The sequence below is a fragment of the Peromyscus leucopus genome, chromosome 6 (assembly GCF_004664715.2).
Source record: "Peromyscus leucopus breed LL Stock chromosome 6, UCI_PerLeu_2.1, whole genome shotgun sequence".
Taxonomy (NCBI): domain Eukaryota; kingdom Metazoa; phylum Chordata; class Mammalia; order Rodentia; family Cricetidae; genus Peromyscus; species Peromyscus leucopus.
In genome coordinates this window covers 82,242,316-82,303,263 of record NC_051068.1, presented here as the reverse complement: position 1 = coordinate 82,303,263, position 60,948 = coordinate 82,242,316, and the positions used below count along the sequence as shown (strand labels likewise).

The 60,948-nt window shown below is 49.6% G+C and overlaps 2 protein-coding genes and 1 long non-coding RNA gene across 4 annotated transcripts; 1 reads left to right on the top strand and 2 right to left on the bottom strand.

Moving 5' to 3' along the window:
• Nucleotides 1–10,723: 10,723 nt before the first annotated feature.
• On the bottom strand, nucleotides 10,724–13,805 carry Gstm3 (glutathione S-transferase mu 3). The gene is made up of 8 exons (XM_028879414.2): nucleotides 13,634–13,805; nucleotides 13,193–13,268; nucleotides 12,837–12,901; nucleotides 12,160–12,241; nucleotides 11,968–12,068; nucleotides 11,405–11,500; nucleotides 11,200–11,310; nucleotides 10,724–10,918 (listed from the first exon to the last, which is right to left on the bottom strand). Exons 1-8 carry the CDS (start codon nucleotides 13,679–13,681, stop codon nucleotides 10,820–10,822), a joined length of 678 nt encoding a protein of 225 aa, XP_028735247.1. The 5' UTR covers nucleotides 13,682–13,805; the 3' UTR covers nucleotides 10,724–10,819.
• Nucleotides 13,798–23,796, top strand: LOC119088210. Its single transcript, XR_005091828.1, has 5 exons — nucleotides 13,798–14,121; nucleotides 18,202–18,341; nucleotides 19,850–20,523; nucleotides 20,714–20,821; nucleotides 23,045–23,796. It is a non-coding gene; the product is annotated as an uncharacterized LOC119088210 (long non-coding RNA).
• Nucleotides 18,568–31,256, bottom strand: Eps8l3 (EPS8 like 3). Of its 2 annotated transcripts, none has more exons than XM_037206989.1 (19): nucleotides 30,987–31,256; nucleotides 29,043–29,097; nucleotides 28,841–28,905; nucleotides 27,176–27,334; nucleotides 26,774–26,923; nucleotides 26,631–26,686; nucleotides 26,097–26,257; nucleotides 25,886–26,004; nucleotides 25,557–25,677; nucleotides 25,412–25,473; nucleotides 25,132–25,206; nucleotides 24,708–24,856; nucleotides 21,241–21,322; nucleotides 20,994–21,028; nucleotides 20,329–20,512; nucleotides 20,021–20,149; nucleotides 19,644–19,717; nucleotides 19,070–19,202; nucleotides 18,568–18,865 (listed from the first exon to the last, which is right to left on the bottom strand). In XM_037206989.1, the coding sequence occupies exons 2-19, from the start codon at nucleotides 29,071–29,073 to the stop codon at nucleotides 18,854–18,856; spliced, it is 1,797 nt and encodes a 598-aa protein (XP_037062884.1). In that variant the 5' UTR covers nucleotides 29,074–29,097; nucleotides 30,987–31,256; the 3' UTR covers nucleotides 18,568–18,853. The 2 variants fall into 2 exon arrangements, with proteins under 2 accessions (XP_037062884.1, XP_037062885.1); XM_037206990.1 differs by having other exon boundaries at nucleotides 26,097–26,254.
• Nucleotides 31,257–60,948: the final 29,692 nt, after the last annotated feature.

Sequence of the window (60,948 nt, the reverse complement as noted above, 5' to 3'; positions counted from 1 at the left end):
CTTCTGTTTCTATTGTGTGGAACACTTTGAAGAGTATTGGTATTAGTTCTTCTTTGAAAGTCTGGTAGAATTCTGCACTGAAACCATCTGGTCCTGGGCTTTTTTTGGTTGGGAAACTTTTGATGACTGTTTCTATTTCTTTAGGGGTTATTGGTCTATTTAAATGGTTTATCCAGTCTTGATTTAATTTTGGTATTTATCCAGAAAATTGTCCATTTCTTTCTGGTTTTCCATTTTTGTGGAGTACAGGTTTTTGAAGTATGATCTGATGATTCTCTGGATTTCCTCGTTGTCTGTTGTTATGTCTCCCTTTTCATTTCTGATTTTGTGAATTTGGGTGCTCTCTCTTTGCCTTTTGGTTAATTTGGCTAGGGGTTCTTTAGGATAGGACACTTTTTGGAATGATCTTTGTAACACTCCATTTACCTACGCTCTAGACTTCTCTGGATTTTAGTATGTGTTTCTTGCTTGATATTGTTTGCATTGATTGCAGTTCCATCTTATCTAGGTCATTATCCCTCATTACTCCTTGACAATATTTGATAACCATCCCTTTGTATATAGTCTTGTACTAGTTTAGAACCTTCTTATTTAGACAAAAAGGGGGAGATGTAGTGGGTAGCTATTCCAGCTTGGATCTGGAAGTTCCAACCCCCATTGAGGCTTCGGTAACTGTCATACCTATAAGGCAGGGGCCAAGAGAGGACCCTGAAGACCCGAGATCCGGATGTGCCGTCTCTCTTGGTTCCTGGACCCTGGATGCTGGAGGTAGACTGAGCAGAGTTCTCCAGAGAACACCGCCAGACTGTGCTACACCTTTCCCAGACCCTGTTACCTATCCCTTCATTTGTGAGTTACCCCACAAAATAAACCTCCCTTTTAACTACATGAAGTGGCCTTAATAATTTCACCAATACTGGGGTGACAGGCACATGAATCCATGCCCGCTTTTATCTTGATGCTAGAGATTAGAACGCAGGTCTAATGAGTTTGTGTTTGCACAGGAAGCATTCTTGCCCACGAAACCATCTTCTCGGCTCTTTATCTAGGTGTAATTATCTTAACTGTATGAACAAAATTCTCCAGGGAAAAGACAGAGTAACTGCCACGGTCCTGCAGCAGCCTGGGTTCAGGTACTGAGACAGGGAAGGGACGTCAGCATGAAAAAAATGAACTGTCCAGCCACCATATGAGTTGCACACAAGTGGCTGACCCTGAATAGTTCCAGCTGTCTTTATTGATACATCGAAAACAAGAATGTCTTTCCATACCAACAAACAAGTTTTTCCCATCCTCCAACGTTAACCTCCAGCAAAAACAAATAAGTCAAATACATTTTCTCCCAACTTTCACTTCAAGACATCTTTAAACCAAAAACAGTACTTATCATTTTGCTAGCTTGGCCAAATATCAAGCCAGCTATATCCTGTCTTTACAAAACTAAAAGGTGATAAACATAGGCACACATTTTCAAGAACAACAATTTTATTCAAATCATATTTACAGAAATAGGGGTGATCTGCCTCTGATCCTGTCAGCACTGAATCAGAACAGCTCCCGGGATCTGAAGTGACAGCTGGTATCTCCAGACAAGATACTGGGAAGCATCAGCTCCCAAAGAATTTTAGGGGAAGATATTTGAGAAAAAATGGGGTTTCTGGGAATGATCACATCTGTCCCATATGATTGACAAAGTAACACTAAAAACCGCCAGGAGAATCAATATTATGAAAGAGAAGAGACCGTGCAGGCTGCTTGGTCCCAGCAGTATTCTGCGCTGTCCCAAAGTTCACTGGTCCTTGCCAAGTGAGACTGTCTCTGTGGAGACCTGTTGGACAAGCACTCATAGACTGGTCCAAAACTAAACCACAAGGCTCCCAGCAAGTAACTAGTGCTCGGGAGATGGTTCAGCCAGTAAAGTGTTTGCCTTTCAAGCCTGAGGGCTTGTACTGAACCCCCAGAACCCACATTAAAAAAAAACCTAAAGGTTTACATAGGGATGAAGATGTGGGGGTGGCCTAACTAAAACTATGTGTGAAAAAGCCTCCTGAAACTCTGCTAGTTTGTAAGGTAGTTAAAAATTTATATTTTCAAGAGAAGGAATTTAAACAGAAGTACCCCACATGACTGAACAGTGCATTTCCCAGAAGAAAAGAGGTACTGAATGAAAATCCATGTTCCTTCTCTAGGAGTTATTGGTCAGAGAGACCCAGAGGCACCCAAAACAATGCAAACCACTGCCATCACTCTTGGTTGCCTGCCTTAACTAGACTGTAAGACCCATTGTTGAAAATACCATCCATGTTGGTGGTAGTGTGCAGAGAAATCAGTCTTGAACTGAGCAGAAACTCTCCTTGCTAGCTAGGTTTCATAGTGAGGGAAGGTGCTATAAAGATTGCTGGGGGGAAAAAGACATCAATGGTCTCATCATGCACTAGATCATGAATGCTACAATACCTACCTGTCAGAGAAGATGTGCCCACTGATGCAGGAGTGACAAGGTTGTTTGTGGAGGTAACCAACCACCCTCTTTATTGGCTCTGAGGCCTGCCTGCTCCTGCTAGGGAATCAATGTCAGGTGCTGTAAACATGGTCAAAACATATGGCTAGGGCAGTGATAGGCCCTACTGCTGTGGAATGTCTTTCTGTACACTGTGAATATGTGTTGCTATGATTGGTTAATAAAGAAGCTGCTCTGGCCTATGGAGAGTCAGGTTATAGGCAGGCACAAAAATCCAAAAGAGAGACAGGAAGAAGAAAGGCAGAGGCAGAAGAGACGCCAGCCTGCCGCCCAAGGAGCAACATGCCAGCAGACCAGTAACACCACAGCCACATGGCAATACATAGATTAATAAAAATGGCTGAGTTAAGTTGTAAGAGCTAGCTAGTGAGAAGCCTGAGCCATTAGGCCATACTTTGTAAGTAATATAAGCCTCTGTGTCCTTACTTGGGTCCGATCAGCTGTGGGACCAGGTGGGACACAGAAAAACTTCCGACTACACCTTACAGGAGAATTTATTGATGTGGGTTTTCTAAATGGTCATGTTGTCAAACTGCCTTCTAAATATTTATATTTATATTTATGATGCTCCTAACCTTGGTCAGAAAAGCATCTTTCTCTAGTGAGTAGAGGTAAACGGAGAGATGAATGACTGACTGTTCAAAGCACTGAGAATAAGCAACTCTGAGTGGTCAGCTGTAGACAGGACATCTGTATCAAGCCCTTTCCCCCATCAGGGCTCAGGGAACATTCCATAAAGAGGGCAGGGGAGGACTGCTGGGAAATGCTGTGTTCTATACATGTGAACTAATGGCCGCCGTGGTTACCTACATAAGGCCTGAGCAAGATCATGTAGATTAAAAGTTCCAGAATGTGGCAGGAAGGTGCTCTGAGGCCTTCAACAAAATACAGGCTGAATCCAACAGTATATTAAAAAGATTATCCTCCTAGAGGAAGTGGGATCTATCTGAGGGATGCAACCATGGGTCAATGAATACAAGTGAATATATAGGCTAGAGCACATTTGATCATTTCAAAAGATGTAGAAAAAGCATTAAAAAAAATCCAACATCCCTTTAGGATTGAAAATGCTCAACAAATTAGGCATAGAAAAAATAGAAAAATAATTCAACATAATAAGGGACTTACATAATAGACCAACAGCCAATGCCATGTTGAAGGGGGAGAAGCTAAGTGCTTTAATTTTAGGTCAAAGAAGCCCATTTTCACCTCTTGTTTTCCCCTGCCATGTGCTCCCTCTGCTCTCTTCATCAACTGCTCTAGTAGCCAGCTTTGCCCAGGGAAGGGAAAATAGTCACTCCTAGTGGGGAGGTAATCTCTTCTATCCCCCTCACACATGTGGAATGGCCCTGGCTATGGGAGCTTCTGGAGGAATTTCCCTTGAGCAGAGGCACCCCTGCTAGGCTCAAGACCCAAAGGTTCCCTTTTTTCCTTCTTTCATGGTTTATGTTACCTTTTCAGACTAGGTCTCATATATAGCCAAGGTAACCTCAAATTCATAGTGATCTTCACCCTCCTCAGATTACAGGTGTGTGCCACCACACCTGCTCTCAGGTACTCTTTTTAAAATGAGTTTAATTTTAAAATTAAAATCCTCTCTGCTTCTTTCCTAAATGATCTGCATAATTGGAAAACTCAGAACCCACCATGCTCTGAAAAACCTGAGACTCTTATTGGCTTTCTAGAACAATCTTTTATACCCACCAGCTGACCTGGTATGACTGTCAACAACTCCTGGCTACTTTCTTCGTGGCGGAGGAGCTAGACAGAATCTGGCTTGAGAGTAGAAAAGCCACCCTGGAGTGGGGGATAGGTGCCTGACACCCTATTGCTCTCCACCTTATTTTTGAGAGAGGAGATCTCTCTGAACCTGAAACATGTTAACATTCTAGACGGGATGGCCAGCAAGCTCTAGGGACCCACTTGTCTCTGTGCTCCACAGTGCCCTGCTGGGAGACACTTTTACATGAATGCTGGGGATTTGAACCCAGGTCCTCATACTTGCATGCAAACACTTTACCAACTGAGCCACAGATTCCTATATTACACTTCAAAACAGAACAGGATTTTCTCAATCAAGTCACATTGTGAGGTAGTCCCACAGTCTCCCCAAAAGCATGATCCACCCGAGAGGCCTTAGGATCCATTACATTACCTGTACCTCACAGTTCTCTCATGTGAAACATGATTTAGGAAGGAAGCAGAAAGGATTTTAATCTCATTTTAAAAAGAGTACCTGGTAGCAGGTGTGTGGCGGCACACACCTGTAATCTGAGGATGGTGAGGATCGCTATGAATTTGAGGTTACTTGGGCTGTATATGAGACCTAATCTGAAACAACAACCAAAAATAATATGTTACTACAATTGGAAACATTACACCTTAATAAAATATACATACATCTAATAATTCTGATTTGCTTCAAACTTGTAACAATATATAATATTACCCTGTTTGTTCTACTATTTCATTGAAGACACTTCCTTCTAATAACACAGCAGCATTTACTTAATTAGGAGTCAAATACACACACACATCTACTTAATCTTTTCTTCCAGATTTAAGTCCCACATAATAAGTCACCTATAATTATTTCCACTGAAAATCTCATAAGCACATTACAAGCCCATCCCTGTCTGTTTTCAAAAGTATTTCATTCCATTTTGCCTAAGCACGGAGTGAGCCAGGCTATGATATCAGATAACCTGTTCTCAGGCCCCAGACTTCTTCTGTCCTCATGGACCTCCCTGAAGTTGAATTTCTGTCCCAACTCTAAACATTTCCGTCTGGATCACCTCCATTTGTTTCAGGAACAAGGAGTTCTGCTCCTCTGTGTTCTGCCTCCAAGCAGAACAGAGAGAGCGTCACAGCACATGGGGAGGAGGCTGATTTGGGGACTTAGGCACTGGCTCTTCAAGTTACTCCTTGGGAAATGTGTAGAATTTCTGTTGTGTTTAATAGGCCAAAGTGGGTGACGAGTCTACATTTAGGACTGAGAGGCTCATGGAACTTTCTCACAGGGAAGCAGTGGCTTTCACAGGCTTCAGCAGATGTCAGTTCTAGGCTTGGAGGAGAAGGTGAATATTGGTGAAATTATTACATGATCTCAGGGCTGTGGGTTCGAGCCTCATGTTGGGCGCCAGATATTGGTGAAATTATTAAGGCCACTCCATGTAGTTAAGAGGATATTTATTTAATGGCTAACTTACAAATTAAGGGATAGGTAGGTCGCGGGGTCTGGGGAAGGTGTATCGCAGTCCAGCGGTGTTCTCTGGAGCTCTGCTCAGTCCACCTCCACGGCTCAGGGTCCCAGAACAGAGAGAGCGCTGGCCCATCCAGATCTCGGGTCTCCAGGTGCCTCCCCTGGCCCCGCCTCATAGGTGTGATAGTTGCCAGAGTCTCAATGGGGGGTTGGAACTTCCAGATCCAAGCTGGAATGGCTACCCACTACAGGTGAATAGCACTGGGCAGGACCAAGGGGCTGCAGAGAAAGCAGAGGACAAAGGTCAGAAGCATGAAAAAACAAAAAAAACAAACACCCCCCCCCCGCCCATGTTTCATGGAATTTAGATTTCTAAGTCTGTATAATATTTATAATATTGATCTCCCAGTGTTCTAGAAATACTGACTTAATGCTCAGAACAACTTAGGGAACAGTTCACTTACTAAAGAAGACCTGTACCCAGGAGGCTACCATTGGTGGGGGACTGGAAGAGTCAGGGTGGGTACCCAGGCTGTGCTTGTTCCACAGGGAATTTAGTGACATTGAATCCAGTACTCCGGGGCACACCCGGGGAGGGCGGATGAAAAGATATGCTGGAAAAGGAGCAGAGGTCATTAGGAAGGTAAGCTGGAGACAACAGTCGTTTTCCTGAGACCTCAGAAACTTCTAGATAGTTCAGCAGCAGAGATGTGAGCTGACTGGTACATTAGAAAGAGCACTGACTACATTCCTGCTTCTTCCTCCACCCCTTCACCACCCAGCTCAGTCATTCTTTCTCAGCATGGTCCTTGAAGAGATCTGTCCTGCAGCGGAGCAAACAGGAGTGTGTGATTTCTATACAGAAGCCAGGTGTTCTCATAAGGCCCTCTTAAGCTGGCTTTCCAGGCAGATCCAAACCCAGGGTATCGGTGTCTCGGCCCCGCCCACCCCATCAGGAAACAACTCCATCATGAATTGTCTTTTAATCCTGTAAGCTATTTTCCATTTGATTGGGAAATGCTTTAAGCTGGGTGCTAAGTCTTCAACCACAAAACCAACCAGCTTCCCTAATACTTTCGGGGAACTGCTTCACCAAATTGAAGGCTTTGATAATCAGGCCTTTTTACCTATTGCGGTGGCTCTATAAACTTATCACTAATTTAGTATTGGCACCCCTCTGTTGTTAGATAATAGGCTGTCTTCACCAGAACCAACCAAAAGGTGCCCATTGCCACAGCATTGTTTTCTTGGACTGTGTTAGAATTAAGAGTTCAAAACTGACTGGGGACTGGAGAGTCGTCACCTCTCTTCCTTCGGAGGCATTCACTGCTTTTTGGACCATCAACATAATCCCTAGGAAAAAAATAGAAGATGCAATTTTTCTACAATCTGAATATCTGGAATTCATATTCATCTGTAGACTTGCGCCCTGAAAACTTTTACCTTGCACTTGTTGCACGGGCTGTATGCTTTCTTATGTCACCTTTCTTAGAATTTATACTCAGAAGCTGCAAGGTTCATTTTCTCTTTCCTTGCCTTCTGCCCTGTGGCGAGCAGACTCAGCCCGCTTCTACACCCCCAATTTATGTTCCTTGGTACTCCCCTCCTTTTGAGTGGCTGATTTCCTTCCAGCGGTCTGTCAGCTTTCGGCCACTGTGACAAATACCCGGGATAAATTGGCTTTGAAGGGGGGAGGATTTATTCTGACTCAAAATTTCAGAAACTACAATCCTGGGTCACTTGGCCCTGCTGTTTTTGGGGCTGTAGTGGCACAGTGCCTCATGATAAGAGCATGTGGCTGCCTCTTGACTTGTGGCAGCCAGGAAACAAGAGACAAGGGGTCAGGGGTTGGGGGGGGGGAAGAAGGGAGGGAGAGGGGATGGAGGGAAGGAGGGAAGGAGGGAAGGAGGGAGACAGGTTGGGAGAGACACAGAAAGAAGCCAGAGTCCCACTTTCCCCCAAGGGCCCTTTATCTTAAATGGTCTACCATCCCCTGGAAGCACCATCAGCTGAAAGACAAACCTTTAAAGTTGGCCTTTGGAGGGCATTCAGTGTCCAAACCATAATAGAAAGGACAGAGACACACGGTGTAAGTGTGGTGGTTGTGTTACATACAATTACATCTCTCTTCCTAGGAGACTCTTTTACTGACTTCGGTGGCCATATTTTGGCAAGGCCTCGTTTACAAGAAGAATGAATGCTTCTGTGGCAAATGCCTCCCGGGTCAGTGTTGTCTACATTTTGAAAATTTGAAAATTGTTTTTATTATTGAAACGATTCAAGACGCTAATGCTCTACCTCTGGTGATATTGTTGAAAGTGTTTATTTCATGATTTATGTTCTTTTTTTTTCTCTGATAAGGAAGAGAAGGTGACCTCTAGTTGTCACCCATCAAGAAACTGAGGTCTCTGTCTAGCAAGGTAGCAGAAATTGAATTCTATCAACATCACAAGCTTGGAAGCAGATCCTCATTCAATTGGGTTTTGAGATGGGATCACGACCCTCATTGCACATTGAATTCATCTTTCAGATGGGAACTGAGATTAGTCTCAGGGAGGCTGAGCCCAGACCCCTGGCCCATTAGAAACCATGATACAGGAGGCATGTGCTGTATTAGGCTGATACACTTGTAATAGTGATACACAGCAGTGATAGCACATTTTTATTTGGTTTCTAGTTGTCTTGTCCAGCTAGTCACAGCTGTGCCCTCAACGTCTCTGTCCTTGTCAAATTCCTAAGGTCTTATCAGGGTGTACCACACCCTCACACTTGGGAAATTCATGTCCCACAGCCAAGACATTGGCCTCAACACCTAACTGCTGCTGGCAGAAATTCTGAAAGGTGGCAGTGGAGCCGTGAGCCTAAGATCTTACATCTACACTATCCCTCCTGAGGAGACCCTCCCTCCAGATAGCACTGGGTTTCAGGTCACTTAGGCCATGTCCCTTACGGGTGAGATCTTTGGTGCCTGGTCTCCAGGTCATTACTCTGGGGATGAAGGCTTCATAAAAATTGTGTTCTGGAATGGAAAGTAATGCTAGTTCTCTCTCTATAGGAGTCAATTTTAAGTTGGCTTTCTTTTCTTAAAACTAGTCGTGCATGAACACATTCTCATGGTTAAAAAGGGAAATCTTAGCTTATCTCTGAAATCTCCTTTAAGTCCTACTCTGGAAACTGGGTCGTTTTTAGCTTTGCCTGAAGTAAGCCTCCTAGTCAGCTTGGCCATGTCCCTCTGTGCTCTTAGGTGTTCACTTACATAAATGTGTCTGTAGGAAAATGCATGCTTTTATACCCTAAAAGAAGACGTCCTGTGCTTCCTTATTTGTAAACTAATTTTGGAACTCAACAAGTATCTTGGGGATCCTTCCATGTTGGTTCCTACAGTTTATTGTGTGTGCACTCAAGCTGCACATGCATGTGTGTCCACATGTGCATGTGTGTTCACTGACATGTAGAAGCTGGAGAACCTCAGGATGCCATCCACCTTTTTTTTCCCTCCCTTTGGATAGAGTTTCTTTCTGGCCAGGAACTCATTATTTGGCTAGACTTTGGGCAGCGCACCCCCAGGAATCCCTTGTCTCAGCCCCCCTAACACCGGCATTGCCAGTGTGTGCCACCATACCCACCTCTCACCCTCATTCCTGTATGCCATGGCACACTTCCTAGCACCGCTGGGCATTTACATGGCATCTACTTGTTCCTAAATGATACAATATACACATTTTTCGTGAGCTCAGATAGGAAGAACGATTGGGCCACCAGATACGCTTTGACTTTTAAGACTGATTATTTCCTCAGGTTCCTGCATCCATCTTCAGGCTCACCAGCAGTGTCTGTCGCCCAGCATGAAGTTTAATTAGTAACCAACTGTTCCAATTCTATTGACAGGCCCACAGTTTGAAGTGCCACCTTTATCACTTTAATCTCTCTCCCCTGCCCAACCTGGGTCGTTTGTAAGTTCCAGTTCTGTTGAGTCTATCAGCACCACACAGTTTACTTGGTTATCTTTGCAGCTTCTTAAGAACTCCACTGTTGGGAGCCACGCAGCCCGGGTTTGGACCAGTATATGAGTGCTTGTCTAACGGGTCTCCAGATGAGGCAAAAGCCCATGGGGACAGTCTCACTCAAGGACCAGTGGAGTTTGGGACAGTGCAGAATACTGCTGGGACCACACAGCCTGCACGCTCTCTTCTCTCTGGTAATATTGATGATTCTCTTGGTGGTTTTTAATGTCATTGTGTCAATCATGTATGGGACAGATGTGATTCCTGGAAACCCCATTTTGTCTCAAATAATTTTCCCCTAAAACTCTTTGGGAGCTGATGTTTCTCGGGTTTCAGTGCTGACAGGATCAGAGGCAGATCACCCCTATTTCTGTAAATATGCTTTGAACAAAATTGTTGTTCTTGAAGATGTGTTCTTGAAAATGTGTGCCTATGTTTATCACCTTTTAGTTTTGTAAAGACAGGATGTAGCTGGCTCGATATTTGGCCAAGCTAGCAAAATGATAAGTGCTGCTTTTAGTTTAAAGATGTCTTGATGTGAAAGTTGGGAGAAAACATATTTGACACATTTGTTTTTGCCACAGATTAACGTTGGAGGATGGGAAAAACTTGTTAGTATGGAAAGACATGCTTGTTTTCGATGTATAAATAAAGGCAGCTGAAACTCTTCAGGGTCAGCCACTTGTGTGAAACTCATCTGGTGACCAGATTGTTCATTTTTTTTCATGCTGAAGCCCCTTCCCTGTCTCAGGACCTGAACCTAGGCTGTGGCTGGACCACTGCACTCCATGTCTGTTTAAAGTAGCTGCTACCTGGCACTGGGCAATGCCTCTACTTCCAATACCCACTCAGGCTTGGGGTAACTTCTGGCCCTTGAACTCAGCTGAGAAGGGAATGTCAACAGTTATGCATGGATTCATATCTCCTTCATCCTCAACATCTCCTCACTCTCCTCCTTTGGCCTTTACCCCTACAAGAAATCCATCTAGACACCAGTTAACGTAACTGCTGTTTATTAGAAAGAGCAGAAAAGACCGAATGCAGGCCCCTTGGGACAGGACGGGACACAGTGGGCAGTGCCGGATTTCTCGCTCAGCATAGGCACTTATTGCCCCACTTGGCCATCTTGTTATTGATTGGCATCTTGAAGAATCGGTCACACTGCAGGAATGCAGCAATTTTCTCCAAAGCCTGAAGGAAAAGCACACCAGGCCTTATTAGGACTCTAGCCCCGCCCCCCAGCAGACCCACAACAAACAGCGACATTCACTTGTCCCGGCCTTCACCCATTTCTTTCAGTTGTTGCTTTCAGGGTGTGCAAGCCAGGCTCTTCCCAAGACTTAGAAGCCTGGAGGTGTCTAGCCATTGATCCTTTTAGGCAGAAGTTGGTGTTGGGCGCGTACAGTGGGATCTGCAGGGTGTAGGGCGTCTGTGCTTATTTCTGTGAGAAAGGGATATGGATGGAACATCACCTCAAAACGGCACATGAAAGCCTTCAGATTTGGGAACTCATCCAGGCACTTGGGCTCAAACATCCGATTCTGGTCTAAGACATCATAGGTGAGGAAGTCCACAAAGGTAAGCTAGAACAAGGGCAGTGAAATGTCAGGCCCGAGGCAGTCAGCGGTAAGGACCTGCAGGGACAGACAGGCTCCTCTCCCTGTGCCTTCTTCCTACCTTTTCCCCTGCAAACCACGAGAATTTCCCCAGGAACAATGAGAATTGTTTCAGCTGTGAAGGTAGCTGTTCCAAGTACTGAGGCTTCAGGCTTTCCTGGGAGGGGAAAAGAGCAATAGCTGTTGTTGGATCCACAAGAAGGTTCAACAGGGGTGACCAGAGTCTGATTCCCAGGTCCCACATTAATGCTGTCTTTGGATCTCTGCACACATTGCGCTCTCTCTCTCTCTCTCTCTCTCTCTCTCTCTCTCTCTCTCTCTCTCACACACACACACACACACACACACACACACAGAGTAGCTGACAGCTGTAGTCAGGGCCTGGACGACTGATGGACACAGCAGACCCTTCTCTAGCCAGCTTCCTACTGCCTTCTCTTGGAGGAGGCAGGATGGCGAGCTGGGCTTTGGAAAGGAGGAGAAGCTAACACCAGATTTACACGACAAAACAAACCATACACTCTGTTTCCAATCCTTACGGATTGGGTTGATGGAAAGATGGCAACCATAGAAGGGGGCAGAACAATTCTTAGCACACAGCTGATTCCAGATAAGGACACTTACATGCTCAGAATTGTAGCAGAGTCGAACCAGCTGCATGCGGAAGTCCATTATCTGGTTCTCCATGATGTCCACTCGTATCTTTTCTTCCTCAGTGTCGCCACCTGTAGGTCAGAGGGCAACAGATCATCCTCGGGATTGCCCACCTCCAGGTGAGTAAACTGCCTGTCTCTCACATCAGCGTTAACTACTCACACATGTTGTGCTTGCGAGCGATGTATCGCAAGATGGCATTACTCTGGGTGATCTTATTCTTCCCATCCATAAGGTAGGGCAGCTGGAAGGAAAAAGTGAAAGAGTGAACCTAGCTTGGTCTTGCCTCCTCCACTCTTCTGGGAAAGAGACTTGCAAGGCAGTAAAGATGAGGTAATAGAAGCTAGGAGGAAGAACAAAACAAATAGAAATCAGCACTCGGTCCCCACCTGATTCTCAGTGTGAATGTACATGTGTGGCATGTGGACTTTCTCAGAACACTTTCAAAAAACAAACTGTAAATATTTTATATTTTAAAGTAAAACTGTAAGAGTAGTGTGTTTATGAATACGTTAAAGAGCATTTACTAACCATGATGCTTAAGATACTGGGACACATTCAGAAGAATATGAAAATACCTGATGTCTCTCAGCGACAAAGTCACAGACCGGGCTAGTAACTAATGTCTCCTGTAGCCTGTCTTTGAGAGGAAAATGTCTGATAGTTGTCAGTGGGAATTAAGATGTTGCTCACTCCTGTTCAATGGCCCTTGCATTCTCTCCACTCTCTCCAGGTGAAGAGCCAGCCTCTCTATTCTAGATTCTCCCAAACCAGAGATGAAGTAAAAGATGGATAACTAGAAGGCCTTCCCTTCTGCCCACTCCTCCAAAGCTACCTACATTGGGAAAATCCAGATCTAGCTTGAATTTCACATCCAGCCATTGGCTTCTATCATAATCAGGAGCTGTAAGAGAAAAGTGGGACCCAACCTCCTTACCAATCTAGTCGAGAAATGACTTAGTCCTGATACCTCAAGTTCCCAATCCCCAAAACCTAACCCTTGGGCTTCTGCAGTCTACGTATTAAGATGGGCTTGGACAGCAAGAGGGAACCCCATGGATGAGCTTCTCTTGGCCCAGTTCCCAGATGACTGGAGCAGGGGTCCCATACGACCTCGGTGTAGTGTTCCTCCCTGGGTGAAAGACTGGGCCACCTTGGCCCAGTGCAGAGGGCCACCGACACCCACAGACGTTACCTTCCCCACACGTGTACCGTTTCTCCTCATAGCTGGTATCAGTATACTCCAGGAGCATGCGGATGGCATGAGCCAGCTAAAGGTAGGGGATGGAGAAGGACCCCGGTCAGCACGCCTGCGCAGTTCCCAATCACTTCCAACTCCCGCCCGTCAACGTCCCCAGCCCAACGCGGCCAAGCCCCTGCATCCTGTCGGGAGGCGGAGGGTTGAAATTGTCGTTAAGCAGCCCCTTCGCTCTGACCCGGAAACCTCCCGTTCCCTCCTCTCTCCACGGGCCTGGGGACCCCATAGGCTGGTCGGACGTAGGCCTCGGAGGGCAGCTTAGCTGACGCTGGTCACAGCGGGGAGGCCACCTCTGCACCGGACACTGCCTCTCCGGTCCCTCGCTCAGCTGCCTGCATCTCTCTGTCCCAGCGGCTGGGCTGGCGAGGGGCCACTCACCCCGCGGATATCCCAGTAACCCAGAACCATAGACGACTTGGTCGACATGTTGGGAGACCTGTGCCCCTGCTGGGATATTCGAAGGCTTGTGGGCGCCCCTTTATACTGGACGCTATGGGCGGGGCCAATGCGTTCGGACTGGCTCCTCCTTCCTCGCTCGGTGCTCCACCCGCCCTCCGCGTGGTCACTGGGCACGCGCACGCACGCGCGCACGCGCGCGGCTGGGGGCCCCCCAAAGCTTGGTGCGCACTTCTGCTGCTGTTGCTGCTGCTGCATCCACATCCCGGCAGTGGAGACCTGGACCTTAGTTACCTGGGGAGCGTGAGAGTCATGCCGCATAATGAGCTGGCGTTGGTCAGCGGAGTCGGAATTCTGGCCACAAGCGAACAACTGTCTTTGGCTTCCTTGGCGGGACAAGTGAAGGGCTGTGAAGGAACGCAAGATAATAACAAGAACCAATAAATCGCTTAGACACATAAAACTGTGAGGTAGGAAGTGATTCAGGTACAAGGCAATACCTAAAGTACGTTGAGGCTAGAAATGTCCTCCACCCAAGATACAAAGTGGCTCTGAGAAGACTTTGAGGGAGGCCGTGAACACTGAACAGGGCCACTGCCGGGAAAGGATAGGCTATGCACATCGGAAATTCCTCAAACGACAGCTCAGGCAGGAGGAGAAGGGCAGAACAAACGCTGGAAGGTGGGAAATAGGTGTGCAAGACACACGGCAGGTGCTGCTGAGTCCGGCAGGACTGTGAAGCTGCGGCAGAAGGAGACATCGAATGTTAAGTGTTTGGCAGCAGGTTGTAAAGGTTGTAAAGAAAATTGGAGTTTTTTCTCTACTCTGTGGGGAGTGTATAAAATCTAGGTCGTGATGTCCACTAGAAGCATAACGCATGACACAAAGCGATTTTTAAATGTTTTACTCTAGTTAAAAGAAAAAAAAAAAAAAGGCGGCCAGGGGTGTCTTCTAATTCTGTAGGTTTTCTTTAGTTTTCAGCTCTGAGATGAGCCAAGACCGATGGGTTAGTGTCTCCTTCCATTCTAAGACCTTAACTTTTCTGATTAAGTTTTTCTCCGAAGGCTCCCCCCCCTTTTTTTTCCCTGAGGAAAAGATTTTGCTTTTGTAGTTTGTGTTCCCAGCTATAAGAGAAAATTTCATGAGGCCAGGAAGCTGAGTGAATGATCGAGGACGCCTGGAAATAAAGTACTCAGCTCTGAATGATGTTGTGGTCTTGGATAAATTCAGCCAAAAGAGATTTCCTGGACGATCTTGTAACACGAATCTTTTTTATTTTATTTTATTTTATTTTACAATACCATTCAGTTCTACATATCAGCCACGGGTTCCCCTATTCTCTCCCCTCCCACACTCTCCCCTTACCCCCAGCCCACCCCCCATTCCCACCTCCTTCAGGGCAAATCCTCCCCCGAGGACTGCGATCAACCTGGTAGACTCAGTCCAGGCAGGTCCAGTCCCTTCCTCCCAGATTGAGCCAAGTGTCCCTGCATAAGCTCCAGGTTTCAAACAACCAACTCATGCAATGAGCACAGGACTTGGTCCCACTGCCTAGTTGCTTCCCAAACTGATCAAGCCAATCAACTGTCTCACCTATTCAGAGGGCCTGATCCAGCTGGGGGGCCCTCAACCTTTGGTTCATAGTTCATGTGTTTCCATTCATTTGGCTATTTTTTTCAATAATTGAGTAAAACCGAAATTTATTATAAGCCACAGTCGTCCTAGAGACCTCCATGCTATATATATATCCTCTATGGTTCTATGGGTTGTGGTCTGATTGTTCTTTATTTTATATCTAGAATCCACTTATGAGTGAGTACATACCATGACTGTCTTTCTGGGTTTGGGTTACCTCACTCAGGATGATTTTTTCTAGTTCCATCCATTTGCCTGCAAATTTCATGCTTTCATTGTTTTTCTCTGCTGAGTAGTACTCCATTGTGTATATGTACCACATTTTTTCCATCCATTCTTCCGTTGATGGGCATCTAGGTTGTTTCCAGGTTCTGGCTATTACAAATAGTGCTGCTATGAACATAGCTGAGCATGTATCTTTATGGTATGAATCAGCATTCCTTGGGTATATGCCCAAGAGTGGGATGGCTGGGTCTTGAGGTAGTTCGATTCCTAATTTTCTGAGAAACCGCCATACTGATTTCCACAGTGGTTGTACAAATTTACATTCCCACCAACAGTGGAGGAGTGTTCCCTTTGCTCCACATCCTCTCCAACATTGGCTGTCATTGGTGTTTTTGATCGTAGCCATTCTGACAGGTGTAAGGTGGTATCTCAGAGTCGTTTTGATTTGCATTTCTCTGATGATTAAGGATGTTGAGCATTTCTTTAAATGTCTTTCAGCCATTTGTAGTTCTTGTTTTGTGAATTCTCTGTTTAGCTCTTTAGCCCATTTTTTAATTGGACTGTTCAGTATTTTGATGTCTAGTTTCTTGAGTTCTTTATATACTGTGGAGATCAATCCTCTGTCAGATGTGGGGTTGGTGAAGATCTTTTCCCATTCTGTAGGCTGTCTTTTTGTCTTATTGACTGTGTCTTTTGCCCTGCAAAAGCTTCTCAATTTTGAGAGGTCCCATTTATTAATTGTTGTGCTCAGGGTCTGTGCTGTTGGTGTTTTATTTAGAAAATGGTCTCCGGTGCCAATGCGTTCAAGAGTGCTTCCTACTTTCTTTTCTATTAAGTTTAGTGTAACTGGATTTATGTTCAGGTCTTTGATCCACTTGGACTTGAGTTTTGGGCATGGTGACAGATATGGATCTATCTGTAATCTTTTACATATTGAGATCCAGTTATGCCAGCACCATTTGTTGAAGATACTTTCTTTTTTCCATTGTATAGTTTTGGCTCCTTTGTCGAAAACCAGGTGTTCATATGGTAACATGAATCTTAAAAGTTCTTATTAATAAAAACAAACCTGGAGCCAGGTATTGGGGTGAATGCTGGAAGATCAGAGAAGCAGAACAAGCCACATCCAACCTCACCTCGCCAACTCCTCAGCTGATCTTGTTTCCTCAGACTGGAAGCCTCTGAGTCCTCATCTGAAGGGATCTCAGCTGAACTGCTGCTAAAAACCTAAAAGCTTAAAAAGACCTCTGGTTCCTGGTCCTCACACCTTATATACTTTTCTGCTTCCTGTCATCACTTCCTGGGATTAAAGGCATGTGAACTCTCAAGTCCTGTGATTAAAGATGTGTGCCACCATGCCTGGCTTCTATGTCTATCTAGTGGCTGTTCTGTTCTCTGACCCCAGATAAGTTTATTAAGTTTATTGGGAAGCACAGTATATTGGGGGACACAATATAGCAACCACATTTCCCCCTTTTTTGTTTAAAATAAAAAAGTTATAACTAATAAGAAAAAGTATCTACAATAAGTATATACAATATATACAGTTAAGAATTATATTAACAATGTCCAGTCCATTAACATTTGACAAATTCAAACAAAAAATTTCATTACTTATGTTTAAAACAGGTAATTCCTTTTTAAAAGTGGATTCAATAATCTACCTTTTTATCTTACCATATTCATATTCTCTTTTTTCTAACATGATGAGAAGCAGCTTGTAGCTTAGAGCAGAAGCCACCACCTCCATGGCCATGCTGCCACAGCTTTTCCTCAGCAAGCCTCCCAGGCTGGCCTCGAACTTGGGATCCTCCTGCTTCTGTCTCCTTTAGCAAATCCTACCCGCATGTGCCACCACAATTAGGCACATGCAGCTCAGGCCTGAGCTGGGGCCCGCAAGGCCACAGGCAAGTAGCTTTTTCGTGAATTCATACCTGACAAGTTGGGCGCCAGATGTAACACAAATCTTAAAAGGTCTTATTAATAAAAACAAACCTGGAGCCAGGTATTGGGGTGAATGCTGAAAGATCAGTGAGACAGAACAAGCCACATCCAACCTCACCTTGCCTACTTCTCAGCTGATCTTGTTTCCTCAGACTGGAAGCCTCTGAGTCCTTATCTGAAGGGATCTCAGCTGAACTGCTGCTAAAAAGCTTAAAAGCTTAAAAAGACCTCTAGTTCCTGGTCCTCACACATTATATACCTTTCTGCTTCCTGCCATCACTTCCTGGGATTAAAGGCATGTGAACTCTCAAGTCCTGTGATTAAAGATGTGTGCCACCATGCCTGGCTTCTATGTCTATCTAGTGGCTGTTCTGTTCTCTGACCCCAGATAAGTTTTTTAAGTTTGTTAGGGTGCACAATACATTGGGGGACACAATATAGCAACCACACCATCTTAATAACCTACAAGGGGCTCTTGAATCCATGAGAACATCAGACCTGATCCGTGGAGTATATCGATGGAGGCATAGCTCCTCTTCTGTGGAGATGAGTTCATTTCATGCCTTTTGAGACGGAAAGACAGTAGACACCACATACAACCCAAATGCTTCATTTGACCAGGGCGGAGGCACAGGGCGTGGACTGACGGGCCTGAGTTCACACAGTGGACCTGAGGACCTTCACCTCCCAGGGCAGTCAGTGTTCCTGTGTTCTGACTCACCTAACAGACACTTCCTTGTTCACAGTCCTCTGAATCACCAGCCAGTGTGAACAAAGTCCAGCGTTGTCAGCAGGGGGTCCTCTGCTGCTGTGACATGCCATGCCTTCAGCTGGACTAGGAGCCTCGGAGTGGACTGGGAGTCATGTTCATAGAAGGATAGCAATGGTGAGCATAGCCTCATTTTGGAGTTTATTTAGAGGGGAGAAAGAGAGAGTGGGCCACAGTCCCCAAAGGCTGATCCACAGCTCCAGGTTGCAGTGAGTTCTCTCTTTAGCTCAGTCTGACCAGGAATGGTTGTAGGGTTGATGCCGTTTCATACCCAGTATCCCGGCTCCCCACTCCCTCCCTTTGGTTCCCATCAGGCCCAGAATAAATGGCGAGGAGAGGGGCATATGACAGTCTTAAAGTTGCATTTTATTGGAAAGGAGTGGGACTGAAGAGATTAGGAATAAGCATGCCAAGCTTATGACAGGGGTAAAATAAATAGTAACCGGAGAGGAGTTCCAGCCCAACAAGGGTACTGTTTGCCTCAAAGTCTGGATCTGTTCATCTTCTTTGCTGTGCGATCTGTGGTTTGCCACAAACTGAAAGAGGACTTTTGAGGGCTCTGACTGGGTACCAAATACTCCATCTTGGATATGAGAGGTCCTTGGTCTTGAAGGTATTTGAGCTGGTATCTAATGAGTCATCTAAAGGAAGAAAATAATTCAGATGGAGCTGGTTCCAAGTGAGGGATCCCCAGAGTTCATGCCACCAGTATGATCAGTGCTTCCAGACACACCTGAGTGGAGGAAGCTGAGTCCCCAGAGGAATATCCCACACCTAGTGTTCCCAGCTCTCTCTTTCTCAACCCAAGAAGATTAACAACCTCTGGGTGGGAGTCAGGACCTCACCCCCAGCATCCTCCTGACAGCATCCAGCCGGGCCTGGATCCTTGGGGCCTCCTGTGGGCACAGCATCTGCAGCTCCCCAAGTCTCATGTGAAGTAGCTGATTCCCCGTCAGGGACCCAAGGGTCCTTACAGTGCTGTAAATAACAATGGTGGAATCCATCAGAGGTGGGGTTGGGGGTGCTCAGCCTTAATGTTTGTGTAGAGCAGGAAAGGTGGGGTTCCAGGAACTAGGTATCTGCCGGTGCAGGAACAAGTCAGTTAGAGAACTCCTAGGCTTTGAAAGAGCATGTTCTGGAAGGGAGGGGTGGTGAAGGTGACCGCCCAGGTTCTTCCAGAATTCACTACCCTTGACTCTTTCGCTACATACAGTCTCCCACCTGGCGCCCTACCCTGGGCTCAGTCAAACAACCTTCTCCTGTCCTCCTTCGTTTAGCAAAGAAAGCCTAAGATGGAGTCATCACGTACAGTGGAAGCTAGGTTCCACGTTTAGGTCTCTGAGGGGGAAGGGGTCTACAGTTCTCACCTGAGCCTTTTACAAGGCTCTCCCCTCCTCCCCCATGGGACTGGGCACTCACATAGTGGAGAAGTTCTCTGCTTGTAGCCAGGCTGTGACTTCCTCAGGCTTGGAGCTAAGACGAAGCATTGGAGCCTAGACTCAAGGGAAACTTGAAATCAGAGGTCATGCCCTCTCACAGCCATGCACAGCCTCCCATACTGGGTCCCTTCTGCTGAACTCCGTCAAGCCACTTACCTTACCTTCTGGTTCTCTCTGGTTTTGCAGGGATCCTGACTTAATGTTTGCCCAGACCCTACAATGAACTCGGCACCCAGGAAGCATGCAGTGATACTGATTCAACTGAACTATGATCATCTTCGTTGGTCACCCAATCCTCCCTGCTACCCGCTCTGACTCAGGACTCGGGGCTCCTGGGTGTTCTAGGCTGGGTAGTACCCTAAAGGATGATGGTCTCCGGCTTCCAGGGCCTCCCGCCGGCAGGGGCTCCAGGATGTTGCTGGGAATGTAACCAGTCTGTCCTGCCTCATTCTGCACCAGCCACCAACGCTTGCTCTGGTCCAGAACCTGACAAGAGTCACCCCGTCGTCAGCCCCCAGAGCCCTATCCTCCCATCCCCTCTCTCCCCAAGGCTTTGTCCTTCCCTGGTATTCCCACTTTCCTGTTCTCTCTGTAAGCCACCCACTCCAGGCCACTGGATCGCCCACCAACCACCTCTTTTTTCTGGATTCACGCATAGGCCTCACCTCCAGAACCTCTCCCTGGGCCACAGTCAGTTCCTGTGCATTCCTTGCTTCAAACTCATACAGGACTTGCATTTTCAGGGCCGGTTTGGCAGGCCTGGGGCTGGAGGCTGGGAGGTGTGAGTCCTCATGTTCGGAGCTGTGGTTGTATGGCTCATCCTGAGGAAAACGCAGACTGCTGCTCCTCCTAGAGTTGAGGTGAGAGACAGAGTCAGGGTGGCTGGCAAAAGGGAACCGTGCCCAGCCACAAGAGCCCTAGAGCTCCCAGGTACGGTCTGTTGGTGACTTTTTGGGTTTCCATAGGGTTTTATGGCAATAGTGTTAGGCAGGGATTGGGGTACGAGGTTTTGCATACAGGAGGGGCTCTGAAATGCCGTTTATCTCTCAGAACGTTTCCACCAGTGGGATTTCCTGGATCTTGATTCTGCTCTGAGCACTTTATACCTGAACTGTGAGGACTAGAGGCTACATGAAGAAGCATTTCAGAGGCTAGGAGGTAAGAAACTGCATTTTCATTCGAGGTAGAGGAGAGACATCTTTGCACATGTCTGTATCTGACTAAGAGAAAGTACAGATGATCTCTGGGATGTAGAAATCCACAGGTATAAAGGCTCTGCCCTCTATCTCCCTTCCTGTGACTGTGAGCATCAACTAAGCATTTGACATACCTGAGGGAAATAGAATCCTGGGTTCTTAGGGGTTCCTGTAAGAAACAAGACCAGAGTGGGTTAGAATAGGAGGTAGCCAGTGCAGTGGTTAGGAGAGGTACCAGACCATAATAGGCCTGTAACAGCTGCCTCTTGTCCATTGTCTACCTCCCCAAAAGGTACCCATATGACCCACCCCTTAATTGTCCTGTGGTTTTGATCTGAACCGGAAGAGCTTTGTGTAGGTCTCAGTGCTAAGCAACCTTACCATGGAGTAGGGCTCTGGAATCTGCCATCCATCGGAGAATGTGGGTCGGTAGGGTGGTGGTTCATCGCCTGTCCAGTCAACCCTGAGGAGAAAACAAAGTTGGGTTTAGAGCCACTGTGTACCAGGCTGTGGGATGTGGAGAGGGAGGAGATGCGAGAAGGCCTAGCCTCAGGGATCTGTGGCTAATGGGGAGATGGCCCATGTATGTAGATGAAAAGCTACAGGAAACCCACAAAGAAGCAAATGGTTAGGCAGGAACAAGCCTAACAGTGCAAGTATCTGTGGGCAGCCTCACTCTGGTCCCCAAGGTACAGCTGTGGTACCCCCTAGGAACACAGTGGACACTTGGTCACCCTCATTGAAGTTTAGAATTAAAGCAGTATAATCTGGAATATTGGGGCTCAAAGAGCCCTTGTGGGGAGTTTCAAAGAGCAACCCCACCCCTTTATTTATTATTTATTTTGAAGATAGATTTTTTTTCCATAAAATACATTCTGATTATGGTTTCTTCTCCCCCAACTCCTCCTGGATCCTTCCCTACTCCCCGAGCACCCAAATCCACACCCTTTCTTTTTCTCTCTCACTAGAATACAAACAGGCATCTAAAAAAATGAAATAAAATTAGATAAAGCAAAAACAAATAAGCCAGAATAGGAGATAAACAAACAAATAGAAGAAAAAGAGCCAAAGAAAAGGCTCAGGAAACACATATAGATGTGGTGACACATACAGACATGCCATAAAAACACAAACCTGACGTAATACCTCTAGAGTAAACAAAGAATAAATAATAAGAGAGCCCTTATCAAGCATTATGTGACAAAGAACCTTCAAAAATGCCATTGATTTCATTTTGTGTTAGCCAACTACTGCTGGGCATGGGGCCTGGTTTTCAGAGTAGTTTGTATACCCCGTGAGACTCCATTAGAGAAAACTAATTCTTCCTTTGTGAGCAGTTATCAACCAGAGACAGCTTCTAGGTTATGGATGGAGGCTCACGTCCATTCCCCCTCTCAGCACTGGGACCCCATCTGCCCCAGACCTGTGCAGGCCTTGTTTTCCAGTGTTGCAAATGTATGCATGTGTGTGTGTGTGAGTGTGTGTGTGAGTGTGTATGTGTGTGTGTGTGTGGTATATGTGCATCTTGGTGTGGGGTGTGCACACGTGAATGTATGTACTTCTGCATATGGAGGCCAGAGGCTGATGCCATCTCCACCTAACTTTTTGAGACACAGTTTCCCATTTAACGTGGTATGCTTCTCTTGAGCTAGGCTGGCTCTTCCACTCCACGGACCCCCCTTCCTCTACCCTGACTCCCACACTGAGGTTACAGACATGATGCCACACTTGACTTTTATGTGGGTGCTGGGGATTCAAACTCAGGTCCTTATGCTTTGTGCAGCAGGCGTGTTATAGACTATTTCTAAAAAAAAAATTCAAATAATACTGGGTTTTGAAATCTAAAGTGACATACCTAATGTTGTAGAATATTTGTAGACTGTGTGAAGATGTGTCGCTGTGATTGGCCTGGTGAAAAGATGAATGGCCGATAGCTAGGCAGGAGAGGATAGGCAGGATTTCCGAGGAGAGAGAGGAAGAGGAGGAGGAATGTAGGTCACAGAGAGTTGCCAGACAGAACCAGAGGAAGCAGGATGGGTAGTATGGAGTCGAGGTAATGCCACATGGCAGAATGTAGATCAATATCAATGGGTTAGTTTAAGTTAATAAGAACTAGTTGAGGACAAGCCTAAGTTAAGGTTAAGCTTTCATAATTAATAATAAGTCTCCATGTCATTATTTGCAGGCTGGCAGTCCTGATGAATAAGCACTCTACAACCTAACATGGATACTCCTTATTAAAGGGCCTGAATTGAAAGCACTCGAGGCCTTGTCTCGGGCCACCGGAGTCTTGCTAGGACTGCATGTCAGAGCTATCCCTATGGGTGATGTAAGCCCAGTGCAGCTCCAGGATCTGTTAGAAGAGGTCCAGAATTTATAAATTCCTTCATCTTAGTGACTAGACAAATAAAGCACATAAAATAGATCATCTGGGTATGAACAACCCAAATGCCCACTGATGAATAAAGGCTAGACAAAATGTGACTTGTCCATAGGATGGAATATTAGTCATTCACAATTCTGACACATGCTATAACATGGATGGATTCTGAGGACATACCGATAAAATCAGCTGGTCATGAAAGGATGAACCATGTCTTATTTCACTTACATGAAGGACCTGGACTAGGCAAACTGATATGGACATAGAGCAAAGGTAGCCAGGGGGTGACCACAGGGGAAATGGGGAATTATTCTTTAGCAGGTATAGCCTTTCTGTTTGGGGTGAGAAACTTCTGGAGCTAGGAGTGGTATTGGTACACAGTGTTGAGAGATACTTAGTGCTACTGAATTATACACTGAAATCTGTACATTATCGTGTTGTGTGTATTCTACCATCAAAATAAGTAGGCTGCACTGAAACTATTCATGTCTTTAAGCAAACTGGACAGAACTTCACATGGGCCTGAGTTAAAAAGAACTGCTCTTTAGGCAAACACATGGGAGTTTCCTCCCAAGCCCCAGGCTCCTCTCTCTCTCTCTCTCTCTCTCTCTCTCTCTCTCTCTCTCTCTCTCTCTCTCTCTATCTATCTCTATCTCTCTCTCAGACAAGGTTTCTCTGTGTAGCCCTAGCTGTTCTGGAACTCGCTTTGTAGATCAAGCTGGCCTTGAACTCACAGAAATCTACCTGCCTCTGCCTCCTGAGTGCTGGGCTTAAAGGCGTGCGCCACCACGCCCAGCATTTCTGTGATTTCTTTTTTTCTTCTTCCTGCTTTTCTTTCTGCCTTCTTCCTGTAACCATTTCTCAGACCCCTACCCTCTGCTACAAATCCTGCTTGAGGAAGCTAGGCCAGGGGCTCCCGATGGAATTCACAGGCCTCTCATTGTGGCCTGCCTCACACTGATACTGTTCTGTCACATAGTTAGGACCTCTCAACTGGGGACCCAGATGTGTGGCCTCTGTAGACTGTTCCCGTGACATGTTAGCCCAGGTGTCCAAGTGAGTTTCCTTCCTAGTTCCCAGGCTCTCTAACTGGTCCCATGCCCACCCCTCCACCCACAGCAGCTTGGCATCTCTAACTCCTGTCCTGAAGCTTGCTGTCAACTTCCGGGTGTTAAATCTGGCGTCTCTTATGTCAGCCATTCTTTAATTCTGAGCTGGACTGAGACCAAGTTTTCACTTTGTCCCTGGTGAAAACGAGCACACATTTTAGTAGAAGCTGGCATTGCTCTTTTTTTCTCTGAAGTAATGTTTCTTCACTGGGTAAAGGCAGTGCTTAGTGAAAAGTTGGGAACTCCATGTAGAGTCCCCCACATTCTCTGGATATGTCTCTGGTTTGCGATCATGTACCACCAGGCTACACATCATGTCCTGCATTGGGCCCTCCACGCCCCTTGTCTTTACTTACCAGCTGGTGGTCCAGGCTGTGCCGAGTGACTTCCAGAGAGCAATCTCGGGCGGCCGTAGACAGGACTGCAGCAGGTCTATGGCTTTGGGGGTGAGGAGGGGTGAAATCACTTTGGCTGCAAGGCCATCCTCGGGGCACTGGGACAGGATCTGGAGGAGAGGTAGGAAGAGAAGGTATCAGTACATCCAAGTCAGAAGGGAGCAGGAATTGTCCAAGAGCCCCTCAGCTCTGTCTCCTCGCTTCCTGTCTGTCCCCCCCCAAAGACTTGGGGTTTTGTCTCGAGTGGTATCCCGGCAGGAAGATGCGTGTTGAATAAAGGGCAGGCCCCACAGCTCCCTGGTCCTCCCCCCACCTCTTGTTCCTTCCTCTGCTCCTCCTTGGCTTCAGCTGGTCCCCTTTGCCACCCCGTCTGCCCTCCACTCACCAGTTTCAGGGTTTGGAAGATGAGGTCCACGAACTCGGGGGCACTTGTTTCCTGCAACCGTAAGGCCAGCTTCCCCTGAAGACACGGAACAGGGTTGGTTCCCATCCAACGTTTACCCTCACCAGAACCCTAGCACCCCATAAGTGGGTTGTGCCTTGGCTCAGAGCCTTCCAAAGCCCCAAGAGAAGGAGGAGCTGGAGAAGGGCAAGCCTTGGGTGGTGGACATCAGAGAGAAGGGGAGCTGGGGAGGAAGGGCCCAGAACTGGCCAGAGCCACTAACCAGGAGGTTGAAGCTCAGCTTGATCTTCTGGAAGCAATCAACGTACTGTGCTTCTGTTAGCTCTGTGGAAGAAGGAATAAAGGTGGGGTTTCCAGCCCCCCCCCCAAGACACCCCTGCTCCTCTCCTCTGGCATGAACTACTTACTGTTTTGAGCCTTGTTCTTTTTTCTCCCAAGTTTTCTCTTCTTATGATTGTCCTTCGCCTTGGCCTCCTTCAGCTTTCCAGCGAACAGCTCAATGTCTTTGAGGACATGGTTTAGTACCTCCTGGATGCCCAACAACCCACGGCCTTGAGTGGACAGTCGTGAAAACCCTGAAACTCCCCACCGTGGCTCTGCTATCATCCCACCATAAGCCCCAGCCTCAGTCCCAGCCCTGCCCTGTCTACCCTAGGAATCTGGGTTCCTGAGAATAGGTTCTCCCTTTTCTCCAGCCCAGGAAGCCCCGGCAAGCCTCCAACCGCCTTCAGTTTACCTCATCCCTCTCTGGGTCCTCAGGAGATGGAGCACGCCTTGGAGGAGGAGGCAGAGTGAAGACGCTTGGTTCTCGGGCACTTGGGTAGTGTGTCAGGGACCTTGGGGATGGTGGGATGCCTACGGCGGATGTGGAGGGACCATGAGCCCAAATTCCTTTGACTCGGTCCAAACCTCCTCCTCCTCCACTTGCCCTTCAGACACCAACTTACTGCGTTCTGGGGTCACGTGGTGTGGCTGCTCTAGAGGAAACCTCTGCTCTGGAAGGGACCTCTGCTCCAGAGGGGGTGTCTGATGTATAGGGAGTGGCCTTTCCAGAGGATACCCCTTCCGCCTGTCCTGGCTTGGATGAAGGACTCCGAATCGAGGTCTGCTGAGGGCATGATGGAAGACAGAGCTTTGACAAAGTTCTTGGGACAGATACCTAAGCCCACAGGGCATCACCATCTCTCTCCAGGAAGCCCACTCCTGCTCCTTAGTTTCCACTTGAGCCTTCCCTGACTCCACCATGCTTCACCTGCCTGGTTCCTGGGACTTCCTGGGTTCTACAACTTCTCCTGGCTTCTGGAGACAGTATACAATGCACTCAATACATTCCCAACACCCTTCGTTGGTCTAAGCCTTTGTTAGTTCTTGGCATGTGTTTGTTAGGTCCCAGGATCACGAGTTCTCCAAATGTGTAGCCCGGATATGGCCCTCAGCCTGAGCTAGGAGGCCCTGGATGTTGCTGGGTAGAAACAGCCTACCTTTCTTCTAGTTCTTCCTCCAGGGCCTTCTGCAGGCTTGTCCTCAGCTGCTCTGCCTGGAGGAAGCAGCAATCATTATGTGTGAGTGTGTGTATGTGATGGTCACCAAACTCCACCCCTGACCACAATACCCGGTCGCTCACCCCTACTTCCTGGCATTGGAAGAGTAAAGTGCTGGTGCCTGGAAAGCCAGACTCCTGCACAGTGACGGATAAGATGGAGTTGTAGGAGCAGGTGTTGAGTGCTACCTCCATGGCCTTGATGTTGTCCAGGCGGTAAGAATCTAGGTCCTCCTAAGGCAAGTGGAAAGGCCAAATGTGAGGAGATCACTGAGAGCCACTGAGACCCTGAAAAGGTCACCCCTGCTCTCTGGTGGGCTGGGTAGAGTCTCAACCCTGATTCTTATGCCTCTGTCCCTAGTCCCCTGGTTTGGGATGTGTATTGGATGTGGATAGGCACTGAGAAGCACGTGGAGAGCCTAGTGCTTGCTTTTTAGCATCCTGGGCTAGCCAGGGCCCACAGCTGGGTTTGCTGAGAAGGCTGACCTTAGTCTCGATGTCCAGCAGCTGGAGCCAGCCATCTTTGACCTGTAGGATCAGGTCTTGGCTCCACACTCGACCCTGTGCATCCATCTCCTGAAGCTTCTGTAGGGCATCCTTCGGTTCCCGGACTCTCTGTGTCCCCAGCTTACATGTCATCAGATGCTAAGGGGACAGGAAGAGACTGGTGTGGGAGAAGGTTTGGAGAGAGGGTCCCCGATGGCAGCAGGCAGGGGAAAGGCAGTCGAGGAAGAAGGTGTGTCCTTGGCTCCCCCTGTGGGGAGGTCAAGCTTTTCAATACAGCAAGAGCCTATGGAAGTTGGGTTCTTGAAGAGGCTTCCCCAGGCTAGGGCTAAGGGGTTCTGGGATTCCAAAGGAGCCATCACATAAGGTGACTGGGTGATCAGGGGTGTGGGTTCCAATCATCCAGCAAAATCATCCGTGTTCCTCTGTGTGGGCTATGGGACCTTTGTGGTCCCTTTGCTGCATTTAGGAACCATTGTCCTCGGGTTGTTCTCCCGTTCACCGACCTCACATGCCTGACCCCTGTCTCTTTCCACACTCCTGCTCATGCCCAGATGTCTTTCTGTGCCAACCCAGTGCCACGGGGCTCTCAGGAAGATCGAGTGTCCTCCTTCCGAGTCTTGCACAGAGAGAGCTCTGGCCACCTCTGACTCCCAGGTCCTTGCCTTCTGCTGGCCCCACGGCTTGGCACCTTTTCCCTTGGCCACCTTTCTCTAGAGATTCCTGCCTTCCCACAGAAAATGGTGCCTCCCTGAGGCGTCCTCCATTTGCTCTAGGGTTCTGTTGGAGAGGAGCAGTCTGCTTCCTGCCCCTGGACCTCAAGCCTCACTCCTGCCCGGGTGCAGTTCCTCTCACTGTGTCCACACTTCCAGCACCTCAGCAGGACCCACAGGCCTGTCATCTTGAATGCACCTCCCCTTGCTCTTGCCCGAGGGGCCTCCGTGAAGCCAGTTCCCAGCCCCACTCCACAGAGAAACTGGACAGTGGCTGGGAAGCCCTTTCCCCACGGCACTGTGGGTTGCCTACTTGTCTCCTAGCACCCGAGGCTGCCAGGGTCGGGGTGGGTTCTGTGCCCCCCTGCCATGCACTATGGCCACCTCCATGTGCCTGGTTAAGCAAGCTCTCTGACCACATCCTTGCAGTTTAAAAGCCAATTCAAATGACCAGCTCTCGAAGTGCCAGCTATGCATTTGGGTGGGGCCAGTGACTCCATTCCAGTGGCTCAGCCTGGCCCGGGAGTGCAGGATGTCTCCCCTCTGTGACACTGACCCTTATAGCTGCAACCTTCATACCTTCTTCCTCACAGCCATATGCGACCCTGAACAATGTACAGGAGGTGGGTTGGACAATAAAGAGGTTGGTAGGATGGCTTTCTGTGGGTCTTGACTCAGTCACTCCTGCCGAGGGACCCAGTATCCACCCCCCATGACCTCCAGCTGGGCCTGCTCTGCCCACCCTGGGACTACTCTCCACTCCCCTGAACCTGGCAGATGTTCAGGCCTCAGGCTTGCTGAATCTGACTCCCCGGAGTTCGGTCAGCTGTTGTGTCAGGGTCAGGTGTATCTGTTTTCGTAAGGCAGTGGACACACGGGAACTCGGAGCTCTACCCAGAAACTGCCTGGGACCCAGGACCCCAGGGGTACTCACCTCCACCCTGTGCTGCAGGAGGGTAGGTTCTGAGGCCATGCTCTGGGAATATTCCTTCCGGTGCACTGTGGGAACAAAGTCAAGGGCAGGGGCAGCGGAAGTGAGGTGAGGCTTGGACAACTGGAGGGGAGTGGAGAAGATGGGGTTCAGGGAGCTTGGCCCAGAGGGGGGCTGGGCAGGGTAGGGGAAGCAGGAAGCTTACGGTAGATGGCTTTGCTGCTGGGCCTGGACATGTTGACACTGCTGAGGTCAGCCTCCTAGAATCACAAGGGACCAGACAGTCATTAGACTAAGGGACAGAAATGCAAGGCTCAGCCGCTGTGCCTCTGACCTGGGGACTCAGACCAGACCTGAAGCCCTTAGCTGCAGGGGACCTATTCAGAGTCATCTGCATCTAATACCCTGCCCAAGAAGCCCATCTTGTTAGCCTTGGAGGCCATGGGCCAGGGGAGAAAGGGTCTGGGGCAGGGGCACACAACGTGGATGGCCTCCCACGATTTGAATCTGGGTTCAGATCTTACTCTGGGATGAGATGTAAAAGATGCCATGGATGAGTTACTTCTGGGGGAAGGGCCAGGGGGCTCAGTTGCCGTAGCAAGCCTCTGGGCAGCCCTGCTGTAAATCTGCAAACAGGGAGGACGCTCCCACTAATGACCGTGCCAGGGAGAATGTATTTGAGTGTGAGATTCTGTGTGTGTGTGTGTGTGTGTGTGTGTGTGTGTGTGTGTGTTAGATACAGAGATAGATAAAAGACAGACAGACAGACATATATGGGAGGGGGTTACCGTGTGGAACTTGCCAGGGACCGACGGTCATCTGGTGTCTGACCATCATTCCTGCCTCTTTCCTCCTGGTGTTCCAGATTCTCCCCCAGACCCTCTCCCCCCCCCCAACTCTAAACCCAGCTCACAGTCAACTGGCTGGTGAAGGCTTCTTTAACCACCGCCTGCCCAGAGCGTTCCCACGTGTTCCAGCACCGACCGTTCCTCTCTAACAACAGGAATGGCCATCGCCGCCCCGACAGCACTCCGAGCCTGCTGCCGACCCCCTCCCGACCCCACCTCGCTTGGGCTTCACCACTGTCCGTCCAGCACCAAACGGTGAGCGCCACTCTAAGGAATTTGCCTTCAGACGACCCCAGAGCTGGAGCCCTCACCCCCACTTTTCAGATGAGGACTCTGATATTCAAAGAGGACAACAGGCTTAGAGGCACAGCCACTGTTTAACAGGGAAACGAGCCAGAGCTGTCTGGCTTACAACTGTGTCCCTGCCACTGGGCGGTGGGCCACAGAGGGGGCCTCGAACACACATCTTTTGAAGTGGAGTGGAGTTAAACGTCCTGAATTTGTCTGTGCTGGGTGTATGGAGAAGCCAAGGGAGTGTGAATTTGTATGCATTCATCATGGCTTCGGTGCACCTCCACGCCTCTCTCTGCTCGGTGCACCTTGGCTGTAGATCCCTGACCAAAGTGTAAGCAAGCACCCACACCTGTTTATTGGGACTGTTATGAAAATGACGGAGATCTGTGAAGGTGACTCACAGATGGAAAAATGATTAGCCAGTGAGCGCCATGGGAACATAGAGGAGGCGACTGATCTCTGTTCGTTGCCCTGCTCGGGGGGGGGGGATCCCCTTTCCTAGACAACTGTAAATAGTGCCAGAACCTGACCCTTTCCTCCTCACCTCCCTGGCTGTGCCATTCGATTCCTGCTTCCAAATGGAAGAATAAAGAGCCCTGCTCCGCTCAGCTCAGCCCTGTTCTTCCACACCAGTGTGGCTCCTGTAGGTCACCACGGCCTCTGGCGGGCTGGTGGGGACGGTTCAGCTGCTAAAGACCCTGCATCGCAGGGCTCAGGTGCTGGTGGACCTGCCTGGCCCCCTTCAGTGTCGGGGACATCAGCCTTTGCTCTCCCTGGTGTGGGTGAACAGAGCAAGGCAGGGCTATCTACGTGGCTGACCCTGGGGGAAGCCTTCTGGATCCCCTTGCTCTTCCTGGTCTCCAGCCAGTGGGGAGTTCCAGGGGCCAACCCTTCTTCCTAAATCCGAGAAGAGGCTGCAAAATGTCCCAACCCTGGAGAGCCACAGAGGTGCCCGTGTTGGCCCCAGGATCTCCAGTCCTTCCTATTTCCCGGAGATAGGCGCTTACCTGAATGCCTGCCCTGCAGCCTGGTGTCTGGGCCCCCAAGAAGGCTGGTGGTGGTGCCAGTGATCCCGACTGCTGGAGGGAGTTCAGTGTGGTTCCTCTGCCAGCTGCCTCAGGCAGAGACCTACTGACGATCAGGTGGCCTGTGGGTGAGGAAGCAGGCTTTGAGGAAGCCACACCTGCGGTCTTTGGACTCTGGAGGGTGGGGAGGCCTCTCAGGCCACCAACCGCCCAGCTCTGAAGTGGACCTGAGGAAGCGTCTGTGCCGACAGGTGTCAGAGCTTGACCAGAGACCTCTGCTTCCCAGCTTCCTCCTTGTTGACCTCTGGCCTTGGGTGTGACCCTTCATCTCTCTGCTTTTTATGTACCTTCTCTGAGGCCCTGGGTGAGCATCAGGCACTGGGCTCTCATGGGCATGTGATCATGTGTACCCAGGTCGTGCCTGTGAATAGGACATTGCCTGTCCTAGAGAAGATGGGGTGGAGCCCAGGGTCACTTGTGCATGACACACAGGGCCGAGGCTTCTTTCAGGGCTCATCCTGGTTGTGCCTGTCTTCTGTCCCCTCTCCTCTGGTCACCTTTATTCCTTATTCTTTCTTCACCCTGTCCCACCCCCACCCCACCCCCCAGGCCCCAGTGGATGCCCTCAGTAAAGATGGGTAACCAAGGCCTCCCTTGGCCACTACTCAAGAACGTGCCTAGTTCCTGCAAGTGGCTTTATTTAAAAACCTGTGATACCTGGGGCAGGTCAGACTCCTTGCCTTCTGGGAACTCGCAGCTCAATGTCGGACACCAGGAATAAACAGACAACCAAGGCTAAGGCAGAAGGAGAAGGACGGGGCATAGACGGGGATGGTGATGTGGGAGCTGAGACTCTTGGAACAGAGCCTCAGGTTCTGCTAGGGTTAGGGTCTGCGGTGGAGACTTCTTTGGAGCACAGAGCTGTAGCCTGCAGTCAGGACGCTGTCTTTGGCTTCCCTGGGACCTACTGAGGTATGTTGGCCTGTTCTGTACCATGCATCCCACATCATCCTGACCGCCCAGAGTTCTGGAGCTGGACCCAGGGAGGGATCTCCCCCACCTGAATTGGTGTGAGTCCCCAGGAAAGTCCATTGGGCAGCCAGTTTCTGGGGTCTAGAGGTCAAACTGCCTGTTGGAGCAGCACCAGCCATGATTTTGTGTGAACTAGACCTCTAGACCTCTCTGGACCTTTGGTTTTCTGAGTCTCAGCCACATGGACCTCTTTCAGATTTGAATAGCCTATCTTTCCTTGCCTTCCCAGGCACAGCTCCATCAAGGCCACAGTCATATTCCATTCTCAGCCCTGGCTTGGGTGACCATCCCGGACCTCATTCTTACCAGCTCAGACCAGACCCTGGCCTTCCTGGGGGGCCTCTCCTCAAGTCAATGTGATCACATCATGGATTCCTATAGACCTGGGGCCAGGGCTGGGCAGAGACTCAACCCCCAACAGAGCCCTGGCTGACATCTCCGGGCAGAGAAGGATGAGTGTCACCAGGCACTCTCAGCATTGTGAACTCCATGGGCTCCTTTGGGTGCCCTTAGGCACTGCAGATCTATCAGACAGGAGCCTGGGGTGGTTAGAGGCTGGGAGTGGGGCTCTTTTTCGTGTCAGCCATTGTGGAAACTGGCTAGAGTGAGGCTTCAGAGGGAGGAGGGCATTCTGAAGCATGGAGGGGCCAGGCTGCTCACCCCTAGGGATGGATAATGGTGCTTCTTCAGGAAGACAGCTCTGAGTCCCAAGCAATCCTGACTGTGGGATGAGGAGCTGGAGCTTGGGTGGGAAGGAAGCAGAACTCAGGGAGCATCTCCCTGAAATTGTGAGCTACAGAGACTGGGGGACCTCACTTCATTCACCCATCAATTCAACTATTCCTCAGCTTCCTGCGACACAGTGCCAGGTGCTCGAACACACTTGGAGGGGCACAGCCACCTCAAAATGCACCCCGAGTTCATCATCTCCCCATCATCTCCATGCCCTCTGCTATACTCCTACTTCTGTCCCGGCGGGGGGGGGGGATCTGGAGTTATTGCTTAGTCCCCCTTCAGTCCCAACATGGGTCCCATCACCTCTTGTGTGGGTCCTCCCTCCTCCATGCATGGCAAGTCATCCCTGCTTCTGACAACAACAGTCCCCTAACTTGGAACCTTGCATCCACCCTTGTTCTTCTCCATCCTCCCTCTCGGCTGTGGTTGGAGGAGGACCTCCCTCGAGTGGGAATCTGATTATCAAGTTCTGAACCCAAACCACTTCAGCTTCAGGAGGAAGGCCCAGGTCCATCTCGGCAGGCGAGGCCCTGCTTGAAGTCCAGCTCCTGCTGTAAATACACCTTATCTCCCACACCAGCTGTCCCTTGCCCTTTACCCTCCACTCTGAGACATCTTGTAACCCCATTTGAGTCATGCCTCTGCACACGGCTGGGTGCTCTCTCTGCCTGCCATGCCTACTGGGTCTTCAGGTGATGCTTGCCTTCTAAGAAGCCTTCTCCCTGTCCAGGGCTGTGATGAGTCTGGCCCGTGGCTCCCAGATACCTGCTACATGTGCTAGTCTGTGACTGCCTGTCACACATCAAGGGCCATGTCCCCATCTCTGAGCCTCTGTGAAGACCCAGATGAGAAGAGAAGGACTCATAAACAAACATGTGTGGTAGTAGGGAAGGCACCGATGGCCAAGCTCTGTTTGAGTACATCAGAAAGACACTCTAAGGAGGAATGGATGGGGTCAACCCTTCAGGCCAGATAGGGGTTCGGCCAAGAGGAAGTGGGAAGGGAATGTCAGGTAGAGGCTGTAATGATGCTGTAGGATGGAGAGGTGTGCATGGTGAGAAGCTGGGTGTGACCACAGCCCAAACTTACCCCCTCCTCCCCCTCCTCCCCTCCTTCTTCCTCTCTTCCTCCCTCTCTCCCTCCCTCTCTCCCTCTCCCTCTCCCTCTCCCTCTCCCTCTCCCCCTCCCTCCCTCCCTCCCTCCCTCCCTCCCTCCCTCCCTCCCTCCCTCTCTCTCTCTCTCTCTCTCTCTCTCTCTCTCTCTCTGTATTCAGTGGCAGGTGAAGGGGCATGTGTATTTCTTCATCTCCTATTAGTGGGTAAATTCTTTAAGATTTTTACAGAGGTGGATGATGCAGTGACTTCTGCTGTGGCCCTGGAAGGCCTTGCCATTTCGAGGTGGTCCTCATACAAAGAGGCTGCTGGTGGGGAAATCAGCATCCACACCGTTTCCAGAATGAAGGGACCAAGGAGCCCCTCTGGGCCATCCTAGCTTTACAGGAAGGGAACCTGGATCCCTTAGAAGAGCCAGAACAGGCTCTGCTCAGAGGTGGAAAACTCCAAGGGCTCTGGGGGAAAGATCTCTTTACTACAGGTGAGGAGAGGAGGCCGGGGTAAATCACTTCTCTGAGCAAACAAAGGAGTGGACAGCAGAGATGAAGTTCCTCCCCCAGGAGCTTACATTTCTGAGGTAGAAGAGACAACAAATTCACACAGTGATAATAACCAGGGTCTGGATAAGTGAGGGAAGGCAATAAGGGGCAGGGGTGGGGTATGGATGAGAAGGTGAGGGTGTGAAGGATGGGAAGTCGTGGGGTGGGTGACTTCAGAGAAGACCCTTGGGAAGAGGGAGTAGAGCTTCATGAGACGGAGCAGTGGGCGAGAGCCAGAAAAGGGGATCAGCCAGGCAAAGGTCGTGGGGCTAGGAAGGAAGCCGGGGCTGTTGGAGACTGGGTAATGGGAGTGGCCGCCTGAGGTGGTAGGCAGTGGCCAGAACACATGGTCCACAGGCCTGACGGGAGCCTGGCTTCTGTTCAGGATTGCCAGAGGACACTGAAGTCTGAAGCGGAGGAGTGGTGTGTTCGGATCCGTTTTATAGTCCTTGCCTTTGCCTGGGCAGGGGATGACGTGCTGTGATGTGGAGGTGGGATGCAGGTGCATTGGAGACAAATGTGCTGTGGTAGACTAGAGGATTGGGAGTGGGGGAGAGCGCCCCGAGGAGCCGGGCAGACTTGGAACACTGGCTGGATGTGGCACATTTGGTGCAGAGGTTCGGGAGAGGGCTGAGCAAAGCAGTCCGGGCTCATCTCAGTGGCACGCACTTCCTCTTCCGGGTCCTCTTCCTCGGATCTCCAGCTGGAAGTGTACGGATGGCAGAGCAAGACTGAGAGGGGACGTGCACAACGCAGCCACCCCCAAAACACGGGTTAACAGTAGACACCAAAGGCCTGAGTTCAATCCCTAGAGCCCAGATGGTGAAGAGAGAGAGCTGATTCCTGTATGTTGTTCTCTGGCCTCCACAGCTCACACACACACACACACACACACACACACACACACACACACACACACACACTGTGTAAAAAAAATGTAATAAAAAATTTTAAAGATACCGTTTCAAACAAACAAATGGAGCAAAACAAAACCCAGGAAATACCTAATACAAAAGCCACTAATTTTTGTCAGCGGTCAGACTGCTGAGAAGTATATTCTGTCTCACACTGATTGCTGTAGACGGTGCCTCTGCCACGGGGGTTGTGATGATGGCATTTGCCTTGATTAGTTTCAGGGACTTGGAAGCAACTTCTGTCAAAAGCATTGACTGGGGCTGAAGATGGCACAGTGGTTAAAAAGCACTGGATGCTCTTCCAAAGGACCTGGGTTCGATACCCAGCACCCATCTGGCAGTTCCCAATCATCTGTGATCCTCCTCCAGTTTCAGGAGGATCTGGTGCCCTCAGAGGGCACAGACATACACTCAGGGAAACACCCACTCACATAAATAAATAAATCTTTTTAAAGAGCATTGACTGTCCCCCGGGGCGGGCAGATGTTGGCAGGAGAGTGAAGTAGGGTAAAAGGCTTGACATCTCAGTCTTCACCCCACCACTGAGTCATTTGTTACCTGAGCATTGGTGTCTTAGGGCTTCTATTGCTGCGGTGAAACACTGGGACCAAAAGGCAGGTCGGGGAGGAAAGGGTTTGTTTGGCTCACACTTCCGTGTATCTGCTCATCACCAAAGGACGTCAGCACAGGAATTCAAACAGGGCAGGAACCTGGAGGCAGGAGCTGATGCGGAGGCCATGGAGGGGTGCTGCTTACTGACTTGCTCTTCATGGCTTTCTCAGCCTGCTTTCTTGTAGAACCCAGGACCACCAGCCCAGGGATGGCACCACCCACAATGGGCTGGGCCCTCCCCCATTGATCACTAATTAAGAAAATAACTTACAGGCTTGCCTACAGCTCAATCGGAAGGAGGCATTTTCTCAACTGACGCTCCCTCCTCTCTGGTGACTCTAGTTTGTGACAAGTCAACATAAAACTAGCCGGGACAGGTGAGATCAGATTGGTTCAGCTCAACTTTGCCCGGAGCCACATTCATCCTTTGGGAATGTTGGTCCAGAACGATATAACTCAGGGTTCTTCTGAAATGGTCCTAATCTATCTCCCCTAGGGCTGGAGGCTGAGGGTACCAGTGTACGATTTATAGGGCATCAAGCAGTCCACAGTCTCCAATCCCCCCCCCACCCCCGGATTAGCACCACAAGTGTCTGGTCATCTGTCTTTCCCTAACACACCCCCCTTCCCTCCCTATTGCCTAAGAGCAAAAGGAGCATGCCACAGGCTAAGTGAAGATGGGAACTTCAGGTGTGGAACTCCATTCTGCTTTGGCCAGTGTGGGAATACACCCTTCTCCTTGCTCTTGACAATCCGTCCTTTCTGGACGTGGGCAAATAGAGTTAGGTTCAGAAACAGGCCTTCAGGTGTTCTTAGAAGCCACTGTCTGGGGACAGGAAAGAGGGTTAGGGTCTCAGAGGCACTCCATTTCCTAGTCCACTCCGGATTCCTAAGTCTCTAAACCCTCAAGCCCGAAGCCATTGCTCTTACCATGTGGATCATGGGATGTCTGCGCCCCCCCACACACACACACATAACTCCCAAGGGCGCCTCCCTCCTGTTTCCCAAGGCTCAGTATCCCAACTCTCATCGACACAGGTGATGTATGAGTTCGGAATTCCCCTGACTGCCTCACCCTGGCAGCCCTGGAGTTTAGGTCCTCAGAGGCCTGGACCTTGGACTGTGACTCAGTGCAGGCATCTCAGGAGGCCCCGCGGGAGAGGAGGTCCTGTTGGGAAAGGGCCACTTCCAGGAAGGAAAAAAAAAATGTTCTCAATGATCCCTGGGGTGGGGTGGTACCCACTTCACCTGACGTGTGGGCTAGGTGGAGAAGGATGATCCTGTAATCACGTGGACAGTGGCCTGGCTGCCAGGGCTAGTGACAGTGAGTGTCTGGCCTGTGACCTCTCCCTGGGCATGGTCAGCTGCCATGGAGATGGAGGGAACAAGCTTTGATCATGGCTGTACCCTCACCCCTGGCCTTCAGCTCACCTCCCCCACCACCCCCCAACTTCAAACTGGTCAAGCAGACGTAATGCGGCCATTCATGTCCCTGTGGTAAAAGAATACTCAAGGATGTGAGGAAAAGTTCATCACGTGACATGAAATGGGACAGGCAGGCTACAAACGTAAGAACTGTCTTTTGTAAAACAAACATGAAAACAAATAAAAGAACCCAAATCATATAAATCTGAACATCAAAAAATCAAAACAAAACCCGTAATCAAATTGTTGCTGGGTGGTGGTGGCGGCGCACGCATTTAACCCCAGCCTGGGGGGCAGAGGCAGGTGGATCTCTGTGAGTTTGAGGCCCAACCTGAGCTACAGAGTGAGTTCCAGACAGCCAGACCGAAAAACTCTGTCTTGAAAAGCAACAAACAAACAAACTCAACTGAACTTTGAAATTATGCAAAATCTAAAGAGAAAAAAAAACAGTAGCCACATGAGAGTTTTATTCAGTGTCTGTTCTGAGACATGAGCCCATCTGAATGCTTCACAGAGGCCTTTTGAAATATATAGTGGTGCACTTCCTCTTCAACTTACAAAAGAAGAAACTGAGGCACGGAAATGTTAGTGACTTGTCCCAGGTCCCAGCCAGTAATACCTGGAGCACAGTTTGATTCTAAGCAATGGGCTTGCCTTTCGGAAGTAACATTACCTCAAGATCTCTGAGAGGGAGGGGGATTACTTGGGTTATGCTTCTTTGTATTTCCACCCTTTTACCAAGGTCTGTCTGTCTTTCTGTCTTTCTCTCTCTCTTTCTTTCCTTCTCTTTCTTTCTTTCTTTTTTAATAATGTGTCTTTACTCCTATCCCAACCAAAACAAAACACATTTTAAAGTAGCAAAATAATTGTGTGTGTGTGTGTGTGTGTGTGTGTGTGTGTGTGTGTGTGTGCTGGTACTGGAGCACTCTCCATGGAAGCTCACCCTCCTTCCCCAGGCAGGGAGGCAGCACCCAGCTCCGGCTGCAGGGATATGGCCTTGGAACTTCAGTTCCCGGTGCCTGAGGTTTGTTGTCCGGCTGATGTAGGTCATGCTCTGGAACAGAAGAAGGGACTCCAGTAATACCCCCCAAAGCTGGCCTCGGAAATTCTTCCCGCTAAGGTCTGCTCTCCCTGTGCAGCCATGGTGGAGCGGCCCCGCTCACCTTCAGCATCTCTCCTCCAGGCGCTCTCCCCAGCTCCCTCAGCTGCCTTGCACACAGGCAGGCTGCTGTGCCCTGGAGCGGTTTCTCACCGTGGAGAGGCCTGGGTAAAAAGCAAACTGCAGTTCCTTCTCAAGAACAATCCGCCTCAGGGACAGGGAATCTCAGAGTCCAGATGTTTACAGCTCCCCGAGGGTTCAGATGAGAGCGGGGTGCTCTATCTCATAGAGTCTCACCTCAAACTTTCCTTCAGAATTAACCGCAGCCAGGTTACAGCCTGACTAGCTTAGATCTGGTCTGAGAGGGGTCCTGACCTGTCTCCTGGGATCTGACCAGTCTCCTGGGATGTGCTGGTACCCACAGGCATGTGATCACTCCAGGGTTGCTTGCTCTGTGGGGCTGTGTTCTGAAGTTAAACAGTGGTGGGTCCTGGAGCCCTGGCCTCCCCGACTCAGTCCTCAGTGACTTCTGTATCCATAACACTTCCCCATATAGAGGCCTGCGGACAACCTGGCAGGGCTCTTAGAATGAGTATGACAAGCATGGCCTGTGGCAGTTCCTCCATAGTCCGGTGTTATAGATCTCTAAACAGAACACAGAACCTGGGTCACTGAAAACCCTTCTCCATGAGGCCTCGGCAGGATTTCCAGACAAGGCCTGAAGGAAGGTAACAGGCGTGGAACTCAGGGGTGGAGTGCCTCTTGGGCTGTGACCGGGTCCAGAGGTCTGCATAGAATACTCCGGGGTTTGTCACTCCGAGGCTGAGGTCCTAAGGCTAGAGTGAGCCGCTGTGACACTGAGTGGAGCCCAGCTGCGGGAAGGGTCACGGCCTCTGTGACTCAAAGCACTGGCCTTTGGGTTATTACTCGGTGTGGCTGTCTGGGCTGGAGAGGGCGCCAGGGACCCCACGGCTCAGCTCGTCTGTTTCTGGCTCCTCACAGCGCTCTCTCAGGGTGCTCACCGACAGCACAGGTGGACCCCTGGGTTCGAATGAACTCTCAGGGCCTCTGTCCTCATCTACAAAATGCCAACAGGCCAGCTGCTGTTCACTGAATGTATGACCTGGCTAGGTTCCACAGCCAAGCTGCCCACACCGGCACAGCCCTGGCACCATTGGGACGGGTGGCCTTGTTGGGGTGGGCTTGGGGGTTTTAAATGCCCAAGCCAGCTCTAGTCTCTCCGTCTGTCTGTCTGTCTGTCTGTCTGTCTCTGCCTACTTCCTGCAGATCCAGATGCAGAACTCTCAGCTGCTAGTCCAGTACTATGTCTGCCTGCAGGCCACCATGCTCCCCGACATGATGATAATGGACTGACCCCCTGAACTGTAAGTGAGCCCCGATTCAATGTTTTCTTTTACAGGAGTTGCTGTGGTCATGGTGTCTCTCCAGCAACAGAACTTTGACTACGAAACTTGCTTAAAAAAAATCTTTTTTAAAATTTGTCAATTTTATGTGTGAGAGTATTATGCCTGTACACACACACACACACACACACACACACACACACACACACACGACTGAGATATCAGAAGGCAGCAGGGCACACATCTCCTGAAACTAGAGTTACAGATGGTTGGGAGGACTGGGGATCAAACTTGGGTTCTCTGAAAGAACAGCCAGTGCTCTTAACTGCTGAGCCGTCTCTCCAGGCCCTCAGTCCTCTGCTTTTAAATCCTTCAATTATTCCCTTTTCTTAAAACAAACGCTTTCACTTTGTCCCACATTCCTGAGACCTGTCCCTGCCCACACACCAGCCCAACCCAGCTACGCAGACCCTCTGAAGCTCCCTGCAGACAGGAGCAGTAGACTGACCCCCTCATTTCCTGCTCCCCACCCTTCTCTCCTTGTTTCTCCTTTCAATCCACCTCAGTTGAAACACCCACACAAAGGCTCCCGGGACCACCCCATCATCCCTCAGCTGGATCGGGGCTGATCTGAGACAGCGCCCTTCTTCTGCCCCAGCTCCTGGCGGGGTACGGGTAGTGGTGAGCTGCTGTGGAGACAGGGTCTGATGGCTTTTCTGGGTGACAGCTGTGGCCAAGCCAGTGTGATGAGGAAGGCAGAGGGGGAGAGAAGGGGGGCAGGGGAGAAGAGGGGAGGCTGCGTGTCAGGGGATTCACCCCTGCTTCTGACAGCCAGTAACTCTTCTTGTAAGGTCAAGAGGTCTAGGCATGTCCAGAAACCTACCCTACAATCATGCCACCTCTCTCGGAAGGACCCTACCTGGCTCACAACGAGGCCACTCAGGGGCCAATGGGGTGGGCCTGGAAACGAGCAAAGTGGGAATATGGTGTCCTTTCACAACTAGTCCAGGTTCTACACGAGTGTGCCCTGAGCCAATCTATGCACACTCCATCGCAGCACTAGCCTTTGATCCAGTTGAGATCAAGGCTGGAGGAGAGTTGAAACCTGAAGCAGTCTTGAACATGGAGTAAAGACCAGCACAGTGCTGGCAGAGAGTTAGCTCCTAGAAGCTGGGATCGGGCTTCATGGACCAGCGTGGGAAGGTCTAGTTCCGGAATGCTCGGAAAGGGACATTGGAGCTATCTCCTGGAGGAATTTTCCAGGCTAGGGAGTTCAAACCTGGTCCAATAGGATCAAAATGAGAGCCATAAGACAATGTGCTGGGGTTGGGTGGGTTGACTTATTGGACAATCGCAAGAGACCCAGCAGGCGGCCCCATCGCGGCTTTCCATCACTAGGGAAAGGGCAGTCCCAGAAGTGGCCAGCAGAGGGCAGCTCTAACTCACATTTCCTTAGTCCCAAACCTGTCCAACACACATCTAAGGTCCTGTGAGAGGCCTGGCGCTTTTGACAGTGGAGAAAAGTACAAGCGGCAAAGGGAACAGGCCAGCTGTGCACAGCTGGAGAAGAGGGATGCTGGTCATTTATGGCCAGTGTAGTGAGGTCAGGTGATACACCCCACACAGCGTACTTCCTTCTCAGCTGTGCCTTTGGTACCCTCAGCCACTCTTTCTCGGTAAGGGACCCTCAGCATCCCGCTGGTGTCTGAATTGAGCCTCTGGGGGCCTCTAGCCTCTTTGGAATCACACCAAACCGAGGAACACATGTGGCTGAGGATGAAGACGTGCAGGGCCTTTGATCTCTCCTTGCCTAAGAAGGTTGCGGAAATGGTCGGGACTGAGGAGCGGGTGTTCTGCCCTGTGGGCTTTTCACAGGTGCTCATCCAGCCAGCTCTGGGCTAGGGACAGAGAGGCAGCATGCCGGGTAAATACCCCCCAACACAGCTCCTGCCCAGACCCCGTGGTCCACAGAGCAAACAGCTCCTGACGCAGCTGGTAAGGGCGGAAGGTGCCGTGGGGGCAGTGCCGAGCGAGAGGAGGAAGGACCGTTCTTCCTCTGGGCAGGGAGACAGAGGTTTTGGCAGAGGAGGACCTGGGAGGGAGGGCTTGGAATGTGAGCAGGGCTTTACCCGCTGGAGGAAGACGAACAACGCTAGGTGGGACCTGCAGGAGCAGAGGTCCAGGCTGACGCTGCCTGCGGACAGCACCGACGATCAGGAGGGGATGCTTTCAAACAACCTTTGGGCTTACGGCCAGTATTCTCACTCTCACGCCACCATCATCCCCACTTCACGGATGACAAGACTGAGGGTCAGAGAAGTCAAGTGGCAGTCCTGGTATGGAGCCCAGGAGCTGGTGTCCCAATTCTGGCCCATGTGACCTCATGGTGCTTCTGTCAGTCTGAAGTTAGGGAGGGGCATGTGAGATATGTATAGAGAACAAAGATGGAAGTCTTTCTGTCCTGGGGGGAGTCTCCATCTTTGGCAACCCCTCTGATGGAGCTGTATGATCTTCTGGCTAGAAACCTGTTCTCAAACATCCACCCATGCATATATTTCTCTTTTCACTTTTTTCCCTTTACCTTTTTAGAAAATTTCTTGTGCAAATTGTGTCCTTGTGGGCCAGTTTTGTTTCTTGTTTGTGTGTTTCCAGGTAATGCCAATCGAGGAATTGCCTCCATCAGATTATCCTGTAAGCAAAGTCTGCTGGGCATTTGTTACTTAATAATTGATATGGAAGGGAGGTCCTGGCCCCCGGTGGGCAGTGGCATCCCCTAGGCAGGTGGTCCTGGGTTGTATAAAAAACAAGCTGAGCACCACAGCAAGCCAGTAAGCAGCTTTCCCCCATAGTTCCTGCCTCTGTTCCTGTTTGAGTTCCTGCTCTGACTTCCCCTGATGATGGATCCTGATTTGTAAGCCAAATAAACAAACCCTATCCTCTCCAAGTTGCTGTTGATCATAGTGTTTATCATAGCAAAAGAGAACAAACTAATACAACCTCCTTTCCCAGGAGCCATGCCTGCCTGTTTATTTGTCTGTCTATCCATCTGTCCATCTGCCTGCTTGTCTTTCTGTCTATCTAGATGCTGAGAGGACAGATCTCCCTACAAGGCCTCTTCTCTAGGCTTGTTCCTCTGGGACTTCCCTCCCCGGCAGAAGACCTTCTGGGTCCTTTGGTTGTGAGCCTAGCCGTTAAGTGCTGAGCCGTCTCTATCCCTCCTTCGGGGTGTGCTGTGGCATCTCCACACATTTTTAGCTATCTCATTTTGGCCTGCTCAGGCTTCCATAGCCCGGGTGGCCTGTAAACAGGAGAGAGATGATTCTCCAGATTTTGGAAACTGAGAAGCCTGCAATCAAGGTGTCGGCCAATTTACTGTCCAGTGAGACTGCTCTCTGGTTCACATGTGATGCCTCTGTGCTGTGTCCACACACAGATGCTATGCTCTAGTACCTGGGAGTCTCTTTTATCAAGGCACATGGTCACCTCACAAAAACCCCACTTCCTGATGCCACCACCATCAGGGTGGGGCTAGAATTTTAGGATGTAAATTTGGGGATAGTGAAAAATAACCAAGCCAGAGCATTTTGTCCCCCATGAACCCATAAATTTATGTCATTCTCATGTACAAAATACATTTATTTTATCCTAATAGCCCAGAACATCTTAACTAATCCCACTAGCAACCTTAAAGTCCAAGCCCCCAAATTTATCCAATCAGATTTAAGCGAGACTCGGCTATAAGCAGCCTGAAGCAAACTGCTCTCCAGCTGTGAGCGGTGAAACCAAGCAAGGTCTGTGCTTCTAAGACAGTGGTGGGACAGGCAGAGGACAGACATTTGCATCACAGAAAGGAGTCATGGACACAAAGAAAGTGGGTATAGGTCTCAAGTAATTCCAGAACTGAACATCATTCAATCTCAAGATTTGAGAATAATTTTCCTCAAAAATTAAAATAAAGAAAAAAAGGGGGTTGGAGAGATGGCTTAGAGGTTAGAAGTGCTTGCTGCTCTTCCAGAGGACACAAATCAGTTGTAAACACTCAATCCAAGTGTCCCACAACTGCCTGTTTTCCCCAGCTCCAGGGCATCAATACCCTCTTCTGGCATCTGGGGACACTCAATTACACATCACACACACACACACACACACACACACACACACACACAGTGTAAAAAGAGATCATCTTTGGCTTGACTGTCTGCTCCTAAATGCATTGGTCTCTGTTGCTCTGGGGGCCTTTCCTTTTCAAGTTGCTGGACACTGCCCATGTTGTGTTCCTGATGAGCTGTAGCTGGGAGGCTGCGGCTCTGGTCTGGGATCTTGAGTGTCGCCCTCAACCTCATGACTCCACTAGACATTGCCCTAGTGAAGATTGCCCGGGTAAACAAAAATCATTACAACCACGGTAAATAATGTAACAGCAAAGAAAGTTATGTAAAAATTCAGGGTCTCCTACCCACTCTTTGCCTCTATCCTATTCCTCACAATTGTTTATCCTAAGACACATCTCTATATAAACAAGTACATATAGTTACTTGTCAATGCATGTGCTCTTTAAATACATATTAAACATCACCAAAAACAGCCTGTCTTGCAGCCATGGCCACGTTGATATCAGTAAATCTGCCCATTCTTTGTAGCGACTTTGAAGTCTATGTGTGGAGATATGAACGAGCAGATTTTTGCTAGGTTTTGATGGGCATTGAGGTTGTTGAATCAATGCAAACAGGGCTGAGATGACTATATTTGCAGATTAGTCACCAGCTGACTAATAGTGTTTGGGTTCAAAGTTGGAATATATATCCTCAAGTTGCCTTTCCGAGGCACCATGGCAGTTTCTAGTACCATCAGAGTGTATATGAAAACCATGTCCTTATATTTGTGCCATCACTGAGATTATCACATTTTAAAATCTTTGCTTATTTTGGTAGGTTAAAAAATGGGTAATGTTAAAATTTCAAAGGGCTTTCAAACTAAGGTTGAACGTTTTTCTACACAGCTGTTCCCCTTAGCCTAATGAAGTGTGTTCCAAGATCCCAGTGGCTGCTTGGCCCTATGGATAGTACCGAAATCTCTCTCTATACACGTACACAAATGAATGCCATTTCTATCTCTCCCTGCCCCTGACTCTAAGGATTGAATTTAGGGTCTGCACACCCTGGGAGAGGTGTACCCACCAGAGAGCACCACTCCAGGCCTGCTGTTCCCACTCTAAGCTAACCTTACCATGCACACGGTTGTAGCTTTTGCTGTCTGGGATGCAGCAGCAAAACTACGCAAATTTCTTTTTCCTTCTTTGCAGTGCTGTGGATGACAGATCCATTCTTACTGTGGATCTTAGCAGCTCTGGCTAATGGCTGCTTTCTTCACTTGTTAGGTTGAGAATTTTCACCTTTCCGTTAAAGGGAACACTTTTAGGCCTCCCCCCCACCATACCCCAACTGCCAGCATCACACGTGGGGCACTTTGTGGTCATTATCAGTACACTAAGTTACTAAACAAAAGCACTGTGACAGGACAAGCGTTGGTTTGATAACAAGATGGTCACCAAGTGATTAGCAGGTGAGTAGCGTATACAGCAGGGACATGTACAAAGAGATGACTCATATCCTGGACAGGATGGCTTGGTTGGCGTAGGGCTCCATGGAATAACTTAGAACAGTGTACAATTTAAAACTTCCAGATATTGTTTATTTCTGGAATTCTCCATTTCATACTCTTGGATTGTGGCTGACCACAGGTAACTAAAACCCTGGAAAGCAAAGCACACAGATAAGAGAAGACTACTGTGTGTGTGGACTGTCTGAACTCTGTCCCTCATCTGTGAATCCCACAGTTGACCATTTAGGGGATATGTTAGCCTTTTCCTTTTTTATTTGTAGGGGATTAAGATTAAGCAAATAAGCCTCTAAAACTGGCTTTACTATTTCCGTCACTACAGAGTCCATGTTTGGGAAGAGTTTGCTGAACTCCAGCTTCAGTTATTGCTGCTTTCTTTATTTCTCCATCTGATCCATGTATACTTCCCTCCAATGTTTATTAGCACAAGATGGCCAGTGTTTCTGCATTGAGTTGTATAATAATTCCAGCCAAAAGCAAAGGCCGGAATTTTTGTTAATCCCAGAAAACTTGCCCTGTCTGAATGCAGAACAAGCACTGGCTTTCTCAGAATTTTAAGTGGCTTGAGAAACCCCAGTGATCTGGGGCCGTTGAGTGGGAGTTACAGCCTTGGATTTGACCTTTTGGCTAGGACTGCCTTTGGCCAGTCCAGGTCATGCAAACCAGCAATGTGGACGGCACCTGTGTGCATCCCTTTGTCCAGCTGTGGATCCTTCTGCTCTGGACAGTGGTCCAAATGTTTACATAGTTCCCCCCTCTGTTTATAGGCACATGCGAGTGTGGGTCCCTCTTGCTGAGGCTGGGGGGGGAAACTGCTTGTGGCCGCTCAATGGGGCTTTATGGGATTCTGAGCCCTGGGAGCCGAGGGGGAGACACAGGTGGAGAGGGGCAGAAAGAAGCTCTCCCTGGGAGGCACAAACTGGCCCCCAGGCCTTCTGCTCCCCCATGGTGGTCTTCTTCCTTGGCAGGGGTTGGGGGCATCTCCAGAACTATTCCAGTCCCCTGGACAGTGGGCGAAGGCTTTGGGGCAATACAGGTTTGCGGAGTCCCAGACTGGGAGAAAGGGGTGGGCAGCGAAAATGGCCCTGCAGAGGAAAGGTGAAGGAGCTGGGCTAGAGTGGGGGCAGGTCGGGTCTCTGTCAACCACTTCGCATTCCCGAGGCAATGGGAAGGGCCTGCGGTCCAGATCTGGCTATTGGTGTGTGACTTCTGCCTGTGGTGGGAGGAGGGGAACCCACAGGTCCTGAGTGGGGGCTCACTGGGTCACAGGTTGCTACTGTGGTGGCATTCGAGGGATGCCAGAGACAGAGAGAGCAGTTAGGGAACTGGTAGACAAGCTTCATTCCTTGCCCACTGGTTTGATAAATATTTATTAGGCACGCACTGTGTGCCAGGCGCTATTCTAGGAAGGGTCTATTTTAGGAAGCTCTGCCTCACTGGTCCTACCTCCAGGACAAGGTCCGGCTCACTGCTGCCCTTCCCAGCATCCTGCCCATTCGCTGCGGTTCCGACACCACACCTCACAGTACCGGTTCAGACCATCCCTCGGCAGGGCCTCCTGAACCCTGCTGCTGTCTCCTCTCTGGATTTGCTCTCTTCTGTTCACATCCCTTCCTCTGCTCTTGTGGAGTTATATCCTCTCTCGTCTCCCACATACTTACCTCGAGGTCCTGGGACCCATCTTTCAGCTTCCCAGGTCTTGCCACCAATAAGAAACCAACAGAGCTTTGGTTCTGGCCTAAGCACTTTGGGCCTGGGCTAGTCTGGGAGCACTGAAAGATGGATACAAGGGTCTTTGTTCTTAAAGTGATCACAGATCAAAAGGAATAAACATCGTCCACCACCAAGAGCCTCCTGATGTCTGAAAGATGGTTCCTATGAACCAGTGGAGGCCCTGGGAACACACAGAGCCCTGATTCCTAGCACTAGCCACTCAGTCTTCCTGGAAGCCTCACCACAGCCAATCAAGTCCATTTCTGTTATTGTCCATTTCCAGATGAGACCCGTGGCAAAAAGGGATACGTATCTGTCCGGTTGCCTAGTCATCATAAGCAGCACTTGGGGATGACCCCAGGATGGTCGGCTGCAAAGCCTCCTCCTATCAGAGGAGAGACGCTCTTCCCCTGGGCTTGGAGGACCACCCTGAGGTGATGGAGCAGGTGGTGTTCCCTTCCTCCTCCGCTTTCTCCATGTTCATATGTGTGCATTTCAAGAACGGGGTGTGAAAGCTGGGAACGTACTATTTTATACTGGGCATCAGTCTGCCCCCTCCCTGGGGCCAGGATTGTTAGTTATGGAGCCCCTGGCTGCCATGCAGGGTTCTGCAGTATCTGCACCCTCCTCTGGCCCCTCACTCTGCCTTTCTCTCTGGTTTTGGACCCTATAGCACGCCCCTCTTCTCTGTCAGCCTGTCCTTCCCTCAGAGGCTGTGGAGAAATACGGAGCCTGGGACAATGACTCACTCGCAACCCGACTCTGAGCCTGTATAATGGGCACACACGAACTTCATCATAAAGATCTGACAGAGACCAAATGATTGAAGAGGACACATAGGAACTGCCAGAAAATTGACGACGTGTGGACCATTCATTCATTCCATAAGGATTCATTGAGGATAGACTCCGTGACATGCTCTGTGAGGGATTCTAGGGGTACCGTCCTGAGGAAGACAGACATACTCCACCTGCATAGGGCATGCAGTCTAGGGAGGGATGCAGACAGTATGAAGTTGTATCAGTTCTAAACTACAGGGCTAGGGACAAGAGCACACGTTAGCAAAGCCCTGGGGTCAATTCCCAACACCAGAAAACAACAACAGCAAATTCCCAAAACATTAACTACGAGCCTAATGGCACCCAGCAAGACTGTTTAACAGAGAACGAAGGCCGGGTCTGGAGAGGCTCCGGAGGAAGTAGGATTTAAGCTGAATGATGAGGGTTCGTTGAGTAGAGCAGAGGAAAAGCCCCTGGGGTCGGGGTGCCAGGTCCTCAAGGGGGAGCAAGCCAGAGGATTGAAACAGGGCAGGAGGGGGCCGGGGGCCTGGCTGGAGCTGTGTTAGTTCGCGTTCTCTCTCTACAACAAAGCACTGGCTATACTCGACTTAGGAAGAGAAAAGTTTGGCTTGGGCTCAGTTCTAGAGCCTCGGCCCTTTAGCGCCCCCACTGCGGTGGACCTGTGGTGGAGTATGGCAGGAGAGTGTGGTGGAGAGGAAACCTCCACCTCATCACAAAGAGGGTGCAAAAAAGAAGGGGGGAGGTTTCCAGGGTCTCACACTCCCTCAGGATCTAAAGACTCCCCGATCGGGCCCACCCTTAAAGGTGCACCACCTTCCATGAACGGCTCTCTGGGATCAAGCCTTCAGCACATGGGGCGTTGGAGGACAGGGCTGGACTGGCTATGTCCTTGCATAAAGAAGTTATTGAAGAATTGGGTTTAAGTCACTCCGCAGGCCTCTCTCAGCTCATTTGCTCTTGGAACTGGTTCCTGGAGGGTCTGCCTGCCTTCTTTATCCTCAGCATCCTTTCTGTGTGAAGGGAAGCTGGGCCTGCTGAAGACGTCTTCCCACCCCCTTCCAGGGCTGAGGGGCAGCTGATTGGAAGCAGATGGCATGCCCTGGTGGGGCTCCATGGGAGTGGCAGGGCCGCGGTGGGCCTGACTCCCCTGTGTTGACCTCAGACCTGCACCACTGGCATGTCCAGGCCGCAGACTCTCAGTCAGCAAAGCCGCATCCGTCCTGCAGAGAGATGGTCACTGTGGCTGCCCACACCCTGACCCGGCAATTTCCTTGCCATGGTGAGAAACCTCCTGCATTCCAACTGGGTCTTCAGCCTGGTGTGGGGAAGGAGAGATGCCAACTAGGTTCTTGGAAAGTCACAAGGCTAGCAGAGGTCTCTGTTGTCTTACCTGGTTCTTCCATGTACCTATACCAGGACAGTGCTACGTAAAGCCACTGGGGTCCCATTTGCCATGCTATCCTGGCTGATCGCTGAAGTCTTCCCACTCACTCCTCACTAAGCTCCATGAGTTCCAGCTGTTAGGAAGATGTGCGGCTCAGGGAGGATGCCTTGTCACATGGCCACTAGGTACAGTACTTGGGGACTGGTCCTCTGTGGTGTCTGCTGCACCTGTCTCTCTCAGATGCTCCCTGTACCCATTACTCCTGAGGGAACTCAGGCTTCTTGTGCCCTGGGGACCCCTGGAAACCTGTGAACAGTGCGCCACAGTGGATGCAGAGTGTGGAGCGGTCTCTGGGTGCTGAGCAGGACCGAGAGCTCTGTGCAGTGTGTTGGTCATTGGTTCTCTTTGGCCCTACCCAGACAGAGTTATAGTCTGAGTGTGGTCTCTGAATATCCCGGGAAGCCAGCTCCCACATGTCACCCCATCTTGAACCATGCTTGCACAAGGCCTTGCCTTCACAGTCTCAAGCCCCACTCGCACCAAGAAAGTCCATCGGCTTCCAGGGTTCACCCAGGCCGCTTCCCTGACCACTCTTTCTTGGGCTACCTAAGAAGGCATCTTCTGTCCTGGATTCCTCTTGATTATCCCATCCCTGACTGCTTGTTCAGGAGTCCAGAAATGCACTTCCTGCTTCCAGAAGCATCCAGTGCTTCTAGAGCATAAAGAGAGAAGGCAGATCTGAAGTGCTGGACCCTCCCTCTGCCTTGCCTTCTCCCTGCTGTCTAGTTACTGGGAAGAAAATCTCGGCAGGATGCCCCAGGGGAGATGGCCTCTTCTCTGTTCTGAGCCAGGGCTGCTTTGGTGGTCCATGGTGGATGAACACTGAAGTTGGCCATCAAGGGCAGGATCTGGGAGCAGCAGATGTGGGCAGCTCTCTAAGGATGCTGAGGCCATTGTGTTAAGGGATGTGGAAAGGAGATGCAGCCCTGCTGTGGGATGGTCTGTATGTCAAATTGCTCTGATTGGTCAATAAATAAAACACTGATTGGCCAGTGGCCAGGCAGGAAGTAGGTGGGAGAAGGATAGAGGAGAATTGTGGGAAGCAGAAGGCTGAGGCAGAGAGACACTGCAGCCGCCACCATGACCAGCAGCATGTGAAGACTCCAGCAAGCCACCAGCCACGTGGCAAGGTATAGACTTATGGAAATGGATTAATTTAAGCTATAAGAAGAGTTAGCAAGAAGCCTGCCACGGCCATACAGTTTGTAAGCAATATAAGTCTCTGTGTTTACTTGGTTAGGTCTGAGCGGCTGTGGGACTGGCGGGTGACAAAGATTTGTCCTGACTGTGGGCCAGGCAGGAAAACTCTAGCTACACAGCCCCATCTCAGTATGAGGGACAAAAAGGGACCAAAGCTCTAAAGCAGTCTACACGACTCCTCGTAAGCTCAGTACTGGGGGAATGGCCACCAATGGCCATGGGCAGTCTTGAGTGTGAGTGATGGCCCTGGGAGTGGCTGAGACAATAGGAGATCTCTGTCATCCTTGGCCATCTTTGGAGCCATCTGCAAGGTTCCCACAACTGTGTTGTACACTGGTCGGCACAGGGTCCACTTCCTCCTCTGACCATGTGCGACTCCCTCAGTAAAAGCAGACCTCCATTCCAGTTCTCTAAGCAGAGCTACCAAAGTTGGGCTCTCCACCTCTTTTGAGCACACAGACCTAGATATTCTTGAGCAACCAAAGAGAAGCAGTTTCTAGAAGAAGGTACATTCTTTTGAATATATAGATGCCTCGGCAATGGGCCTAGGTTGCAATAAGTTTATCCTACATTGAAAGTATCATTGAAGATGCAGTTCATACACCCAGCCCCCCCTCAAATCATGGCTTAGCAATTCAATATACTGTAGGGTCTCAGTGCTGCCCCTCCTGATCACGTGGTCCACTGGGAGCTGTGGCCGGCTGTCACTGGCCCAGCCTCATGAGAGAGGATCGGAGTACATATCCATAGTCACAGAAAAGACCCAAAGTCAAAGTGTGATTTCTGTTGAGTATGCATTGTTTTCACACCACTGAGCCACACAGCCCTTGCAAGTTTGGAACCATCTGTATTAGATTGAATAGTTTTTAATTAAGTTACAAGTCAAAGACATGCAAAAATATTCAGTTCTCAGATGTGTTTCTTCTTACAGTTGCTGAGACAACTGGTCCTGTTGAGAGCATGCTACGTGCCAGGTACTTACAGCATCTCCCATCTCCGTTTCTCGTAATGTTCGTGATGTGGGTGCTTTCTGCTCACCCTTTTAGAGGTGACGAAACCCAAACACAGAGAGGCTAAGCACCTTTCCCAAAGTCAGTCACGGAGCCAGCCAAGCTGGGAAAGGGACTTCCAGTCACATCTCCCTCCTTCCAAAGGCCTTCAACAACACATTCTGCTCTCTTGCAGCATCTGGGGTATACACATGCAGAGCCCAGGATCCAGGCTTCCAGGGAGGAGTTCTGGAAGGCCCAGGCCTTGGCAGACGGTAGCCTCCATCAGATACACTTCTCCTCTCCCAGCCAGGTCCCATGGCAGAGAAGACACTAGAGTAGCAAGCGAGTAGGGTGACCACAGCCCATGAACCCCAGGGGCCCTTGAGTTTCCACTGCCCACCAGTGGGTTTCACAAGCCTACTGACGTTGACAGGGTGTCCTAAATGGAGAGGGCAGGAAGCTCAGGGCCCTGTGGTCTGCCGGTATTGCTCAGAGTTTCCTGGGCTGAGCCTTTCTGTGGGGCCTCCTCAGGGCTCTGCCAGTGGCCCCATCCTGAGGCTTTGTGGGTCCCATCTGGCTCTGAAAGACATACTCTACTGCCTACCAACCAGGAGGCCCTTTGTCTGGGTGCTAATTCCAGTGCCAGCGGCCTTAGGGTGTCTGGTGGTTTATAGGGACCAGTTCTACCAGGGACAGGGCTACTTCCAGTCAATAGACCTGAGTCTTTCTCTGGGATTCAATGCTCCTGGCATTGTAGCCTTGGGCAGGAAGGAGTCTTATCCCCAAGACTCCTGCCCTCATCCACTTCCCAGGACAATGGTAGAACGCTCAGCAAGAGAGAGATGCCCCAAGAGCTAGTGGCTCTCACAGAACCCCAGCCTGTCCCCAAACTGCCCCAAGTCAGTCTTGCTTCTGAAAACTTCTAAGAGGCTGGGTTTCCAGGTCTCTGCAGAAGAGAGGAAGGGCATTCCAGGGAGGATAGTACCTGAGGCAAGTCAGGGGTGCGGGGAGAGAGAGGCCAGCGAGCACTTGTGCTAAGGATCTGCACTAAGCTTTCTCTCATATTAACTCATGTGCCTCTGTTTCAACCTCTATGAGGCAGGGACCCCTCCACCTACCTCACAGATGAGGCAACCGGGTCCAGAGCCCTGCAACACCTTGCTCAGCGTTACAAAGCTAGAAAATCTACAGATGAGAGGATGAAAGGAGGCGGCCAGCAGGGATCACTGGAAAGGATGGGAGAGGTGCTGGGGAGCCGGACACATCCATCTTACTGCTGTGGGCCAGAGCCTGGTGTGGGGTTGGTACTCAATTGGTACTCTACACCTGTTCCTGAGGTGTTTACTCTGCAGGAGATGTGTCTCCATTACTGGTCTGGGGAAACATTTCACTCAGAAAAGGGATGCTGGGGTTGTTGGCTGAGGGTCAGTATGGGGCTGGAGATAAGGATACCTGCACTGCTCTTCTGAGGGGGCCAGGCTCTTTCCCAGTGGGGCTCCTGACCCCACAGGCAGGACCCCGGGGGAAAGTCAGCACTGTTTTGTTTGTTTGTTTTGGGTATGTGTGTGATATGTATGGTATATGTATGTATGTGTGTGGTGTGTATGGTATATGTGTGTATGGTGTGTATGGTATATGTGTGTGTGGTATGTATGGTATACGTGTGTGGTGTATATGGTATATGTGTGTGGTGTATATGGTATATGTGTATGTGTGTGTGTGTGGTGTGTATGGTATATGTGTGTATGTGTGTGGTGTGTATGGTATATGTGTGTGGTGTATGTGGTATATGTGTGTGTGTGGTATGTATGGTATATATGTGTATGTGTGGTGTGTGTGGTATATGTGTGTAGTGTGTGGTGTGTATGGTATATGTGTGTATGTGTGTTATATGTGTGTATGTGTGTGGTGTGTGTTATATGTGTGTATGTGTGTGGTGTGTATGGTATATGTGTGTACGTGTGTGGTGTGTATGGTATATGTGTGTATGTGTGTGGTGTGTATGGTATATGTGTGTGGTGTGTATGGTATATGTGTGTATGTGTGTGGTATGTATGGTATATGTGTGTGGTGTGTATGGTATATGTGTGTATGTGTGTGGTGTGTATGGTATATGTGTGTATATGTGTGGTGTGTATGGTATATGTGTGTATATGTGTGGTGTATATGGTATATGTGTGTGTGTGGTGTGTATGGTATATGTGTGTATGCGTGTTCATGGGGAAGGGAGTGCATGCACACATGTATAGACCTATGTGTGGAGGTCGGATGTCTATGTCCGTGTTTTCCTCTATCACTCACCCCCTTATGGTTGGAGACAGTTTCCCACCAGGCCAGAAGACCTCTGATTTGACTAGCTGGCCAGTGGCCTCCAGGGATCCTCCTGTCTCTGCCTCCTCAGTTCTGGGGACACAGGTGGACACCATCACACCTTTTACTACATGGATGTCGGGAATCCGAACTCAGGTCCTCGCGAGCACTTTATGAACCTAGCCATCTCCCAGCCCCAGGCAGGGCTTTTATTTTATTTTTGAATTATGTTTATGTGTGCATGTGTGTACACATGTGTATGCCATGACACGTGTGGGGCGGTCAGGGGACAACTTTCAGGAGTCCTTTCTCTCTCTCTACCACGTGGGTTCCCAGGAATAAACTCAGGTCGTTAGGTTTGGCACCAAGTGCTCTTACGCGCTCAGCCATCTAGATGCCGGTCCACCTTCACCCTGGCAGGGTTGTAAACAGTTTCCACAGTTCCCTGGGACCCTGCTCCCTACAGCTCAGCCTCTCCTCCCAGAACACAGCCTCGGCTCGGCTCCCTCTCTCCACAGGAGATCTGGGCCCCAGAGTGCCAGAGGCTGCAGAACCTAGACAAAACTGAGAAACCGGCTCGTCCCAGGACTGCAGTGCTGGGGGTGGGTAAGGGAGGATGCTTCCGTTCCCTGCCGCAGTCAGACCCCGCCAGGAATGTGGCTTTGGGCCAGGATCCCTCTGGACAAGAAAGGATGACTCTGCAGAAACAGTGTCCTGGCCCTGGGGATGAGCGGAGCCGCTATGCTGGAGACGGGAGCCAATTGGCCTTGTAAGAATTAATGACCTCGGCCTCTGCCTTCACCCCATCCTCCCTCCCCCCCTTTAGAAGTGTCCTCTGGGCTGAGGTTTTAAGACCCCCAGTGGCAAGAGCTGATCTCCTCCGTTGACTCTGAGACATCTGGGAGGGGCCTAGAGGGGGACTTGATAATGGGCGTGGGAGGAGCTGCAAGCAGCCCTTAAGACGGTCAGGCCTGGGCCCAAGGAGCTCAGGAGCCTGAGCCTGGTTGCAGGGCGTGGAGGCAGCAGGGGGCGTGAGCCTGGGCGGGCTGCTCGTGGGGAATTCCAGTCTTGGCCAGCCACTTGGAAGCACATGTGTTTGGCCAAGCGCAGAAACCCACAAAGCTGCTTCTTCATCCTTCCAGGCCTGCTTCTGAAAACTAGGGATTGGGAACCTTGGGAAATGAAGTCTGTTACCAGAAGCCCCTCACACATGGCACCGTCCAGTCACCACCAGGGCTATAATGCCCCTGCAACAAACAGCTCCAGCCTTCCGCACACGTGCAGACCACTTAGCAGATCCAGGCCATCTCATGGCTGGGCTGGCAATGGCTGCTGGCATGTATTGAGTGTCCTCCACACACCCTCCTAACCACTGTAACTAATGTCAAGCGTTCCTCCCCACGGTCCTATAAGGGAAGTAAGAAACTGCACAGCAGGTGAGGTCCTCCGTCCCAGGTCACCCGGGGAGTGAGCGGCCAGATAAATTCTAAGCCCGCTTGGCATGTGCCCTCCTGCCCCTACCCTGGGAGGAAGGAAGATAGCGTTCCGACAGCCTTACCCCCTCCTCTGTGTATCACACGGGGACTGAAGGTCACCAGGGTCAGTCTATGGAAACTCTGACCCCTTCCTAGGAAGCATTGCAACATGTGAGTTTCCAGTGTCACACATCACAGGGTGCTTGATGCTCCCAAACAGCAAAGACTGGGCCCTAAGGCTAGGTGACATGAGCAGGTCTCCTGACTTATGTCCTGTGACTTAGACTCTGTTCTCGCTCTCTCTCTCTCTCTCTCTCTCTCTCTCTCTCTCTCTCTCTCCAGATCTGGGCCCCACCCCTGCAAAAAGAGAGAGGACTGTGAGTGTTCTCTGTCACCTACAAGCTGGAAACAGCACATGAGGCCACTGCAGCCAGGGACCTGACCAGAAAGCTAGCTGAGGGCAGTGGCAGACAGCAGGGCGGTGTGGAGGATGGGAGAGCTCAGCAAGTTCAGGGCTGGCACCACGCTGATGGGGTGCCAATCCAGGAGAGAGGCCAGCTCCTTTACTCTAGTCAATCTGTATGACTGAGACCACTTAGGGGTGACTTAAAACTCTTTTTTTTTTCCGGCGAGGCCAAAAGCAGTAGAATGACTGTGTCTCCCCAGGGAAGTCGAACGTGCCAAGTGTGGTAGGCAAGAGTCACGTGATGGCCCGCGAGTGTCCTGTTTGCTGACATCCTTCTGTTCTGCTCTAACCTGGTTTCTGCTGGCTGACTGGTTCTTATTGCCCCAGCAACGGAGCAATAACAGAGGTGGCTGGCAATGGCTGTGCTAAGTCACTTAATTATCACAAACAGGCATGGTGCCAAGCAAGGGTGGCTACAGCTGTGGTAGACTTAGTCACTCCTGCAACCAAATGTGGCCTCGAGATGGTCATAAATATGCACAAAACAATGGGCCCCTGAAAGACGCACCTTGGTTAATTGAAGAGCCTTTGAAATGAAGAAGGCATCATGTTGTCCTACCACTGAGTTGATTTTATTATATTCTACTGGCAAGCCAGTGATGTGTACAGCTGGGCTACTTCCCGGTTACTCCACTCCCAAACTCTTTTATGGAGATTTATCAACAACCCAAGTCCATTCTGTTTGGGCTGCTATTGTGGCTCCAATCTGGAACATCCTGTAGTGGTTTTTCTTTTTTGGAAGGATCGCCTGTCTCATAACCTCTTAGTAACGGGACTTTGAGGGCTAACGGCCGATGTATTATCCCAGCAAATTATTATGACTCGTGGGCAAGCAAGCCCGCAGCAGCCAAGCCAGAGCACCCTCTGATTACGGCTTTATTTACTTTAGGTCATTGAACGTCACCAGCAGCCACCACCGGCCACACTTGTTAGACGCCTGGGGAGATTTTCAAAGTCACCCAGTCCTCAAGGTTCTCAAAATATTGTTTTCTTTTTTTTGGTGGGGGAGCCCCTGGAGTATGTATTGACTTCACATAATGCAAGCTACCTGATTGCACCTTCAGAGTCCCCTTGGGCAGCAGTTGCAAGTGAGGTAACAGCAGCTCTGACAGTGCGATCCTTGGTTGCAGTCCCAGGCTGTCACCAGCAGAGCAGGAATCGAATCCAGCCTGCAGCCTCTGCGGTTCTTATGGTTGCATTCAAGCATGGGTCCGGAGACACAGCTGCATCTTGAAGGGATTTTTGGTCTCCACGAGGTTCTGCTTAGAGCAGAGCACACGAGGGTCATTGACACAGACTGATTCCACAGGTCGAAAGCCACAGAGACAGTATATACATCTGGCGCCACTAAGGCCAGCACTTCCGGGCCGTGTGGGGCTTGCCTCTCACTCCCTTTGGATTCTAGTTCTCTCTGGTCCTGAAGTTGAGACTGCTGGTTCTCTGTCTGTGTGAGGTAGGAATAAAATGTTTAAAAACATGGTATCATTTATTTCTAAGAGTCAGTCAAATAGTTTACATCTATGTCCTTATTCATACCTTAAAAACACAAGACTGTGCTATTGCTCTCGTTTAATCAGGAAACTGAGGATTGGCATAATGGCCTCTCGCTCTACACCCCACAAGTAGGTTCTTACTGACACATGCCTGCCCTCTACTTCCATAGCTCCGCTGCTCACAAGGGACTCTGGAGCCTGTGCTGGGAGCCACCAACCAACACTGGTCCCTTCTAATGGAGACTTCTTCAGATTGTAACATCTCTTCGTACAATTTGCAAGTATAAGATTTTTAGAATATTCTTTCTCTAAAGGGGAGCTATCCTAGACTGTAGAAACCCCAGACCCCTCTGAGAATCTTGAACCATCCTACTCAGATGAATGCCCTGCCTAAAAATGGCTGCTCTCTTCCATTACCTCCCAACTTGTTTCTTTCTCCTTTGGTTCTCCATTAATATACCACATACCTTATCTACTAACCACCTTATCTGTTATACACTGCAGGCATTGCTCAACACATTTGAGGGGGGGGGGTGAGTAGATGTAGCCATTATCTGTACTCTTATAGCATCCTGTGTAGTAAATGGAACTGTTATTACTTCCATATTATGGACAAGCGATGTGCTCAAAAGAACCCAGCACTTTCTATTTGCTATGCTGCCTTTGAACTTGGCCCTGGCCAGGCTTTTCTAGTATAACATCATAATTTACTCATGGAGTAGACATCATCTCACTGATGCCTCATCTTTGACTCTTCGGCCCCTCAGCAAGCTTCCCTGGCGACTCAGACTTTACCAATTCCCTTCTTAATATCTCCCCAAATTAATGACTTCCGTCACCATAGTCTCATCCAAGGTATCTTCATAAATACCCTGCCCTAACCCCACTACATTAATCTCCCGCTGGAATTGGCCTGGGATCTTCACCTCCCATAGATCTGAAGTCTCCAGCCTACCCCACAATGGTCTCTTTCTTTTGTACCCCTCAGTCTCCATAACTCGGGGTCTTCCTGACCTGAGCCTTACACTTCTTACACCCTCTGGTTCCAGAACACTCTTTTCCAAACTCCCTCCCATCCTTCCTGCTTTTCACTCATCTCTCTGGTGTGAATGTGAGCATCATTTCTTTGGGTTCACATTCCATGTCTATTTGGTTTGCATCAGAACCTGTGGCAGACTGTCTTTGGATTCTTGGGGGTAGAGAAAAAGCCTCTCTTCCCTGCCATAGCATCTAATCAGATTTATTTACAGAACAGGAAACATCAATACATGTTCATTGAAAAGAATACCTCACCCCCTCAGCATTCTGAATTAATTCTTGATGGATTGAAGATTCAGATACAAAAGACCAAAAGACAAAGGAAAACATAAAATTCTAGGGGGAAGGAGTAGGGACAGACAGTTCACAGAAGATAAAGGCCAGCAGTGGTACAAGCAGCCATGATCTTGAAGATGTGGGGAGAAAAAAAAAAAAAACTTCCCTGTGCTCTAGGTAGGTTCAAGTTGGTCATTTTTAGAAGGCAAAATTGGCAATTCCTTCAAGATGGCAAATGTTCATCTTTTCTCCAGAAACTCCCCTTCTAGGTCTGTATTCTACTGCAAACAGAATCCCCACAAGCGAACAGAACTGCAAAGCACAAGTGCTCTGTAGGCTTGTTTAGACTAACGCAGTGACTGGAAACCACCTAAGTGCCTGCCCATGGGAAACATTCAATAAAATGGAACCCAGGCAGATGTTTAAGAGACTACTGTGCATTTACTAGTATTCACATGGAGAGCTGTCAAAAAACATCGATAAGTTGTGAGAAAATGTCTAGTTGAAGAATGTGTATAGCAATCCTAGTTTTGTTAAGGAAGCAAGATAGTATCTTTCATTAGGATTGAAGCCAGCCTGGGACACATGAGATCTTACAGAGAGAGATGAGAAGAAGTGGGGGAAGGAGAGAGAGAAGGAGGGGGGAGAAGAGGGAGGAACTAAAAGAGCTAGATGGCGGGTAATAACGTTTCCTGTCATTTTCTGAATATTTGAGATATTCCACAACTTCCAAAATCTTTTTAAAAAGAAGGATTCACTCAACACAGCAAGATAAAACAAATAAAAATGCAATCAATGGAAATACAGACAGTAAAACAAACAACTTCAAGTCCACCCCCACATCAGATGTGGTAGATAACTGTCTTGCAAGCCACTCAAAACATTTCATCACAGTCTCGTTGGAGATATGGAAACGGAATGTTTCCCATTTTCAACTCTAGGGTACACCTCAGATGCACGGAAGACGAGATGATTGCCCATAGAAGACCCCTGCTCAGAGACTGCACAGCAGTACGTCAAACCTGGGCGTGGGGTGGAGGTGGGAACAGGTTCAGAAACGAGGCCAGGGCTCTATACCTGAGCAGTTCAGGGACAGGGAGGCTGGGCCACGTCGGCTTCAAGTCCTCTCAGTTTCTCTAGGCAGAGAGGTCACCAGACAAGGGTGAGGTACTAGTTACTGGGCAGGGCAGGCCTCATCAAATATCTTTGAGTGACCCATGGCCCTCCATGCCTGAGAGCAAATCCCCGATACCTACACATATCCTTTGCCTGTCTGCCCCGGGGCAAGTAGGCTGGGGGAGAAGGTGTCCCTCTGGCACTCACGCCCTTTGTGCAAGTCCTTCCTCCATAGCGAGGGCCTTAGGCTGCTGCACCTGCACCTCTTCCCTCCCTTCTAGTTTCCCTTCTCTAGAAAAAACGCTAACCTCAGTGCAGTTCTGACGCTGAGGTTTTGAAAGCCTCTTCCTGTGAACTCTGATGTGGGTGATAAGAAGCAAAGGGAAGAGGCCTGTGGGAAGGGGCCTTTGTTTTGAGCACTGGAAGATTAGAGGTGGGGCAGGTCTGGTGAGACTCTGAGGGTGTTGAACCTCTGCATTCGAGACCCTAGGTTATCCAGGGCAGGCTGCTGCTTTCTAATAATCAACTGTCCAGCTGCCTCGGGTACCTATGAGGCTGTGAGCTCCTTATTTATGTATGTCTGAGCCTAGGATGCAGGAGTGGGGGAACCTGAGAGGGACTATGTACTGCCAAGGGTCCTTAGAGCTGAACCCATGATGGTCTCCATCCAACTCACACGTCCCCTAAGGGCCAACCCCGGGTTTCTGAGCATCATGCTGTTCTCTGAGGGGTCAGGAGACAAAGCACCCTCCTTCTGCAGCTTCAGACCTAGGCACACGTGTGGAGAGAAGGCCCCTGGCACCAGTCCTGGCAAAGATGCTGAGGCATCTGAGTCAGCTGTCATTTGTATGTGGTTGGTTCTCTTGCTGAGAGCTTCCGTGGCCGGTATCTGACTTCTCAGTGGTCCAGATCTTGTTTCTTGATGCTGACTCTTAGCAAATGCTCGCAGTCAGCCCTCTGTGTTCCAGGGTCCACCTGGGACCCTGGAATAAATGAACTCACATCAAAGTGGAAAGTGAAAACGTAAGGACGCTCACCATTCCTGTAACAGAGAAGGAAACTGAGGCCTGAGAAGGTTGTCCTGAGTCCTTAATTGAGGACAAAGTTAAGAGTGGATCTCTTCTCCTTTTTCTTCTTCTCCTCCTCCTCATCTCCGTTCTCCTCCTCCTC

Excerpts from the sequence above, each read along its gene's own strand:
- Gstm3 (XM_028879414.2), bottom strand. The coding sequence starts at position 13,681 with ATGTCGACCAAGTCGTCTATGGTTCTGGGTTACTGGGATATCCGCGGG. Across the intron at positions 13,269-13,633 it reads GTTACTGGGATATCCGCGGG|CTGGCTCATGCCATCCGCAT; the intron begins GTGAGTGGCCCC and ends CCCTACCTTTAG. Across the intron at positions 10,919-11,199 it reads CTTTCATGTGCCGTTTTGAG|GCTTTGGAGAAAATTGCTGC; the intron begins GTGATGTTCCAT and ends CTTTTCCTTCAG.
- Eps8l3 (XM_037206989.1), bottom strand. The coding sequence starts at position 29,073 with ATGTCCAGGCCCAGCAGCAAAGCCATCTACC. Across the intron at positions 26,924-27,175 it reads TGCTGGACATCGAGACTAAG|GAGGACCTAGATTCTTACCG; the intron begins GTCAGCCTTCTC and ends CACTTGCCTTAG. Across the intron at positions 25,207-25,411 it reads AGCTGAGCTTCAACCTCCTG|GGGAAGCTGGCCTTACGGTT; the intron begins GTTAGTGGCTCT and ends CCGTGTCTTCAG.